Genomic DNA, 72,089 nt, shown 5'->3' with positions numbered 1-72,089 from the left:
ATCTCTTTCATGTTTGATTATTTTCAAAGTACAACCTTGGTTATAAACCCCGGCTATATATTTGGGCACCATGACCCGTCCAGCGGTAAACCTCCAGGACACTTTTAAACTTCTTGTATGCAGGAACACTTTGCATATCACCGCTATGGATTATGAACATAATATATTCTGAAGCGGGATGGATTAACAATATTAGGCAACATAAATATGCACGGTGGCATAGCAGACCAAGTATTTTGAACTAGCCTATTACAAGGCGCTTTAATGCCCAAAAAGAATAATTGTTTTCAGCAAGTGTGGCAGTACGCAGAAGGCTAAACCGGCCTCCGGATCATGACTCGTCACCAGGCTGACTTGAAGGATGTGGATCGTCCTGCGCTGGTGCATCTTCCTCCTCTCTACCCAGTGGCTGGAAGTCAATGGTTGCCCAATCGATTCCAATTAAGGCTTGGAACACAGCTTCATCACTTATAAGGTTTGAGGGGTCAACATCAGGGGCATAGGTGTGCTTACGGATTGGCCGAATAAGATCTTCTACATCATGCGTTGGCGCAGGATATCTTTTATGATCAGAATCATAAACCGGCTGATAGTGAGAGAGACCTGTTTCCTCAGCCAATTTGCTCGCTAAGGGGCGCATTTCCCTTGTCAACCTTCGAAGATCATCATTGTTAAACTTTGAACTGTCCTCCTTTACGCCAGGATAGCCGCGGCCTATGTCCGACGAGTCAAGATTTGGTATCCATGCCTTAGCGCGGATTAGCGCAGTCAGCGCACCTGACCTTGCAGGTGATCTTTTTAGTTTGGAGGCGGTTTGTTATGAGCAGCGGTGCAAATGGCCCGTTGGGCTCCGGAATATAACTGCTCTATTAGAGTATAGGCAACCTTCAGCTTCATCCGCATGTCAGAGCCCAGATGGGTAATGCGATTTCCTGTGTCATTGCAAGCATTAGTAAACCGGTAACTGACGAGATAATGTATATTGAAAAAAACTTCAGATGAGGATACTTACCAAACACAGCAGAGGTCATGGCATTTATCTTCCGCTTTAAGCCGGTCAGCTCTTCGGCCACCGGTTTAAGGCTACTTCTGCGTCTTTAGCTCTCTTTTGCAGTGTGGTTTTCTCTATGCTCCAATCCACCCGTTCCTTCTTCAAAGTTTCTTTCAGCTTCTCCAAGGCTGCTAAGGCACTGGTCAGTTACTCTTTGGCTTTGGAGGTTTCTTCTTGCTAGGATTTAATATTTTCTTGAAGGTCAGCGGTTTGGGCTTGCTTTTTGCTAAGCTCAGCCTATAAGAGAAAGACATATTATGAGATTGCAGTGGATATTGGAAGTACCAAGCACATAAGAAGTTATACACTTGGGACTTGGGGGCTAATGCCTATTTGCTTGGTTATCAAAAAAATTTACAAGTCCCAGGCACAATACAAGTATTATTCTTGACACTTGGGGGCTAATGTACGTTTGCTCAAAGTAACATTGGTTAAAGTCCCGGTTCAGCTTGGAAAGATAAATCGGCCCTTGGGGACTACACAAGCGAAAGTTAAAAGATTACAATTCTAAAGTACTGGTTCATTTTAAAGAGATCAACCGGCCCTTGGAGGCTAAGCATGCAAAGTTGATATATTGCAAAGTCCCGGTTTAGATTGGCATCATAAATTGGCCCTTGGGGGCTACTAGAGTTGGTACTTGAAATTGGACATAAGAGATAAAAGGTTATGTAGTTACCTCATAACGCTCCTTCATCAGATTCACTAAATCGGCTTCGCAGTCACGGTTTGTGTACAGACTGTTTAAAAAACAAGAATGAAGTTCTTGGGAGTTGAGGTGGGCATAGCTTGACAAGTCTGTGCTCCACTTGCCTTTGCCCATAGCAGAAAGCTCTTCCTTGGCACTATGCTTTGATAACGCAACAGGATTGCCAGGGGTGGTGTGGCCAACACCAGTAATCATAATGTCATATTCCTTGTCACCAACAGCCTTGATTGGAGTTGATGATTTATCAGTTGCCTTAGCCGGACCGGATGGTATATCATCAGTGCGGACCGGGCTTATCGGTTTATTAGCATGGCCTGTTCCATCAACTTCTACTTGTTCAACAACAAAGTCATGATCTTGAGGTGGCGGATCATCAAACATGGCATCAGCATTTGTTCCTTCCGGTTCAATAACCACATAGTCATCAGATGGTTTATCTACCCAAGCTTTCTTGCTGGGTCTGGCCTTGGCTCTAAAAGGAAAAGATATACAGATTAGTATAGCATGCAAATATAAAGCGTCAAAAGGAATAAGTTTAAAGTGTTTACCCAGGAACAACCTTAAGAGGAGGGAGCTGTGTGGCCGTTGACTCGCCAGATGATGAATGAGGTGTTCCCTGATAATTTGAATCGGATGGATTAAGAGGTTGTCGGAAATAACCCGGGTTGGGATAAGAAGTATCGGAAGTGTGTGAGACCTCAGATCGATGTTTCCGAACCGGAGTGTTCGGTAAACTGGCTGAAGTGACTACTTGGCCGCTGTGTCGGGTTGTGCGGCGAGCTTCGTGTTGCTTCTTCTTCAAAAGAAAGTGTGGGTCCAAGTGAGCTAGGGGTGAGAAAATCTTACATTCCAAATTGCTTGACGGATTTTTTTTGTTGGTAGAGGGTCTGAATCAGAGGAAATGATAATTACCTCTGTATCATCGGCTTGGCTGCCTTCAGTGTCATCCTGATGATAATCATTGTCAATGAGGTGTATGAAAAATGAACCAAGGGAGTCAAGTTCTACCTCTGAGGCCGGATTATCAAGATCATCATCGAGGTTCAACCCGGTGGACTCAGCTGCCTTCTTCTTGGCAGGTTTCTTGACAACCTTCGTCTTAGGTCGAGGGGTCTTGGCCAGTTTATCTTGAGGTTTCTTCTTCCAAAATGGGTCGACTCCCTGTTAAAAGATCGACAAAGGATATTAAAGATTACACAGTTAAGAGTATCAAGTATAAGCAGGAGTGAGGCAATTCTTGCAGCTGGCGGTTTATTCAAGGTATAGAAGGGACTTAACCCGGTCTTGCTAAAGACAGCCTCCGATTCATTCAACATTTTCTTAACAGACTCAGTAACTTCAGCCTCTATTAGCTGAATATCAATATGTCATTGAGGATCTTTTGAGTCCCTATGTACTCACACATTAAACCGGGGCGCCAGCTTAACGGTAAAATACTCCAAGATTTCCAGCAACGAACAAAATCAACTCCTGTCAAACCGTAAGCCATGAAAGCTTTGAGCTTGGCGAGTTGTGGTGCATATGTGGCCCGTTCCTTGGTGGTCAGCCATTGTGGAAATGGATGTTTGTTGGTAAGCCGGTGAGCACGATAACCAGGCAGACGGTTCTCATCTTCAGGGGAAGTATCCTTACAGTAGAACCAAGTCTGGTTCCAATCCTTAGGATGACTATGAAGTTTGGCATGAGGGAAGCTGACGTCCTTCCTTTTCTGAATGGAGACGCCACCAAGTTCTGTGTTGGGCCCAACTACAAATTCAGTACGACGGTTCAAATAGAAAAAATCCCGGAAAAATTCAACGGTTGGCTCTTCTTGTAGATAGGCCTCACATAACACTTGAAAGTCGCAAATATTGGACACAGAGTTGGGCCCAATATCTTGAGGGTGGATCTGGAAGCTGGCAAGCACATCACAAAAAACTTGGATCTGGGCAGTTTAAAACCACGGCTCATATGATCAACAAATACCACTACCTCGCCATCCTTAGGGGTAGGAGGATTTTCTGGACCGGGAATACGCCAGTGGATTTCGCTTCGTTTTGGTAAAGTGCTAGTTCTGACACATCCATCTAGCTGCTCTTCAGTAACCCGGGAAGGGACCCAGTTACAAGCATAAAATTGTTTTGCCATTTCGAATGGAGAGCTGGAAAAGGTTGATGCCCGTTTAATACTCATGGTTAGCAAGCATAAAGCGTAGCAGGTTAAGGAAAAGGTTTTCAAGCATGCAAAATCGTTCAAACTGGAGGTGGATGCTATTATAAATGATAAAGCGGTTGGCGGTTCACAAGGGGACTAATGGTACATGGCAGAATATTTTCTGAAGGATAAACCGCCTACGTAGACAATGGAAGTACAGATCTAAAGCAAAAAGATGACTAAGTGAGGAAAAACAAGTTTCATAGTTTCACATTGGAATTTTGGATCTACCACATGTGAGGAAAAGAAAAAGATTTAGACCTAAAAGTTGGTGCTTGAGCAGTTCGCAAAGTTCTAGATCGGTTTTTATACACAAAAGGCATGGTTTGATAGGCAAAATAAGGACTGTCATTGCTACCACATGGAAGTAGATCAAGTTTGAAGTCCATCATATAGGATCTAATGAAGAACAAGGGTAAGAAAACCATGAAGCTTCTATGGACTCGCGAGAACCCTAGCGGATCTACCGAGGAAAAGAAGAGGAACTCACCGAAGCTGTTGAAGCAGAGGAGGCGCGCCGCGTTTCTCTGGAACGTTCAGGTTGATGCAGCGGCTGGAGATGAAGACAAGGGCGGAGCTTGACGACGGCGGCTGCGCGTGAGGGTCGGGTCGGCGCAAGGAAGAAGAAACAAGGAGGCAAAGGAAAAAAATAAAAAGGACCCCTCGGTATTATTTATAAGGAGAACGGATAAGTGACAGGCATGAAAATCGAGGAGGCGAAAACTTGGATATCTCATAGAGTTGTCGCCTTGATTGTCGGAGGCTCATTAATGAAGGTGAGATATATCCAATTTTTAATAAACAGGTGATGTCATGACAGTTTATTACGAACCTGGAAGATGATATCATGGCGGTTTACAAGATCTATGCGAAGGTGCAAAAGGAGGAATTTTTCTAAGTGTTGAAGATTGACATGAACGAGTTCAAATCAATCCGGGGCCTAATGTTGGGGATATTAATATTAAGTATAAACCAGCCATGAGGGGCCGGGTTATGCCCACAAGGAGTTAGTCATGTTTGAAGCCCACGAAGAGAAGAGGTATGGTGCTTTACATAGGAGATCTAACATGAAGGCCCGGGGCCCCAAGGCGGATTAGGGCACGTAGATATAAACCGCCATATGATATGTTACTTATGTTGTAAGGCAAGGAAAGGTAGAAACTGAGCCGGGCACGTGTATGAGCCGGCCTCGTGATTCTGTAAACCACCAGGCGTTAACCTGTGTATATAAAGGGACGACCCGGCGGTGGTTTAGGAACAATAAACAATAACTCGAGAGCCAAGCAAAGCGGATTCGCTCCCTGGTCATCGAAACCCTAGCAATTCCATCACAACTGGAGTAGGCTTTTACCTTAACCGTAAGGGGCCGAACCAGTATAATTCCTTGTGTCCCTTGTCCGCTTTAACCCCTTCAAGCTAACCCATCGCGACGGCTCCACGACTAAGTCGTTTCACGAGGACATCTGACGTGACAATTCCACGACAGTTAGGTTTACCTTAATATTTATTTTGTAGTTGCGTATCCTTACGAGAGGGGTTAATCATAAGTAGGAGGCTTGTCCAAGGAAGGGCAACACCCAAGCACCGGTCCATCCACATATCAAATTATCAAGGTAACAATCATATGAGCATGATGAAAACTAACTTGACAACAATTCCCATGTGTCCTCGGGAGCACTTTGCTTTATATAAGAGTTTGTCCAAGCTTGTCCTTTGCTACAAAAAGGATTGGTCCACCTTGCTGCACGTTAGTTATTTTATTTACTTGTTACCCGTTACGATTTACCTTATCACAAAACTATCAGTTACCGATAATTCCAGTGCTTGCAGAGAATACCTTGCTGCAAACCACTTGTCATTTCCTTCTACTCCTCGTTGGGTTCGACACTCTTACTTATCGAAAGGACTACAATAGATCCCCTATACTTGTGGGTCATCAGGACTCTTTTCTGACGCCGTTTCCGAGGAGTGAAGCACCTTTGGTAAGTGGAATTTGGTAAGGAAACATTTATATAGTGTGCTGAAATTTACTATCACTTCTTACTATGGAAACTAATCCTTTGAGGGGTTTGTTTAGGGTATCTTCACCTTGTACGGAATCACAATTAGCTACTCCTCAACCTACAGCACCTACTGAAAATATTTATTATGAAATCCCTTCGGGTATGACAGAGAAACTGCTAGCTAATCCTTGTGGAGGAGATGGAATATTACATCTTGATATGCACCTAATCTATGTGGATGAAGTTTGTGGATTATTTAAGCTTGCAGGTAGCCCTGAGGATATTTTCAATAAGAAGGTCTTCCCTTTAACTTTGAAGGGAAATCCATTGACATGGTATAGGCTATTGGATGATATTGGATCATGGAACTACAACCGACTGAAATTGGAATTTCATCAGAAGTTTTATCCTATGCATCTGGTTCATCGTGATCGGAATTATATATATAATTTTTGGCCTTGTGAAGGAGAAAGTATCACTCAAGATTGGGGGAGACTTAAGTCAATGTTATATTCATGCCCCAATCATGAGCTCTCAAGAGAAATTATTATTCAAAAATTTTATGCTCGGCTTTCTCACAATGATCGATACATGCTCGATACTTCTTGTACCGGTTCCTATATGAAGAAGGATATTGAATTCAAATGGAATTTATTGGAAAGAATTAAACGCAACTCTGAAGATTGGGAACTCAACGAAGGTAAAGTATCAGGTATAAACCTTAAGTTCGATTGTGTTAAATCTTTTATGGATACCAATGTGTTTCGTGATTTTAGCACTAAATATGGACTTGACTCTGAGATAGTAGCTTATTTTTGTGAATATTTTGCTACTCATGTTGATCTCCCTAAGGACAAGTGGTTTAAATATCATCCTCCCCTTGAAGTTAAAGTAGTTGAACCTGTTAAAGTTGAAGAAGAAACTATTATTTATAATGTTGATCCTATTGTTCCTACTGCTTACATTGAGAAACCACCCTTTCTTGTTAGAATAAAGGATCATGCTAAAGCTTCAATTGTGGTAAAAAATGTAATATAAGAACACCTAAACCCCATGAGAAAATTAAAGTTGAACCTAGTATTGCTATGGTTAAAGATCTCTAGGACGATAATATTGATGGGCATTTTATCTATTTCTGTGATGAAGCTTCTAGAATTGCTAAACCTGATATGAAAGATAAATATAGACATGTTGTTGACATGCCTGTTGTTTCTATTAAAACAGGAGATCATTGTTATCATGTCTTATGTGATGTGGGTGCTAGTGTGAGTGCAATTCCTTATACCTTATATAAAGAAATCATGAATGATATTACACCTGCTGAGATAGAAGATATTGATGTTACTATTAAGCTTGCTAATAGATATGCTATATCACCAATTGAGATTGTTAGAGATGTTGAAGTCTTGTGTGGGAAAATTAAATATCCTACTGATTTTCTTGTTTTTGTTTCCCCACAAGATAATTTTTGTCCGATTATATTTGGTAGACCTTTCTTGAATACTGTTAATGCTAAGATAGACTGCGAGATAGATATTGTTACTGTTGGTTTAGGGGATATGTTCGATGATTTTAAGTTCTCTAAATTTCGTAGACAACCCCATGATAAAGAATTGCCTAGTAAAGATGAAATTATTAGTCTTGCTTCTGTTGTCGTGCCGTCTAATGATCCTTTAGAACAATATTTGCTAGACCATGAAAATGATATATTTATGAATGAAAGAAGGGAGATAGATGAAGTATTCTTTAATCAGGGACCTATTTTGAAACACAATTTGCCTGTTGAAATCCATGGAGATAATCGTCCACCTAAGGGTGATCCCGTGTTTGAGCTTAAACAATTACCTGATACTCCGAAATATGCTTATCTTGATGAAAAGAAGATATATCCTGTTATTATTAGTGTTAACCTTTCAGATCATGAAGAAAATAAATTATTGAAAACTTCGAAGAAGCACCGTGCTGTTATTGGATAAACTCTTGATGATCTTATATTAAGGGCATTAGTCCCACATGTCAGCACAAAATTAAATTGGAGAAATATGCTAAACCGGTTGTTGATCATCAACGGCGGTTAAATCCTAAAATGAAAGAAGTGGTAAGAAATGAAATACTAAAGCTCCTGGAGGCATGTATAATTTATCCTATTGCTGATATTCAATGGATAAGTCATGTTCATTGTGTCCCTAAGAAGGGATGTATTACTGTTGTTCCTAATGATAAGAATGAATTGATTCCTCAAAGAATTGTTACAGGTTATAGAATGGTAATTGATTTCCGAAAATTAAATAAAGCCACTAGAAAAGATCATTACCCTCTACCTTTTATTGATCAAATGCTAGAACGATTATCCAAATATACACATTTTGGCTTTCTAGATGGTTATTATGGTTTCTCTCAAATACCTGTGTCAAAAGATGATCAAGAGAAAACAACTTTGACTTGCCCTTTCAATACCTTTGCTTATAGACGTATGCCTTTTGGTTTGTGTAATGCACCTGCTACCTTTCAAAGATGTATGACTACTATATTATCTGATTTTTGTGAAAAGATTGTCAAGGTTTTCATGGACGATTTCTCTATTTACGGAACTTCTTTTGATGATTGCTTAAGCAACCTTGATCAAGTTTTGCAAAGATGTGAAGAAACTAATCTTGTGTTGAATTGGGAGAAGTGCCACTTTATGTTTAATGAAGGTATTGTCTTGTGGCATAAAATTTCTAAAATAGGAATTGAAGTTGCTAAAGCTAAAGTAGATGCTATTGAAAAGATGGCGTGTCCTAAAGATATCAAAGGTGTAAGAAGTTTCCTTGGTCATGTTGGTTTCTATAGGAGGTTTATTGAAGACTTCTCTAAAATTTCTAGGCCTCTCACTAATCTCTTACAAAAGGATGTTCCTTTTGTTTTTTATGATGATTGTGTAGAAGCATTTGAAATACTTAAGAAAGCCCTAATTACTGCACCTATTGTTCAGCCACCTGATTGGAATTTACCCTTTGAAATTATGTGTGATGCTAGCGATAATGTTGTTGGTGCAGTTATGGGACAAAGAGTTGATAAGAAATTAATGTTATTCAATGTGCTAATAAAGCTCTAGACAGTTCCCAGAGAAATTATGCTACCACCGAAAAAGAATTTTTAGCAGTTGTATTTGCATGTGATAAGTTCAGACCTTATATTATTGATTCCAAAGTATCTGTTGACACTGATCATGCTGCTATTAAATATCTTACGGAAAAGAAAATGCTAAACCTAGACTTATTAGATGCGTACTCTTGCTACAATAATTTGATTTGCATACTGTTGATAAAAAGGGAGCTGAGAACCCCGTTACAAACAACTTGTCTAGGTTAAAGAATGTTCTTTATGACCCACTACCTAATAATGATAGCTTTCGTAATGAGAAATTAAATGTCATAAATGCCTCTCATAATACTCCATGGTATGCTGATTATGCTAATTATATTGTTGTTAAATTTATACCACCTAGTTTCACATACCAGCAAAAGAAAAAGTTTTTCTATGATTTAAGCCATTACTTTTGGGATGACCCACACCTTTATAAAGAAGGAGTAGATGCACTACTGGAATCAACTTCTTTGCCGTCCGCCATGGCAGACGGCAAAGGCATGGATCATGGATGGCAAACATCTTTGCCGTCCGCCAGTAGACGACAAACTGTCCATCTGAACACGTGCCAGCAAAGGCCTTCTTTGTCGTCCGCTTCTTAGAAATGAACGGCAATGGATTGTGCCGGCCGCCATCCGAGGCCAGCAGACGGCAAAGATAATGGACGGCAGTGCGGTGGGGTGAGAGTTGTTAGGGGTTTAACGGCGCTCTTTGCCGTCCGCCAATGGACGACAAAGATTCAAAGATGTTTGTCGTCCGCTGATTAACGGCAAAGAGCTCAGCTAGGCAGCACTTGGAATCTGCCACGTGGCCAGCTATGCCGTCTGCCAGCGTACGACAAAGTGATCTGAATCTTTTCCTTCTGCTAGCAGACGGCAAAGAGGCTATATATCCCCTGTTTTTATTTGAATCCATTTAATTTCATAGGAATTCACACACATATATACATATATTTTTTTCACATGCACAGCAGACATATGATGTATCCAACACATAGCTCCATCCATGACAACATACATATATACATAAGAAACAGAGTTCCATCCATACATATTACAGTAACATCACAATGTTCATCCAACACGTTGTTCCATGCATCCATATAACAAGTTCCACATTTTTCATCGATGCAAATGAAAAAAAGAATAGGGAAACAAGCACTCCATCCATGCAAGCTTCCATATAGCGAATTAAATCTGCAAAATGGGAAACAAGAAAGTTAGAAGAAGAAGAGTAGAATCAGAAGAAAATGAAGAAGAAGAAGAAGAATAAGAAGAAGAAGTAAGCATACTTAGGTAAAACTAGTAATAATGTATGTGCAATGCACGTTTATATTAGGTAGGATATTAGTTGCATGTTATATTAGGTAAGATATATCTGTTGCACGTTGGTATTTGGTAAGATATCAATTACTTTTTCGTGGGAATGGTAGAATATTAATTACATGACAGATTTCATGGGATAGCGTTTAGTCAAAACGTGTTTATGAACAATGGCAGTGATGGGTAATTAGAGCGTTAAACGTGTTTAGTGCTCAAATTGGAGCGATTTCAACCGCTAGATAACATGATTTGACGGTCGTGATGGTTTGGATTTGTCCCTTTGGGTCTTTTTATATTGGTATAGATACATAAGAAACAGAGTTCCATCCATACATATTATAGTAACATCACAATGTTCATCCAACACGTTGTTCGATGCATCCATATAACAAGCTCCACATTTTTCATCGATACAAATGAAAAAAGAATAGGGAAACAAGCACTCCATCCATGCAAGCTTCCATATAGTGAATTAAATTTGCAAAATGGGAAACAAGAAAGTTAGAAGAAGAAGACTAGAATCAGAAGAAGAAGAAGAAAATGAAGAAGAAGAAGAAGAGGAAGAAGTAAGCATACTTAGGTAAAATGGAGCTAACCTAGCTAATTATGCCATTTTTTTAGTGAACTAAGCATATTATGCCATTTTTTATATAACTTAGAGCTAACCTCATTTTAGAGAATAAGAAGAAGAAGAAAACTAGAAGACTAGAAGAAGAAGAAGATCTTCTCCTTTCTTCCTATTCCTTCTTTTATTCCTCTTCCTCGATTTTCTTCATCTTATTATGTCATTTTTGGACTAAATAGGCTAAATTATGTCATAAATGGACTAAATAGGCTAAATAAGAAAAAATGCTATTTTTGAGCTTACCTAGCTAATTATGCCATTTTTGACCTAACTAAGCATATTATTCCATTTTTGATATAACTTAGATCTAACTTCATTTTGGAGAAGAAGAAAACTAGAAGAAGAAGAAGAAGAAGAAGAAGAAGACTAGAAGAAGAAGAAGAAGAAGAACTCTTCTTCTTCTTCTTCTTCTTTTTCTAGTCTTATTGTTCTTCTTCTTTTCTTCCTATTCCTTCTTTTCTTCCTATTCCTTCTTTCCTTCCTCTTCCTTGGTTTTCTTCATCTTATTATGTCATTTGTGGACTATATAGGCTCAATTATGTCAAAAATGGACTAAACAGGCTAAATAAGAAGAAAAATACCGTTATCACGGAGGTGCAGGAATGGTCGGGGCTGCGCCAGTGGCAAACGAACGTGAAAGACCGGTCGGGGTTCCGACACTGGTAGAAGGAGTGGTCGATGCTTGTCGGGAGCCATGCTGCACCAAAGATCATTTCCAATAATGTCTCGTTAGCAAGTTCGCAAAGTGAAATGTGAATAGTAGTAACTAATGACCATTCAAATCAAACCCACCGTGGTCGCCGGAGCAATCTGGGGCATCGGCGGAGGGGCCTGACCATTTTTCTCGCACATGGTCTGCACATTTGGTTCACACAAGTCAATCATATTAGATATTAATGCGAACATTACGTGCATGATTGGGCTTATATGCACGAGAAACGTACCACGATGAGCTCTTATAGGGCCCAGTTAGCGATGTCATTCCGGTTCCTCTCCTCCTCTAACAGCTTAGCCATCCTCTCCTCCATCTCCCTCTCCCGCTCCGCCGCCTCCCTTTTTGCCTCCTCCAAAAGCGCATGGGTCTTAAATCTCTCTTTCTCAACCACTGCCTGCAACACACCACTCCTCGTTAGCATTGTAATCATCGACGGACGCACACACAATGTAATGGAGGAAAGGTTAGAGAGTGCGTATAACTAACCTCCATGGCGAGCTCCGCGGGCCGTGCACGAGGCGTTATCTCAGGATCAGAGCTACTCAGGCGCTTCTTGATCTGCGGGGGAGTCATAGGACAACGTATCAGTCCATCACCAATGGCTTGAGATCCATGGAGCCTCCCGCCACTAGATATCGTCACCATTTCTATATCAAAAGGATCTTGGCCCGAGTTAAAGTCCTCCCCTTTCCTCGCCTTCCCCTTGTCTTTTGTACTTCACAAGCTTGTGGTGGGAGGAGATGTTGGTGAAGCTCTCTGGATGATCTAGGTCAGACTCTGTGAATGGATTGGCCTTCTTGTATGGGGCCATATGGGCCATGCCATAGAGGTCGAACAGACATGGCACATGCTTCTTGTGGTGGTGCGCCTGAGAGAGAGGAACAAAATATTAGTTATGCCATTTTAACTAACTAAAGAATATTAAGTCATTTTATAGAGCTATCTAAGGTTATGTCATTTTAGAGCTAAATATGCCATGAATGAACTAGCTAAGATTAGTTTAGGTCGCTATTGAGCTATCGAAGGTAGTTATGCCATTTTTAACTAACTAAAGCATATTAAGTCATTTTATAGAGCTATCTAAGGTTATTATGTCATTTTAGAGCTAAATATGTCATAAATGAACTATCCAAGGTAGTTATGCCATTTTTAACTAACTAAGCATATTAATTAAGTCATTTTGGAAGGGATAAATGCTAGCATGAAGAATGAAATTGCATGAATCATGTAGCAAACCACATACTCAGTTATCCCCGTACTCAAACAAGTTGGAGCTCCTTGATGGTGTGGCACACCTTCCATTTGGTCGCGCTTATCCTTGGCCCTTTGGTGTTCGACTTTCCATTGGAGAGAGCACCATGCATCCACCAACGCCTCCCAACAGTCCATCTTATCCACACACACCATCTCGAGGGCACCTAAGTGAGTCAAGAGAAATTTCAGTGCTACGCCTACGAATCAAATCAAGAAAACTAAGTTCAAGGCCTTAAGAATAGGTAATTACCAACATGTACTTCTCCTTACTCAGAAACATGCCGCGACACTTCTTCTTGCCCCTCCTAATACCCTTCGAGGCGTAGTAGTCTCGAACGGCCAGCACCCGAGCCTCGTACCTTAGGTTCTGTAGTAGGCGCTTGCACTCGGTTTCGACAACCATACACGTGGTGTCCTGCTCTCCCTCTGAAACCCTTTAGAAGGTATGCAATCAAACAAGACAACACTGATTAGTACAATCACTAGGTAGTGTTGATTTTTAATGTTGTACAGGAGAAATTACCCAAAACCGACGGAACACAATTTCGGCCACCGTCTCGCACAAGACACCGTCGACCCTCTCCTCCGGCGGGGCCGGGGCAACTGAGTACATCTCCCAGGTCAGTGCTAGCTATGGAACCTGACCCTCACCGGGCAACGTGACCCACCCAGGGAAGTGTTGTCGGCAAAGCACACCAAGGACCTGGTTGGGCCTGCGGACACCACGGGGGTGTACCCAGCCCCTGCAGTATGACAAGGCCAATGCATTACATATTAATTTGAAGGAACATGAAGGCAAAAGGTTAAAAAATAGTAAATGCACTTACTTCAAACCTTTAGGCGCAATCAACCACCTCTGTTCGGGGGTCGTCGGCACGGGCGGGAGCTTTGTACAGCCACGCTCGTAGACCTTCTTGCCCTTCTCAACCAGCTCGTCATCATTGTAGCTATCATTTGAAAAGGTGTCCTCGCTACCATCCTCCGGGCCACTAGCCTCCGAAGTGTCGTGGGAAGAAGACTGCGGGATCAGAGTCTTCTAGGACGAAGACCCCATGACCGGAGTCCTCTGGGATGAAGTCCCCATGACCGGAGTCTTCTGGGATGAAGACTCTGGGACCAGACTCACGTGGGGCGAAGGATTGGCGACCCGAGTCTGGTGGGCAAAGTATCAGCGACCGGAGCCTCATGGACCGGAGTCTGAGACGGGTGCACGTCAGACAGAGCAGTCCTGTGGTCGGGTGAATCAGCTGAGGGTGGTGGCGAGGAAGGTGTAACAGCCTTCCTACCTCTCCCGCTACCACGTCCACCTCTACCAGCCTTCTTCGTCCTCCCCCGACCTCTCCTAGCCGAAGAAGAAGCACACGCCGCAGTTGTCTACATATTGTCTAGCAGCGCTCTCCGAAGGGGCTGGACTGGAATAATGGAACCACCCCTCCCAGTAGCGCCCGCAGGAGGATCGGGGCACTCTGGACCCTTGCCCACCATCCTGTCAACACCTGCAATGACAAAAAGTAAACGAAATTAGTACAACATAGAAAATTTGGATACCAGACATGAACACAATAGTATGTATATAATTTAAGTGTATCATAATCATGAATATAATAAAAATACACCCGATCAACACAAATATATATGATGTTTTTGTATCATCATCATGTCCAGGGTCGATCGGGTTGTGAGGGTGTCGGGGTGTCGGGGTGTCAGGGTGTCGGTGTGTGGTGTCAGGGTGTCGGGGGTCAGGGTCGGGGTGTCAATTGTCGGGGTCTGCTACCTCTTGAGCACTCTGTTGGTTTTCCCTTGAAGAGGAAAGGGTGATGCAGCAAAGTAGCGTATGTATTTCCCTCAGTTTTTGAGAACCCGAGTATCAATCCAGTAGGAGATCATGCTCAAGTCCCACGCACCTACACGAACAAATAGAACCTCGCAACCAATGCGATAAACGAGTTTTCAACCCCTTCTCGGTCACTTACGAGAGTGAGATCTGATAGATATGATAAGATTATATTTTTGGTATTTTTATGATAAAGATAAATAAAGATGCAAAGTAAAATAAATGGCAAAGGAAATAACTAAGTATTGGAATATTAATATGATGGAAGATAGACCCGGGGGCCATAGGTTTCACTAGTGGTTTCTCTCAAGAGCATAAGTATTGCAGTGGGTAAATGAATTACTGTCGAGAAATTGATAGAAAAGCAAATACTTATGAGAATACCGAGGTATGATCATGTATATAGGCATCACGTCCGAGACAAGTTCATAAGAATAGACTAATGCTCCACACATCGACCGCTATCCAACATGCATCTAGAGTATTAAGTTCATAAGAATAGACTAATGCTTTAAGGAAGATGACATGATGTGGAGGGATAAACTCATGCAATATGATATAAACCCCATCTTTTTATCCTTGATGGCCATAATACAATACGGTCGGTTCCCTTTCTGTCACTGGGATTGAACACCGCAAGATTGAACCCAAAGCTAAAAACTTCTCCCATTGCAAGAAAGATCAATCTAGTAGGCTAAACCAAACTGATAATTCAAAGAGACTTGCAAAGATAAAACAATCATACATAAAAGAATTCAGAGAAGAATCAAATATTGTTCATAGATAATCTGGATCATAAACCCACAATTCATTGGATCTCGACAAACACACCACAAAAGAATATTACATCGAATAGATCTCCAAGAAGATCGAGGAGAGAGAAGAAGCCATCTAGCTAATAACTATGGACCCGTAGGTCTGAAGTAAACTACTCACAAATCACCGGAGAGGACATGGAGTTAATGTAGAGGCCCTCCATGATCAATGCCCCCTCCAGCGGAGCTCCGGAAAAGGCCCCAAGATGGGATCTCTCGAGTACAGAAGGTTGCGGCAGTGGAATTAGGTTTTCGTGGTGCTCCTGGATGTTTGGGGGGTAAGTTAATATATATAGGAGGAAGAAGTACGTCGGTGAAGCAACAAAGGGCCCATCAGGGTGGAGGGCGCGCCCAGGGGGCCCCCCTGCCTCGTACCTTCCTCCCTTGTTTCTTGACGGCCACTCCAAGTCTCCTGGATCACGTTTGTTGAGAAAATCACATTCCCGAAGGTTTCATTCCGTTTGGACTCCGTTTGATATTCCTTTTCTTTGAAACCCTAAAATAGGAAAAAACAACAATTTGGGCTGGGCCTCCGGTTAGTAGGTTAGTCCCAAAAATGATATAAAAGTGTAAAATAAAGCCCATTAACATCCAAAATATATAATATAATAGCATTGAGCAATCAAAAATTATAGATAAGTTGGAGACGTATCAAGCATCCCCAAGCTTAATTCCTGCTCGTCCTTGAGTAGGTAAATGATAAAAGAAGAATTTTTGATGTGGAATGCGTTCTAATATATTTCTCAATGTATTTTTTCTTTATTGTTACATGAATGTTCAGATCCAAAAGATTCAAGATAAATTTTAATATTGACATAGAAATAATAATACTTCAAGCATACTGACTAAGCAATTATGTCTTCTCAAGATAACATGGCCAAAGAAAGTTATCCCTACAAAATCATATAGTCTAGCTATTCTCTGTCTTCACCGCAGAAAATATTTAAATCATGCACAACCCCGATGACAAGCCAAGCAAATGTTTCATACTTTTGATGTTCTCAAACTTTTTCAATCTTCACGTAATATATGAGCGTGAGCCATGGGTATAACACTATGGTGGAATAGAATGGTGGTTGTGGAGAAGACAAAAAGGAGAAGATAGTCTCACATCAACTAGGCGTATCAACGGGCTATGGGGATGCCCATCAATAGATATCACTGTGAGTGATTAGGGATTGCCATGCAACGGATGCACTAGAGCTATAAGTATATGAATGCTCAACAAAACAAACTAAGTGGGAATGCATCCAACTTGCTTTCTCACGAAGACCTAGGGCATTTTGAGGAAGCCCATCATTGGAATATACAAGCCAAGTTCTATAATGAAAAATTCCCAGTAGTATATGAAAGTGATATCAGAGGAGACTCTCTATATGAAGAACATGGTGCTACTTTGAAGCACAAGTGTGGAAAAAGGATAGTAGCATTGTCCCTTCTCTCTTTTTCTCTCATTTTTTTTATTTGGGCCTTCTTTCTTTTTTTGGCCTCTTTTCTCTTCTTTTTTTATTTTTCGTCCGGAGTCTCATCCTGACTTGTGGGGGAATCGTAGTATCCATCATCTTTCCTCACTTGGGACAATGCTCTAATAATGATGATCATCACACTTTATTTACTTATAACTCAAGAATTACAACTCAATACTTAGAACAAAATATGACTCTATGTGAATGCCTCCGGCGGTGTACCGGGAGGTGCAATGATGCATGAGTGACATGCATGAAAGAATTATGAACGGTGGCTTTGCCACAAATACGATGTCAACTACATGATCATGCAAGCAATATGACAATGATGAAGCGTTTCATAATAACGGAACGGTGGAAAGTTGCATGGCAATATATCTCGGAATGGCTATGGAAATGCCATAATAGGTAGGTATGGTGGCTGTTTTGAGGAATCTATATGGTGGGTATATGGTATCAGCGAAAGTTTTGTGATACTAGAGAGGCTAGGAATGGTGGAAGGGTGGGACTGCGTATAATCCATGGACTCACATACTTATTGCAAAAATCTATTAGTTATCGAAACAAAGTATTACGTGCATGCTCCTAGGGGGATAGATTGGTAGGAAAAGATCATCGCTCGTCCCCGACCGCCACTCATAAGGAAGACAATCAATAAATAAATCATGCTCCAACTTCATCACATAAAGGTTCACCATATGTGCATGCTACAGGAATCACAAACTTCAACACAAATATTTCTCAAATTCACAACTACTCAACTAGCATGACTCTAATATCACCATCTCCATATCTCAAAACAATTATCAAGTATCAAACTTGTCATGGTATTCAATGCACTTGTATGAAAGTTTTTATTATTTCCATCTTGTTCTAAAGGACTCTCAAAATAATATAAGTGAAGCATGAGAGAACAATAGTTTCTATAAAACAAATCCACCACCGTGCTCTAAAAGATATAACTGAATCACTAGAGCAAAAACTATATAACTCAAAAGATATAAGTGAAGCACATAGAGTATTCTAATAAATTTAAAATCATGTGAGTCTCTCTCAAAAGGTGTGTACAGCAAGGATGATTTTGATAAACTAAAAATCAAAGACTCAAATCATACAAGACGCTCCAAGCAAAACACACGAATAAAAATATAGCTCCAAGTAAAGTTACCGATAGACGAAGACGAAAGAGGGGATGCCTTCCGGGGCATCCCCAAGCTTAGGATTTTTGGTGTCCTTGAATTTTACCTTGGGGTGCCATGGGAATCCCCAATCTTAGTCTCTTTCCACTCTTTGTTCCATAATCCATCAAATCTTTACCCTAAACTTGAAAACTTCACAACACAAAACTCAAAATAGAAATTCTCCTGAGCTCCGTTAGCGAAAGAAAATGAAACACCACTTCAAGGTACTATAATGAAATCATTCTTTATTTATATTGGTGTTAAACCTACTGTATTCCAACTTCTCTATGGTTTATAAACTCTTTTACTAGCCATAGATTCATCAGAATAAGCAAACAACACAAGAAAAAACAGAATCTATCAGAAACAGAAAAGTCTGTATTAATCTATAGCTAGCGCAAGTTCCGGAACCCCAAAAATTCTAAAATAAATTGCTGGACGTGAGGAATTTATCTATTAATCATCTGCAAAAGGAATTAACTAAATATCACCTTCCAAATAAAAATGGCGGAGCTTCTCGTGAGCAATAAAGTTTCTGTTTTTTACAGAAAGATCAAAAAGACTTTCCCCAAGTCTTCCCAACGGTTCTACTTGGCACAAACACTAATTAAACACACAAAACACAACCAAAACAGAGTCTAGATAAATTATTTATTACCAAAAAGGATCAAAAATCAAGGAATAAAAATAAAATTAGGTTGCCTCCCAACAAGCGCTATCGTTTAACGCCCCTAGCTAGCCATAAAAGCGAAGATAGATCTAGGTATTTCCATCTTTGGTAGGTAATTCTTCAATGAGACACCTATAACTCTTTAGAGTTTCTTTCTTTTTATTAATTATCAAACTCCTAGGCACAAAATCAAGAAAATCATTTGTAGCAAACGGTTCCTTAATGATAGAAAAAAGATTGGGATGAACACTTATTGATTTTAAATCCGCAGTTTCCTTACTAGAGGATTCACCCTTATTTTTAGGAACATAAACAAGCTTGGCAATTTTAGTAGGATGATTTGGATTATTTTTAACATAATAAAAAGCGGACCCCAAGTTGGTGATAATTCCCTCAAGTTTATCGATTCTAGTAGAATCTTGATCTATTCTTTCATTAGCTATGGGTTCTTTTTCCTTAAAAAATTTCAGAGTAACTCCCACCTTAAATCCATATTGGGTAATTTGGTTGTGGATCTTTTTATCCAAATTCTCAATCAACTCTATAGTAGCAACTTTATTCTCAATAATTTCAAGCCTTTGCATCACATGTTCCAAAGTTAACATTGTTCCATTAACCAAAAGAGGTGGTGGGCCAAACAAATCTATCATAGCATTAAAAGAATCAAATGTATGTGTAGCGACCGGACATCAAATGGTCCAATCTTTGTGCTCAGGTGTCATCCCTGGATCAGTAATGCTGACACCACAAAGTACTTGAAGGATTTATAACAGAGTAGCAATCACACACTTATTACATTGAGTGTCTCAAAAGAGAGCTTATTACAATAAATATGGCTTAAGGCCATCTAATAACGGTAACAGCGGAAGGCTTGGAAGATAAGTGAGTCCATCAACTCCAACGGCATCACTGAGTATAGAACCACGACCTAAAAGCACCTTAATCGTCGTCTGAACAGTCTGCAACATTAACGTTGCAGCCCGAAACGGGTCAGCACATGGAATATGCTGGCAATGTAACACATAGAGAGCAATGAAAGAAATAGGCTATACTACAAGCATATTTGGCTGATGGAAAGCTCTATGGTTACAGTTTTGCGTAAAGCCAATTTTTCCCTACTGCAAAGGAATAAATTTTATTTAACTATCATGGTAGTTGTTAAACATTGAGAATGGTTGACAACATTCTCAATCCCAATTAAGCATCATAAAAAACCCAACAAAATTAATTTTAGAGTAACATGATGAGATTCACATGATAATCGAGGTACTAGATACTCAAGATGTCCATAACCGGGGACACGGCTAACCATGATTAGTTTATACACTCTGCAAAGGTTTGCGCACTTTTCCACACAAGACTTGATCTCCTCCGTTGGGATTCTCGCACTACATGTTGTTTGAGAAACGGATGACCGGGTAGACCGTTACACCTACTTTCCCCTACATCTGCTAGTCTACCACTGTAAGAGTTCGCACGACTTACTCAAACATGCTAGAGCCCATAGTAGCATGTGGCTGCACACGGAAGTTTCTAGCATGAATAATCTCATGATCCCTTTGAGCCTGGGTGGCGGTCCAAAAGAAAACAGGCAATCGCTGGAATACCCATGTGCCTCAATCCACCCAGATGTGTATATTAGTTGCCACCTTAGGTAAAACTTTTAATTTAACAATATCACATCTGTCATGGATTTCACTCACCCAATCCACGTCTACTAGCATAGCATGGCATAATAAGCAAACGTAGAAGTAACTCCCAAAGGTTTGATAATAACAGGTAATAGGTACTACCACAACTACTTCCCAAACCCACAACTTAATTAGATCCTTATCATGCAATGTGTGAGGGTTGATCTAATGCAATAAAACTGGGTAATTGGACGTATGATCAAAGTGTTACTTGCCTTGCTGATGATCCGCGAAACCTAGCGATTCGAAGTAGCAAGTGGCGCACTCCGGGTACTCAATCGCAAACAAACAAGCATACAATAAGTACTCAACTAATGCACAGGTAAAACTCAAATAAGAGATCTAACCAGAAAGTTCAACTTAAGAACTCCGGTTGGCAAAAAGAATCAAATCGAACGAAGCAACGAAAGACAAACAACAAAAGAAACAAGCTTCGTTTACTATTCTGGATCTAGGGAAATTTTTAAAGTGGCAAAAACTTGTTTGAGTTGGTTAAACGGAAAGAGGGTTTCGAGATGAAACTCCAGGCGCTTGAATCGCCTGATTCCGATAACCGAGCGAAAAGTTATACTAGAACAAAAAATGGATCAGGAATCACGATCAGAAAAATCGTGGATTTAATCCAAGAAAAAGAAACGACGAATAGATTAACGAACGGACGTTCGTTAACTGGATCTAAACGAAGAACGCGTTCGTTAAAACGAACGAACGAGCGAACGCTCGCTAAATAGCTAAACCGAAAGAAAAAAAACTGTTCTATCTAAAAAAACGAATCTAAAAAACCGAAAAAACTGGTGAAAACCTAACGGTTTTCTAAAAAAAACCGGTGGCTTGACCTCGTCGGCGGCGGCGGGGCGGCGGCGGCTACAGGCAGCGGCAGCTAGGGTTTGGGCGCGGGGCGCGGCACGGCTGGGCTAGCTGAGGCGGCCCGGGGCGCGGCTATTTAAAGCCCTGGCCAGGCGGAGTCCTGGCCGGTTACGGCCCAAAGTCGATTCGGATTTTTTTAATAGTTACGCTCAGAAAAAAATACAAAAGGAATACTAAATGGACTCCAAAAATTCCGAAATAAATTTTCCCCGGCTTCTAAAATCAAGACGCATAGGATGAACATTTATTTGGGCATAAATGCAATTTTGAAAAACGCGCATTTTTCCTAAATTCAAATAAAATAGCAAATAACACCAAAATAAAATCTTATTTGATTTTTTATTAAATCCTCAATATTTCTTTATTTTGGGAAAGTCATTTTATTCCCTCTCTCATATTTTTGTAATAGAAATAATTGAAGATAAAATAAAGAAAATTGAATGATCCTATTTTCAAAATTTGAGAAAACTCAAATATGAAAATAACGAAATCCCCAACTCTCTCAGAGGGTCCTTGAGTTGCGTAGAATTTCTAGGATCAACCAAAATGCAATAAAATATGATATGCAAAGATGATCTGGTGTATAACATTCCAAATTGAAAATTTGGGATGTTACAAACCTACCCCCCTTAAGATGAATCTCGCCCTCGAGATTCGGGTTGGCTAGAAAATAGGTGAGGGTGGTCCTTCAGCAAATCTTCCTCTCGCTCCCAGGTGGCTTCATCCTTCGTGTGGTGGCTCCACTGAACTATGCAAAACTTTATAACCTTGCTGCGGGTGACTCGACTGGCATACTCTAAAATCTTGATTGGCTTCTCCTCATAGGTCAAATCACTGTCCAACTGAATTGCTTCCAGTGGCACTATATCTCTCAGCGGTATATCAGCCATCTCTGCGTGGCATTTCTTCAACTGGGAAACGTGGAACACATCGTGAACTCCTGACAACCCTTCGGGCAATTCCAACTTATAGGCTACTTCTCCCATACGCTCCAAAACTTTGTATGGGCCTACAAAACGTGGCGCTAACTTTCCCTTAACTCCAAAGCGCTTAACTCCTCGAAGTGGGGATACTCGAAGATAAACTCGGTCTCCGACTTTGTAAACTGTCTCCTTGCGTTTAGAATCTGTGTAGCTCTTCTGCCTGGATTGAGCTACCTTGATCCTATCGCGAATCAATTTCACTTTTTGTTCAGACTCCTTAATCAGATCTAGTCCGAACAACTGGCGGTCTCCAACTTCATCCCACGACTATGGGGTCCTGCACCTCCTTCCGTACAAGGCTTCGAAAGGGGCCATCTTCAAACTGGATTGATAGTTGTTGTTGTAAGAGAACTCTGCATATGGCAAATTCTCGTCCCAACTAGATCCGTAATCTAGCGCACAAGCTCTCAACATATCCCCCAAAATCTGTTTAACTATCTCGATCTATCCATCTGTCCGCGGATGGAAAGTTGTGCTGAATTCTAGCCTGGTACCCAAAGTTTCATGCAACTGATTCCAGAACTTTGAGGTAAATTGGGTTCCTCAATCTGATACAATGCTCCTTGGAACTCCATGCAGTCATACGATTCTGGTCATGTATATCTTTGCCAACTTTGCACTGGTATAGGTAGTCTTCACTGGAATGAAATGAGCTACCTTTTCCAAACGATCGACTACAACCCAGATTTAGTCATAGCCTGAACGAGTTCTAGGTAAACCCGTAATAAAATCCATGCCTAACTTATCCCACTTCCATTCGGGTATCGGCAATGGCTGTAGCAATCCTACTGGCTTCTGATGCTCAGCTTTTACCCTCTGGCATACATCACAAAATGCTACATACTCCGCAATATCCTTCTTCATTCCGGTCCACCAGAAGGTATCCTTCAAATCGAAATACATCTTGGTATTTCCTAGGTGAATCGAATATGGTGAATCATGGGCCTCTTGCAGAATTAACTTCCTGATCTCCGAATCATTAGGCACATAAACACGGTCTTCAAACCATAAGGTATCGTGCTCATCTTCACAAAATCCCTTAGCTTTTCCTTTGCTCATTTTCTCCTTTATAGAGGCAATCTCCTTGTCAGTCTTCTGGGCTTATCTAATCTTATCCATCAAAGTAGATTGAATCTCCAATGCTGCTACATAGCCTCTTGGAACTATTTCCAAACATAGCTCTCAAAGATTTTCGGCTAAATCCCTTGGTAAATCTCCCGTCATTAAGGTGTTGACATGGCTTTTACGGCTGAACGCGTCAGCTACTACGTTAGCCTTTCCGGGGTGATAATGCAGTTTCATATCATAATCCTTGATGAGCTCCAACCATCTCCTTTGCCTGAGATTCAACTCATTCTGTGTGAAAATATACTTCAGACTCTTGTGATCTGTGTACACTTCACAATTGTTTCCAATGAGAAAGTGTCTCCAAGTTTTCGACGCATGCACTACGGCTGCTAACTCCAAATCATGTGTGGCATAATTTAACTCATTAGGCTTAATCTGTCGTGAGGCATATGAAACAACTCTTCCTTCCTGCATAAGCACTGCTCCAAGTCCTCGACGTGAAGCGTCGCAATACACCTCATAATCCTTGGTCTGATCTGGCAAAATCAACACAGGTGAGGTAACCAAACGTTTCTACAACTCCTAGAAACTAGCCTCACACTCCTCAGTCCATATGAACTTGGTATCCTTTTTCAATAACTCCGTCCACTACTAGGAAAAGGCCTACTAATGGCACACCTAATTTGGCCATTAATGGCGCATTAGTGGTGCGCCATTAGTAGCACGCCATTAGTATATTTTACTAATGGCGCACCACGGGTGCGCCATTAGTATCTGGTATACTAATGGCGCACCTCAGATGCGCCATTAGTATATACAACAGTGCACCATTAGTATTCCTCCCAGGGGGCCATGTATACCCAGGTGCTTTGGCATACAAATGGCGCACGACAACAAGATGCGCCATTAGTAACTTCGGCATACTAATGGCGCACTGTTTAATGATGCGCCATTAGTATCCTTTGGCATACTAATGGCGCACTGTGATGTGATGCGCCATTAGTATGAATATTAGGTTTTTTTTATTTTTTTATTTTCTGTTTTTTGCACAGGTTACAAAATGTATAATTGGACAAAATATAAACAGCACACATCAACAACAGATTCATCGAATACAATAGAAGATTAGTCTCTGAATACAATTCATCATTTTAGTCTCCGAATACAATTCATCATATTAGTCTCCGAATTGAAAAGATCGAACAAAGATAGAACATTATATTACAAGTCTCGAGATCGCGAGTTTGTCTTCACATTACAAGTCGATATCGATCATCTAAACTACCATCACATAGAAGAGAGCTGCGGTCATCACGATGAGCATCATCACGATGAAACTCGTCTTCATCCGGTTCCTCCAACGCTCCCTCCCCTCTCCCGCTAGATAGCGGGTGTATCTAGATTCGGCCTCGGCCCTAGTGGCATACCCTTTGTAACTGTTACCGCTGAATCGGTGAACCTGTCTCCGACACTCCTCCCAGTCGTCGTAGACTCCGGGAACCTTACCCTTGTACACGACATACCACGGCATCGCTATGCAGTAGCCAAACGAAACGTTAGTACCAATTCACAGACAATACATAAGCAATATATAAGTATGCAACAGAATGATCGGAAGAGAAAAGCAAGACATTAATAGCATCGATTACATCTTAAGTTGAACGACTCTCAAAACCAAAGAGACATACTACAAGTTCATTAAAGTTTAATTACAACATGAGCCAATCGATGTTTCAGAACTAGACGCAGCATCACTGCTTTTGACTCGACTCAAGGGACCGGAGCGTGGATGAAGCCGCCGTCTATCGTGGGAGTCATGAAAGAACGGGCGTTGTCAGCCTGCATTTGTAGGATTGTGTCGATGTCACTGTTGGACGGTTGATTTCTAAGGTAGAACTGCCCCGAGGTATGAAGGACATCTTGATGGATGATTTCCGCAAACTCCGACTGGATGCGAAAGAATTCTTGTCTGATGTCCGCGTCCTAGATTGCCGACACGCTCGCAGCCCAATCTTTGAGTCTACTCGGTAGCAGAAGGTGATGATGGTCCCGTACGATCGCCCGCATGTGATGGATGGCGTAGTAGGCACCCTTCTGACTGCCAGGCGGCTGCTTGACGCAGCAGAACGTCGTATTGTGGGAGAACACGTGCTTGCCGTACTTACGAATAGGCCTGGTGAAGGTGCCTCCAGATTTGACGTAGCCGGGGAGAACATCATCAAGAACCTTCTTGACATTTGTGTAGTCTACGTTCGACTGACGGTCCGGGTCGAAATACGTGGCCATGGAATATTTGGGGCTTAGGAGGATGAGCGTGCAATGTGTGTCACTGCAGAAAACACGGAATGTTAAAAGAAAAACGATCGAAATCTAAGAATTCATATGTTACGGGGTGGTTGAGGGGAGGACTTACTCGGGAAAGTAAGGCACGAGGAAGTTATCCTTATCTTGGTTTGCCAGAATGACGCCTTCGAGGTAAGAACTCGCGACTTGCTGGTCCCCAGCGCTGCCCAAGATCTTGGCACGCATGTAGAAGGGGTTGACTATCACGATGTCCGGGGTCTTGTCACGAATGATCCGCATCTCCATACTCAGCGAAAATAGCCGAACGAAGGTGTAGTGCAGCGGATGAAGGTTCAACATAGCGTGGATGTCATCAAACCGCAGGACGATCGTACCCCCGATGGAGTTATCCACAAAGCCCTTGCCCTCTGGCACCTTGGCCACGAAAACTGGGTATGCCACATCCTTCTCTCCGAGACGCCGCTTCTCCAAAGAAAGAACACTGTCATGCAGACTCCGCATAGCACCGGTTGCAGCATCGAGCATATTTCTCGGTAGCATCGGCCTACCCGCCACATGCACCCTCCTCGAGATATCCTCAAGTGAAGGTGGCCCGTCCTGAGCACGGATCGTACTCGGTGCCGGATGGCCCGCACCCTTGTTAGTCTTTCTTTTGCGTGCCTTCTTCTTCTCCTGTAATGGGACCGAGTTCTGCTCACAGACCGCCTTCTTGAGTGTGTTGGGGCTGATCATATTTCGCACCTCGCCTATCTGAGGCTCGGTGAAGTCGGCAGCTGGAGGCGTCTCCTGAGAGCTGAACTGCAGACGACGCCTATTGCAACTTGGCTTCTCCGCGGTACCAGCTAGATCGCGCACGTCTTTTGTTGGGTTGGGTTCTTGAGAAGGAGGCCCCATGAAGTCGCCACTGTACCCATGATCGGCAAAGTACTGATCGAAGTTGGCAAATGTATCGTCGTCGTCGTCGTTCTGATCCTGTGCCATATGCATGTTTGGATCCAGTGGCATAGGGATGTCCGGCACCGTTGCGGCGGTCTTGCCATGGGGCCGACTTGGCGGCGGCACGACTGGCGGTGTTGTCTTTGGGGTGGTGTCCCCCGCCCCCAAACGAATCTGGCTCTTCGGCCAAAGCAGGGGCCAGCTCAGGCAAGCGCTGAGGGTCATCACGTCATCATCGTCGACCCCGACGGGTCGAATCAGAGGTAACAACTCGTCGCAGCCTGGCAGCACCCAAACCAGTTGAACCCTAAACAAGTTGGGTGGCATCTGGGTACCGTGGAACAAGGGGTTGCCTGGTTGAACGATTTTGCCCTTGGCGACATCGACCAACTCGTTGTTCACGAAGTGCAGGAGAGTGCACGGAACATCGGCGGCGCCCTGCGAAAACATGTAGGGCGTCAGGGATGCCCAGTCAAAGGCAAGGAGATGAAGTCCTCGGCCGAGAGAGGCTTAATTAGTTACTGTGATGATGGCGTCGAGCTCGGCTAATGTCGAGGCACCGCCAACGGCGGGCGTGCAGTTGACGGAGGGGCCGCTTGCTGCAGAGGTGCCAGCCGGCGTACACCCGGGTGCATTAAGCTCCCGTGCCGCCTCCGATAGAGACACCAATGCCACCTCCGCCGGAGACACCAATGGCCCCGCCATCGCGTTCTGCGAGTTGCTGGCCGTGAAGCTAGGAATCGGGGCGGCCCCTGTTGGCCGCCCGCAATCCACGCACTAATCCCCTGGATCAAGGTAGGCACAATGGCGGTGATCGTCGCTCCGAGTTGTTGTTGCACTTGCTCTTGGACAATCTCCGGAATCTGGGCCACCTGTGCCCTGAGTTCTTGAACCTCGCGCGCCTGGCTTTCCGAGCTGGTCTTTTTCTCCTTTCGCCCACCAGTGTTATAGTATGACGACCATTTTGTCGACAAGCCTTTGCCGGCCACACGGCCAGCTGACGTCGGCTTACTGAGCTTATCCTTGTTCTTCATTACATTCAACGCCCTATTTAGAGTGGTGTCCCAAGGGTTGCTCTTAGTCGACCCCGCGCTACTGCTTTCAGTCGCCTGCGGAAGGAATGTGAACCATTTAGAAATTTGGCTTCATTAATTAGAATGCAACCATATGGAGCTAATTACGCGGGGGTGTATTCCTTACCAGAACAAGCTCAAGCGCCCTGGTCTTCGGATCCGTGGTAAGCTCCTTTGTTTTCGGGTCCTTCTTGTACCGGGCCTTGACAAAGTTCCTGGTCTTCTTGTCACCGTATTTATCGAAGAGGGGCGGTAGGCCTTGCTCGGCATGGTCCGCCTCCTCCTTGTCCCATATAGGCTCCGCCACTCTGTAACCGCCGGGACCGAGTGTGTGTTCCCCTAAGTTCAGCTCCCGCATTTCTTTCCCCCACTTACTTGATTCGGAGCTTGCGGTGCTCGAGCAATTGATATTGAAGTCGTTGTAGTCATCTTCGGTGATCGAAGGATTTTTCTCCTTGATCTTCTCATAACTCTCACCTTTCTCGATCATTCTCTTCACATTGCTTTTCCAAGTAGACAGGTCCGTGCTCATCTTCATGAGGGCAGCACTGTTCACTTTATTCCCTTTGAGGCTTGTGTTTTCAAATTCAGCGTGGAACTTGTATCGTTCGTGGAGCTTCGTGAAGAGGAGGTTGCGCAAATTCCCTCGGTCAGGATGCCTGAGGTTCTCAGTTTTGATCGAGACGGTGCTCCGGAGAATGCACCCGAGCTAAAGCGAGTACCCCTTGACTATTCGTTCGGGCGTCGTTGGATTCCTTTTGGAGTCCACTTCAGTAACTTCCTCCTTGAGGGTGCGGAGCACGGTCGGGCGCCGGTCCTTCCGTTGCCTCTTCGGTTGGCTGCCATCTGTGCGTGCGCCGCCATCATCAGTGGTGGCATCCTCGGCAGCACCATCAGTGGTGGCATCAGTGGGGTCATCCTCGGCGGTACCATCAGTGGTCTCAGGATCGGTGGGGAAGGCGGCGTCCTCATACAAGTGAGGTTGTTCCTCCATCTCCTGGGACAGCTCCCAGAATTCCTTGCCGCCCGAACCACCGGCCTCATCGTTGTTGGCCATGTTTCTCTATAAATAGGAACAAAGTTTGGTCAAAAAGTTGGTTATTGTCAAGGAACAAGATCTCTAAGTTGACCAAATAACCTAATTCTCAAGGAATGTCGCCAAAAAGTTGGTTATTGTCAAGGAACAATTGAGAGATGTTTGTGATATTGCCTAGGTGTTTTGGGATAGAACCTGTTAGTGTATTGTTGCTAAGGTCCAAGTCCATGTTCTCAGGGTAACCTAATTCTTGAGGGGTGTGTCTAGAAAGTTGGTTGCTGCAAAGATACAATGTTGTGAGTTTGGTCAAATTGCCTATGATGTTTGTGATATTGCCTTGGATCTTGAAGGCACTGTTGCATGATGTAGTGGTACAGCCAGCATGGGACCTCATCTTTGCAGGCTAATTTTCTAGATTGTAACACTGGGTTTTGTGCACAAGCTAAGCTAGCTAAGACATTAGCTTCCTTGCAACCCACAAAAGACAAAGGAAAAGGGGTGAAAAGGGGGAGATGGTTAGCTTTGATGAGCAGGCAACATCTTCCTAACCCCCTTCTTCTTGTCTCCTCTCACTATCTCTCTCACACACATGGCAAGCAAGGGTGTCTGAGTGTGTGAAAAAAATACTAAACTAATCCAACCACTAAAGCAAATTAATTTTTATTTCGGTTGAGAATCGGGCACCTTCTAGGTCAAGAAAATTGGGCATGACCTTTGCTAATTTTCTTGACCTAGGAGTGCCCCATTTCTCAACCGAAACGGAAATTAATCAACGTTTCAGGAGAAAGGGGTTATTTTAGAAGATCACAAGTAGCAGCAGCATCACTTGACAAAATCACAACTAGCAGCAGCAACTCGCAGATAGCAGCAGCAGCATCACTTGACAAGTAGTACAGCAGCCGCGTGGGCTGGATTAGCAGGAAAATAGTTAAACTGTTAGGCATTATGTGTCACAGGTACTACTACAGTTTTAAATAAGAAGATAAAAAAGAAAGCTGATGTACAAAACCTCAAAACAATGCAAAGTGCTGTGGGCTAAAAAACAATTACAGTAGACTAAAAAACAGGAATCATTATCTTCTATATGAAGCTGAACTAGGCAGACTGAACTGATTTTGATTTTCAAGTTCCAAAGTACCATCAAAACCATTGGTTTACGTATCAAGGTTCAGTATGGACTTTTTACTTATGAAATGATTCCCCACCCCTAGCAAATAACTATCTTCAGACAACCTTCTAGCATCTGTTCATAAACCCAACAGGCACAATGTTGTGCCTGTTAACCACGTACTGATTTAATCCAACAGCAGTTAATACTATTTCCTAGTCTTAACTCCTAACTGAAAGTCTGAAACAGATTATCAAAAGTTCGGAACAATTACAGTAGGCTAGAAAATGGGAACCTATGTGAAGCTGAACTAGGCAGACTGAACTGATTTGGGTTTTCAAATTCCAAAGTCTTCCACTAGCAGCATATCGTATTAAAGCATAGTAGCATCAAAACGAATAGTTCCCATATCAAGGTTTAGTGTGGATTTTAAATCTGTCCATAATAGCATCAAAGAACTGATTTGACTCAACAACTTTTACTAAAAGTCTAAAACACATTAGGAAAAGTTTCAGACCACATAAACTGTTTTTCAGACTAGTAGTTTCGAATACCCAAACTTTTACTAAATTTGGAATTTGGAGGTCACCGACCTCTTCATCCCTTTCACTGTCAAAAAACTACTAATAGCATAAGTGACATGAAAATTCAGGAGTAGGAGATCACAAAGGCCATGTCATGCTTGGCAATATTTGTTTACTGAAACTAAATGAACATTTTACTGGTAGTGTACTGATAGTGTAATCTAGCTATTGTACTGATATTTCTATTTCTTTGAACATTTTACTGTCAATAAAAATGATGTACTGCTGCTTTCAGTTAATTCAAATTAGCTAAAACCTTTTACTGTCAAATAGTGCTAATGTTTACTCTATGAAATAAACTACTCCTCCTCTCTTCTCTTCTTCAGTTAATTAGGAATAGTTTTAGAGGTAACTAACTGAAACTATTTATCATGTTGACAACAGTAGCATGTGGACCTATCATGGTGATTTCATATCAAAACAGAGGAGTACTCCTGTTCATTTGGAGAACTCATACAACAATTGTTATGCATCAAACTTGGGATCAACAGTAGCATGTGGCCTTATCATTCTGGTTTTTGGATGATTTAGTTAATCAAATTCCTCAATTGAGGAACACCTGGACTTGTCATTCCAGTCTTGGGATCAACAGTAGCATATGGACTTATCATTCTTGTTTCTGGATGATTTAGTTAATCAATTTGACATCAATTGACCTGGTTTTTGGATCAATTACAGTTGCTGCTGCTGTGAATCAACTATACAAAGCCCCAAAATTACACTAATAATTACAGTGTAAAAACCATGGAAATACACAGTAATTCCACTAAAAATGCCACTTGCAAATACAGAGCAAAAATCCACTAGAAGTACACTGTAAACCCACTAACATTTACAGTGTAAATTCCACTAACAATTACAGTGTAAATTTCACTGAAAATGCACAGTAATTACACTAAAAGTCCACTGTAAATACCACTTAAAACACACAAAAGAATTACACTGCTGGAGAGGGCGATTCCTCCATGATCTAGAGTTCTAGACACAAACATGGCTGGAGAAGCAAAAAAAATCACAGGGGAGAGGGGGAGAGGGGGAGAGGGGGAGAGGAGGAGGGGGAGCTCACGGGGGCCGGGGAGTGGGGCGCGGGGAAGATGCCGGGGAGTGGGGCGCTGGGAGGATGTCGGGGACGAGGTCCGGGTGGTGGTGGTGCTCCGACGACGGTGGTGTGGACGGGGCGGCGTCCGGGCAGCGGGGTCGCGTCGAGGCGGCGGGGCAGCGTTGAGGTGGCGGGGCAGCGGCGTCGGGGCGGGGTCGAGGCGGCGGCGGGGCGGCAGGGCAGCGTCGAGGCGGCGTCGGGGCGGCGGGGCAGCGTCGAGGCGGCGGGGCAGCGGCGTCGGGAGAGGAGAGGGGAAGGGGATCGAGGGCGAGGGCGAGGGAGAGAGAGGGGATAGGGAGGGGCTGGGAGGAAATATGGATGGGGCCAATGGCACAATACAAATGGCGCACCACCCCTCGGTGCGCCATAAGTACATCCATACTAATGGCGCACCTCACCGTGGTGCGCCATTAGTATTTTTTTTTTGATTTCTGCTCGAGCCAACAGGTTATCTTCCACTTGACCTGATCCACACCAAGTCCCCTCTACTAGCTCGACTGGTCAGCAGCTAGTTCTCACACCAAGAGGTCCTGGGTTCGATTCCCAGGCTCCACAAATTTTTTTTATGCATTTAAAATGCTGTTTGATACTTATTTGTGTTTAAATATGTTCAAACTTGTTTAAATCATAACAGTAATATTGTTTTATAAGACAGTAATAATTTTTTAAATAATATCATCAAACAGTAATGCCGGCGGAGCGGGGGAGGGTGCGCGGGGTGCGGGGGGTCGGCGGCGGCAGTTGAGTAGGGGAGGGGTGCGGGGGGTCGGCGGTGGCGGTGGCGGTTGAGTAGGGGAATCAAGGGTGCGGGGGGTCGGCGGCGGCGGCCGGTGGACCGGGGGGTGCTCGGCGGCGAGGGGGACCGGATCTGGCGAGGTAGGATAGCGATCGAGATGGAGGGGGATCGAGATCGAGTGTCCATGAAATTTAAAAATATTCATGATAGTTCAAAAAGTGCCCATGAAATACAATCGAGAAATGAAGGCTACGATTTAAATACAATCGATCTTAGCTAGCTATCTGTTCACAATCTTCTTGCCCTTCTTTTTCGCAAATGGAGTTCTTCTATGGAATGGACATCCTTTAGGTAGGGTGGTCCTGCTTCTTCTTGTGGTGTATGCTGCTACTTCATCATCGTCGTCATGTTCGATCCTCGGGTCGCTGTACTTGACGAAGTCTTGCTCATTGGCTACTACATCCATTCCGATGATCTTCCTTTTGCCTCTCCTCACGACAACACGACTGCGCTTTGACGGGTTGGTAATGAAGAAGCATTGGTCCACTTGGGAAGCCAGTACCCATGGCTCATTTTTCGCGGTGACGTTTGCTCCCGCAGTCTTGGATTTGGCTTCGGGTATAACCATGGTGGTGAAATACCGGTCTTCTTTTAGGACGCTCTTGGCCCATCTGACACGGAACATTGGGACCTTCTCTCCAGCGTAGCTCAGCTCCCAGATCTCCTCGATCCTTCCGTAGTATCTGTCCTTGTCGTTACCGGTGTAGGATTCCATCGTTACCCCGGAGTTCTGATAACCATCGCTCTTCATGTCCTTGGCCTCGGTGTAGAATGTGTAGCCGTTGATATCGTACGCCTCATAGGTCATCAGGTTGTGCTCGACGCCCTGTGACAAGGCGAATATGAGTTGTTCTTCCGCGGAAGAATCCTCATGTAAAGGGTACGAGAGAAGCTTCTGCTTGAACAAACGCGTGAAACATGAGTTGTGCTCTTTGAGTATATCTCCGTCCGTCCTCTGTTGTCCTCGGTCATTGTATGTCTTCTTAATAAAGGTTTTGTGCTCTACCACCCAAGGATCGACCACGTCTATGTGTTGTAGCGCGACTAGGTTTGCTCTTTCAAAGTCGGCGAGTCGACCCTCGAAGTCGACATGCATTTCGCGACGACCCTCACGGTGACCCCATCCAGCGAGCCTGCCGAGGTGCCTGTTGACGGGCAGACCAACGGGGTTCTCGATGCCTAGATAATTCGTGCAGTAGGAGATGCACTCTTCGGTCAGAAAGCCCCTGGCTATGCTTCCCTCTATACGTGACATGTTGCGAACGTATCCTTTGATGACACCATTCATCCTTTCGAACGGCATCATGCTGTGCAGGAACGTCGGCCCGAGTTGGATGATATCGTCCACGATATGGACCAGCAGATGCACCATAACATCGAAGAATCCGGGCGGGAAGTACATCTCAAGCTCGCATAGTATCACCACGATCTCTTCCTGTAGCCTTCTGAGTTGCCTCACGCCAACAGACTTCCGAGAGATGACGTCGAAAAAGTTGCATACGCCAAATAGGGTTTCACGGACGTGCGCGTCCATGATCCCACGGATTGCAACTGGAAGTATCTGCGTCATCAGCACGTGACAGTCGTGAGACTTCATCCCGCTGAACTTCAGCTTCGCTGGGTCTAGGTATCTGCTTATCTTCCCCGCGTAACCGTAAGGAAGTTTTACGCCTACAAGGCAGGTGAAAAACTGCTCGATCTCCTCCTGACTTAGAGTGAAGCACGCGGGAGGGTAGTCATTTCCGGTCTTCTTGGCCTTCTTGCCTTTGCGACGACTTTCCATGTCTTGCTTCGCCTCATCATCATGATCATCATATATAGCGTGAAGCTCCTGCCTGATGCCCATTGATTTCAAGTCTGCCCTTGCTTTCAGCCCATCTTTGGACCTCTCTGGCATGTTGAGCAGGGTACCAAGCAGACTCTCGCACAGGTTCTTCGTGATATGCATGACATCAAGGCTGTGAGGCACACGGTGGATCTTCCAGTACGGCAAGTCCCAGAAAACAGACCTCATTTTCCATACCTTCAACAGCGGCTCTGGCGCCTTTTGCTTCTTTCCCGGCTCTGGCTCCTTTTGCTTCTTTCCCGGCAGTGGGCAGTCTTTCCAATTTTTCAACAGCTCGTCTATTTCCTCGCCGCTCCTCGTACGCGGGCGTCCTCGGGGTTCGGTTTCACCATCGAACAGATCCTTGCGTTTTCTCCACGGGTCATCGTCACGAAGCCACCTTCGATGTCCCATGAACACGGTTTTCGAAGACCCAAGATCTCTATCTAGCTGGCGATACGTTGTTTCATCCATGCACCTGACGCATCCAGAAAATCCATGGACCACCTGCCCCGCGACATATCCGTAACCGAGATAGTCGTGCACCGTCGTGAGCAGCGCGGCTCTCATAGGAAAATATTCTTTCTCTGCGGCGTCCCACGTATTGGCTGGCGTTTTCCACAGCGTGTCAAGCTCCTCTTTCAGCGGCCCCAGATACAGATTGATGTCGTTCCCTGGTTGTTTCGGTCCTTCAATTAGCATACTCATGTGAATGTACTTCCTCTTCATGCACAACCAGGGGGGAAGGTTGTACATCCACACAAACACAGGCCAGGTGCAATGTGTGCTTCTCTGGCTGCCAAACGGATTGACTCCATCAGTGCTCACGCCCAGCACGATGTTCCTTGGATCGTTCCCAAATTCTGGGTCTTCGAAGTTCAATGCTTGCCACTGGCTCGCATCCTTAGGGTGACTCAGCATCTTGTCTTTTTTATCTATCTCCGGATCATTTGCGTCATCTTCTCGCTTCTTCTCCTCTCTATCCGCGTGCCAACGCAGGAGCTTTGCTACCTTAGGGTCCGCGAAATACCGCTGCAGATGAGGAGTGATCGGAAAGTACCACACCACTTTTCGAGGAGCTTTCTTCCTCTTCTTGTATCGAGTGACGCCGCACACTGGACATATGGTAGACTCCGCGTGCTCGTCCCGATAAATGATGCAATTGTTCATGCACACATGGTATTTCACGTGCGGTAAATCCAGAGGACACACGATTTTCTTCGCCTCCTCCAAACTGGTCGGGAACTTGTTCCCCTTGGGAAGACGTTCGTGCCAGAATGACATGTTCTCGTCGAAGCATGCGTCGGTCATTTTGTGTTTTACCTTCATCTCCAGAGCCATGAGCGTTACTTTCAGGCGGGTATCCTTGGGCCTGCATCCTTCATACAATGGAGTAACCGCGTCTAACTCAAGTTGATCCATCTTGGCTTTCTCTCGGGCGGCAGCTCTTGCGTTATCCGTCTGCTTGAGAAGAAGCTCTTGAATATGAGGGTCCTGCATCCAGCCCATCGATGGTCCAGCGTTGTCTGCTCTGCCGGCATCATCATCTTCATGATCATGCCCGTCGTCTGCTCCGGCATCTTCCTCATCATCATGTCCTGCATCTTCTACATGATGACTGTGTACAGCATCACCGTCGTGATCATCTCCTGGGGATTCTTCGTCTTCTCGCCCGCCCGAGCCACGGTGGTTGTCTTGCTGCCCTTCCTCATTGCTTGCCCGGCCCCCATGGACGACTTCATAGTCATCTTCATCACCTTGCCACCGATAGCCATCCATGAAACCACGCAAGAGCAGGTGGTCCCGCACCTGCCCGGATTCCGGGTCCGCAATAAGGCTCTTCAGCTTGCATCTTCGACACGGACATCTTATCTCCATCTCGTTCTTTTGAAGCATCTCAGCCTTCGCGGACCTCAAAAACCTATTCACGATGCCTTCGGTCATCATGCGGACCATGGTCGCCTGCGGGGTAGAGCAAAGCGATATTTTAGAACCAAGAAAAAATTTGGCATGACTTTCCCTAAAAATAGGACCAAAAAGAATTCTTAATGCCAAAATTCTCGCCGAAACGGAAATGAATCAACATTCCGGCAAAATATTGGCAACTATCGCATTTCAAATACCGGTACACCTCCAAACACAAACACATATGCAACACCACAAACATATGCAACACCACGAACATATATAGATCTAGCTTGCCTTACTTACCTATCAAAACAAGGTAATTTAACCACTTAAATTGAATGAATCTATGGTGGAAATGAGGTGAAAAAGAGGAGGCACCCGAGACAAGGAGGAGGTGGAGAGAATGAAGTGGGGGGAAAGTGAGTGTGGGTAGGAGAGGCTGTCCAAAATATCTTGTTGCTGCCCACTTACTAATGGCGCACCAACTCTGGATGCGCCATTAGTAATCTAGGTTACTAATGGCGCACCTTCTGGTGGTGCGCCATTAGTAGTTTTGCAAAAAAGGGAATAAAAAATATAATAAAAAAACAACATTAGTGGCGCACTTTCCGGCAGGTGCGCCATTACTAGTTACAACTAGTAATGGCGCACTGTGTCTGGATGCGCCATTAGTATGTTTGGACAGGCGCACTAGTTAAAAAAAATATTTTTTTGATACTAATGGCGCACCCTGGGCCAGGTGCGCCATTAGTAGTTTCAACTCTAATGGCGTATCAGAAGGTGGTGTGCCATTAGTATATACTAATGGCGCACCGCTTGTCTGGTGCGCCATTAGTGTCAATCCCATCTATAGCCCTTTTTCTAGTAGTGGTCATAGGCTTCGCAATCTTCGAGAAATTTCAATGAATCTCCGGTAGTATCCTGCGAGTCCAAGAAAACTTCGGATCTCTCCAACTGTTGTTGGGGCTTCCCAATTTGTCACAGTATCAACCTCGGTGGGATCTAATGCTATACCTTCTGCAGATATAACGTGTCCGAGAAATCCAACTTCCTTCAACCAAAAGTCACATTTGCTAAATTTGGCATATAACTTATGTTCTCTGAGCTTACCAAGTACCAAACGCAAATGCTCCTTATGCTCCTCTTCATTCTTCGAGTATACCAGGATATCGTTAATGAACACCACGACAAACTTATCCAAAAACTGCATGAATACTTTGTTCATCATGTTCGTAAAATATGCAGGTGCGTTAATCAGACCAAATGACATAACGGTATACTCGTACAACCCATACCTGGTGGTAAAAGCCGTCTTAGGTATATCCTGTTTTCGTATCTTCAACTGATGGTATCCTGATCGCATATCGATCTTGGAAAATACCTTAGCTCCTTGCGATCGATCAAACAGATCATTTATCATTGGCAGTGGGTACTTGTTCTTGATGGTTACTTCATTCAATCCTCGATAATCAACAACCATCCTTAACGATCCATCCTTCTTCTCCACTAGAAGTACTGGCGATCCCCAAGGCGAAGAACTTGGGCGAATGTATCCTTTATCCAGTAACTCCTTAATCTGCTTCTTTATCTCCACCAAATCCATTGCGGGCATCCTATATGGTCTCTTTGATATTGGCCCTGTGCCTGGCAAAAGCTCAATCGAAAACTCAATATCTCTATCCGGTGGCATGCCTGGCAACTCCTCTGGAAATACATCAGGGAAATCCTTCACCACTGGTACTTCCTCCTGCACAACTCCTGTTAAACAATTTACTTGAGTCCCTTTTGGCACATGTTGGGATACATACTTGATCCTTCTCCCTTCTGGGGTGGTAAGCAAAATCGACTTACTGGTGCAATCGATGTTTCCTCCATACATCGACAGCCAATCCATACCCAGAATTATATCCAAACCTTGTGATTCCAAAATGATTAAATCCGAGGGAAACACATGCCTACCTATACTCAATGGCACTTGAAAACATCCTTGGCTAGCCATATACTCCGCTCCTGGTGAGCTTACTAACATAGGTGTTCTAAGAACTTTGGTGGGCAGATTATACTTATCCACAAATCCCCTTGATGTGTATGAATGCAATGCACCAGTATCAAAAAGAACGAGTGCAGTAAATGACTTAACCAAAAACTTACCGATTACTACATCAGGCTGCTCTTCAACCTCCTCCATGTTAACGTGCTTCACCTGTCCCTTGTTGAAAGGGTTCGGCTTCTTCCCAGAGCTTCCATTTCCATTTACATTCTAGGATTCAGGACATTCATTGGCATAATGTCCGGTCTTCTGGCACTTAAAGCAAGTGACTTGGCTCAGGTCTCTCTTGGCTGGGGTTGATGGGTTGGTGCGATTCTGGCCGTTGCTTCCTCCATTCCCATTACCATTCTTGGTTCCATTGTGATTGTGCGAGCTACCTCCTCCATGGGTATGCTAAAAATGTTCTCCCGGTCTAGGTGTAAAACATGGCTTCTGCTGAGCTCCAGAATTGTACTTCCCTTGTCCATACTTCCTCTTGCGGTTCTCAATTTGCTGCTGCTTCCCTTCAATCATAAGAGCACGATCTACCAACTCTTGGTAGTTGTTGAAGGTTGCTACCATCAACTGCATGCTCAACTCATCATTCAGTCCTTCCAGAAACTTCTCCTGCTTAGCTGCATCCATAGCAACGTCATCTGGGGCATAACGTGCTAGCTTACTAAAGTCCTCCACATATTGACCAACTGTCCTTCCTCCTTGGCGCAAGTTGCGAAACTCTCGCTTCTTCATGGCCATAGCTCCTTCTGAAACATGGGCAGTACAGAAAGCCTGCTGAAACTGGTCCCACGTGACAGTGTCGATAGGGAAAGTGGCTGTGAAATTCTCCCACCATGATGATGCAGGTCCTTCAAGCTGATGTGCGGCAAACTTCACCTTTTCCGCATCTGTGCATCCTGCCGTGTTCAACTCCGTAGTTGTCTTGCGGAGCCAATCATCTTCTACTATCGGCTTGGTGCTACTGGAAAACACCGGCGGATTCAGCCTAAGAAAAAGGGCTAAGTGATCAACAGGTGGTGGGGGTGGGTTGTTGTTGTTGTTCCCCTGATTCTGATTCTGAACTAGCAACTGCATCAATGTGTTCTGCTGCTGGATCAACTGAGTGAGCTCCGGTGGGAAGGTAAATCCGGGGTCACGTCTCGGAGGCGTCTGAGGGTTTAGAAAAGATGAGATTTAAGAATATAGAGGGGTCTAGAGAGAAAACACTACCCATATGCACATGAGGCAAAAGCAAACAATTCACTTCATTCAATCAAACAAGGGCATACAATCGATCTAACTATCGCAAAAGTGCTCGGACTACTATATTTACATGGTGGACTACTACTACTATTGGGGTGGTCTACTAGAAATATTCTTCGGTTGCAGACTCCATGATATCTGCTCCTGCTTCGTCAACATAGTCATCATCGCTATTATCTGGATCTGAGTCGGTGTCATTGATGATGATGTAGTCTTCCGGGCGAATCTCATTGGGTTCTTCGTCTTCTTCTACTGGTGTAGGGCCTCCCATAAATATTCCGATCTTCTTGATCAGATCGTCATTCTTCCCCACTAATACTTCGATTTCCTCTTCATAATCTTCACGTGTAGCCTTGAGTTCTTCCTCCAGTTCCTTGATTCTTGTCCTCGCCTTCTTCAGATCTATCATGTCGGCGCACATCTGGTTCTCCTGACGTCGAATGTGCTGGTTTAACTCCTGGATAAAATCTGCAATTGATCTATCCTTCCTGGTGCTGATCATCTCCCAGTGCTCATCTCGTCGCCCACAAATCTGGTAGATAGTATCCTTGAGATCATTGTGGTAAACTTCTCCAATACGTCCCATGGCGATGTGAGCTGCCATGCTCTTTCCTAGACTCCAGGTTGGTGCATCAAAGGAAAACTCTATGGGCTCAGTGACTGGCATGAACGTCCTTCCTGGAACTTGAACTTGAATCATCTAGCGCTCTTCTTCCGGTAAAGTGGCATTGTAGGTCCCGGTGAAGCTTGGTACTCCTATGTTCAGGTATCTAATGACTTCCTTAAGTGACGTGCAAAGGGTGTATCTTCATCCGGTTGCGTGAACTTGTTCTTTGCATCCGCCATCCTAAAAGAGCAGAAAAGATGAGAAGTCAGAATGAGAAGAGAGTGAGTAGTGATCTAGGTATTTTAGCTTAGTGGTCGTGTCCTACAGTCAGCGTGTGCTCTGATACCATCTTGTAGCGACCAGACCTCAAACGGTCCAATCTCTGTGCTCAGGTGTCATCCCTGGATCAGTAATGCTGACACCACACAGTACTTGAAGTATTTATAACAGAGTAGCAATCACACAGTTATTACATCAAGTGTCTCAAAAGAGAGCTTATTACAATAAATATGGCTTAAGGCCATCTAATAATGATAACAGCGGAAGGCTTGGAAGATAAGTGAGTCCATCAACTCCAACGGCATCACTGAGTATAGAACCACGACCTAAAAGCACCTTAATTAATCATCGTCTCAATAGTCTGCAACATTAACGTTGTAGCCCGAAACGGGTCAGCACATGGAATATCCTGGCAATGTAACACATAGAGAGCAATGAAAGAAATAGGCTATACTACATGCATATTTGGCTGATGGAAAGCTCTATGGTTACAGTTTTGCATAAAGCCAATTTTTCCCTACTGCAAAGGAATAAATTTTATTTCACTATCATGGTAGTTGTTAAACATTGAGAATGGTTCAGAGCATTCTCAATCCCAATTAAGCATCATCAAAAACCCAACAAATTAATTTTAGAGTGACATGATGAGATTCACATGATAATCCAGGTACTAGATAGTCAAGATGTCCATAACCGGGGACACGGCTAACCATGATTATTTTTTACACTCTGCAGAGGATTGCGCACTTTTCCGCACAAGACTCGATCTCCTCCATTGGGATTCTCGCACTACATGTTGTTTGAGAAACGGATGACCGAGACATAGTCTTTCAGAAGCGCTAGCACCTTACGATCGGGTAGACCGTTACACCTACTTTCCCCTACATCTGCTAGTCTACCATTGTAAGAGTTCGCATTACTTACTCAACTATGCTAGAGCCCATAGTAGCCTGTGGCTGCACACGGAAGTTTCTAGCATGAATAACCTCATGATCCCTTTGAGTCTGGCTGGCGGTCCAAAAGAAAACAGGCAATCGCTGGAATACCCACGTGCCTCAATCCACCCAGATGTGTATTTAAGTTCCCACCTTAGATAATCCTTTTAATTTAACAATCTCACATCTGTCATGGATTTCACTCACCCAATCCACGTCTAGTAGCATAGCATGGCATAATAAGCAAACGTAGAAGTAACTACCAAAGGTTTGATAATAACAGGTAATAGGTACAACCTCAACTACTTCCCAAACCCACAATTTAATTAGATGCTAATCATGCAATGTGTGAGGGTTGATCTAATGCAATAAAACTGGGTAATTGGAAGTATGATCAAAGTGTTACTTGCCTTGCTGATGATCCGTGAAACCTAGCGATTCAAAGTAGTAAGCGGGGCACTCCGGGTACACTATCGCAAACAAATAAGCATACAATAAGTACTCAACTAATGCACATGTAAAACTCAAATAAGAGATCTAACCAGAAAGTTCAACTTAAGAACTCCGGTTGGCAAAAAGAATCAAATCGAACGAAGCAACGAAAGACAAACGGCAAAAGAAACAAGCTTCGTTTACTATTCTGGATCTAGGGAAATTTTTACAGTGGCAAAAACTCGTTTGAGTTTGTTAAACGGAAATAGGGTTTGGAGACGAAACTCCAGGCGCTTGAATCGCCTAATTCCGATAAACGAGTGAAAAGTTATACTAAAACAAAAAAGGATCAGGAATCACGATCAGAAAAATCATGGATTTAATCTGAGAAAAAGAAAACGATGAACAGATTAACGAACGAACATTCGTTAACTGGATCTAAACGAAGAACGCGTTCGTTAAAACGAACGAATGAGCGAACGCTCGCTAAATAACTAAACCGAAAGAAAAAACCGTTCTATCTAAAAAACGAATCTAAAAAAACCAAAAAAAACCGGTGAAAACCTAACGGTTTTCTAAAAAAACAGTGGCTCGACCTCGTCAGCGGCGAACTCCGGCGGCGGCGTGGCGGCGGGGCGGCGGCGGCTAGGGTTTGGGCGCGGGGGCCCGGCGCGGCTGGGCTGGCTGAGGCGGCCCGGGGCACGGCTATTTAAAGCCCCGGCCAGGTGGAGTCTTGGCCGGTTACGGCCCAAAGTCGGTTCAGATTTTTTTAAATAGTTACACTCAGAAAAAAAATAAAAGGAATACTAAACAGACTTCAAAAATCCCGAAATAAATTTCCCCGGCTTCTAAAATCAAGCCGCACAGGATGAACATTTATTTGGGCCTAAATGCAATTTTGAAAAACGCGCATTTTTCCTAAATTCAAATAAAATAGCTAATAAACCAAAATAAAATATTATTTGATTTTTTTATTAAATCCTCAATATTTCTTTATTTTGGGAAAGTCATTTTATTCCCTCTCTCATATTTTTGTAATAGAAATAACTGAAGATAAAATAAAGAAAATCAAATTATCCTATTTTCAAAATTTGAGAAAACTCACATATGAAAATAACGAAATCCCCAACTCTCTCAGAGGGTTGTTGAGTTGCGTAGAATTTCTAGGATCAACCAAAATGCAATAAAATATGATATGCAAAGATGATCTAGTGTATAACATTCCAAATTGAAAATTTGGGATGTTACAGTATTGCTACCCAAGAAATTTCCTCCGGTAATGGTATCAAGAATATATCTGTACCAAGGAGTGGTGCCTACATAAAAATTGCGGAGAAGAACGGAACTAGATTGATTCCTGATAAATCTATTTTGAGCATTGCAAATTCTACACCAAGCATCTTTTAGATTTTCTCCCTCCCATTGTTTAAAATTAACAACTTCATTCTCGGGGGACAATAGAGAAGATAGAGGACTATCCATAACGACAAGGCAAGCAATCCAACACACAATAAAACAAGAAACGGGCAAAAGAGGAAAATAGGGAAAGAGAAGGGGAACGGAGAGAGAGAGAGGGCGAATAAAACGGCAGGGGTGAAGTGGTGGAGAGGAAAACGAGATGCAAATGGCAAATAATGTAATGCGAGGGATAAGAGTTTTTGATGGGTACTTGGTATGTTTTGACTTGGTAATGGCGCCTGAAATTATTCCTTGTTGGGATTCGAATCTTCACTTGACTTGGCGTGAATCTCCCTGGAAACGACGCCAGAAATCCTTCTTGCTACCTCTTGAGCACTGCGTTGGTTTCCCTTGAAGAGGAAAGGGTGATGCAGCAAAGTAGCGTACGTATTTCCCTCAGTTTTTGAGAACCAAGGTATCAATCCAGTAGGAGATCACGCTCAAGTCCCAGGCACCTACACAAACAAATAAGAACCTCACAACCAATGCGATAAAGGGGTAGTCAAGCCCTTCTCGGTCACTTAAGAGAGTAAGATCTGATAGATATGAGAAGATAATATTTTTGGTATTTTTATGATGATGGGAAATAAAGATGCAAAGTAAAATAAACGGCAAAGGAAATAACTAAGTATTGGAATATAATATGATGGAGGATAGACCCGGGGGCCATAGGTTTCACTAGTGGCTTCTCTCAAGAGCATAAGTATTGCGGTGGGTAAACAAATTACTGTCGAGCAATTGATAGAAAAGCGAATACTTATGAGAATATCTAGGTATAATCATTTATATAGGCATCACGTCCGAGACAAGTAGACCGAAACAATTCTGCATCTACTACTATTACTCCACACATCGACCGCTATCCAGCATGCATCTAGAGTATTAAGTTCATAAGAACAGAGTAATGCTTTAAGGAAGATGACATGATGTAGAGGGATAAACTCATGCAATATGATATCAACACCATCTTTTTATCCTTGATGCCAACAATACAATACGTGTTGGTTCCCTTTCTATCACTGGGACCAAACACCGCAAGATTGAACCCAAAGCTAAGCACTTCTCCCATTGCAAGAAAGATCAATCTAGTAGGCCAAACCAAACTGATAATTCGAAGAGATATGCAAGGATAAACCATTCATACATAAAAGAATTCAGAGAAGAATCAAATATTGTTCATAGATAATCTGGATCATAAACCCACAATTCATCGGATATCGACAAACACACCGCGAAAGAAGATTACATCGAAAGATCTCCAAGAAGATCGAGGAGAACTTTGTATTGAGATCCAAAGAGAGAGAAGAAGCCATCTAGCTAATAACTATGGACCCGTAGGTCTAAAGTAAGCTACTCACACATCACCAGAGAGGCCATGGAGTTGTTGTAGAGGCCCTCCGTGATGAATGCCCCCTCCGCGTGGAGCTCCGGAAAAGGCCCCGAGATGGGATCTCTCGAGTACAGAAGGTTGCGGCGGTGGAATTAGGTTTTCGAGGTGCTCTTGGATGTTTGGCGGGTACATGGATATATATAGGAGGAAGAAGTACGTCGGTGGAGCAACGGAGGGCCCACGAGGGTGGAGGGCGCGCCCCCTGCCTCGTGCCTTCCTCCCTTGTTTCTTGTCGGCCACTCCAAGTCTCCCGAATCATGTTTGTTGAGAAAATCACGTTCCCGAAGGTTTCATTCCGCTTGGACTCCGTTTGATATTCCTTTTCTTCGAAACCATAAAATAGGCAAAAAAACCAGCAATTTGGGTTGGGCCTCCGGTTAGTAGGTTAGTCCCAAAAATGATATAAAAGTGTAAAATAAAGCCCATTAACATCCAAAATAGATAATATAATAGCATGGAGCAATCAAAAATTAGAAATACATTGGAGACGTATCAGGGTCTCAGGGTGTCGGGCTGTCGGGGTCGGGGTGTTGGTGGTCGGGGTCGGGGTGTCGGTGGTCGGGGTGTCAGGTGTGGGGGTGTCGATGGTCGGTGGTCTGGGCCGGGGTGTGGTGTCAGGGTGTCGGGGTGTCGCGGTCGGGGTGTCCTGCCGGGGTGTTGTGTCGAGGTCGGGGTGTCAGGGTGTCAGGGTCGGGGTGTGGGTCGGGGTGTGGTGTTAGGGTGTCGGGGGTCGGGGTCTCTTTTTTCCTTTTCTTCTTCTCTTCTTCTTATTCTTCTCCTCTCCTCTTTCTTCTTCTTCTTCTTCTTCTTCTCCTCCTCTCCTCTTTCTTCTTCTTCTTCTTCTTCTTCTTTTTCTTCTCCTCCTCCTCCTCCTCCTCCTCCTCCTCTTCTTCTTCTTCTTCTTCTTCTTCTTCTCCTTTTTCCTCTTCGTCTTCTTTTCTTCTTTCTTCTTCTCCCTCCTTCTGTTCCTCCCTCCTCCTCCTCCTCCTCCTTCTACTTCTTCTTCTAAACTAAAACTAAAACTGATCTAAAATAAACTAAACTAAGATAAACTAAAACTACAACTAATCTAAAATAAACTAAACTAAAACTAAAATTAAACTAAAACTAAAACTAAAACTAAAACAGAAACTAAACTAAAAGAAACAAAAAGAAACTAATTAGAAAAAGGGGGAGGAGCTCACCTGATGGAGGGGGAGGCCGGACGGCTGCGGTGGCCGCTGCAGGAGGCGGCGACCCGGTGGAGGGGGAGGACGGACGACCGCGGCGGGACGGGGCGGGGATGGCCGCGGCGCGGCTGGCAGACATGGAAGAGGCGGTGGGGCCGTGGTGGAGGTCGAGTTGGGGTGCGGGGTGGCGGGGCGGCCGGCTACACCAGACAGGGTCGGCGGTGGCGGGTGGGCCGGTGTGGGTGGGGGATGGCGACAGAGGGGAGGGGCGGGGGCGGGGCGACGTGGAAGGGGCGGCGAGGGTGCAGTAGATGTTGGGGCGTCGCAGGGGAGGGGTGCGGGGCAGCGGGGCGGCCAGCTACGGCAGACTTGGTCGCGGTGGCGGCGTGGGTGAGGGGGGGGAGGGAATGAGAGAGTGGAGAGAAGAGACAGAGGACGGGGGCGGGACGGCCGTTAACGTACCTGCCTCTTTGCCGTCAGTCAACGGTTGGCAAAGATTCTTTGCCGTCCTCTTGCGGGCGGCAAAGAGGTGGGGCCGGTGAGCTTGAGTTGGTTAAACAATAACTGGACCCACCCAGCTCTTTGCCATCTGCTAGCGGACGACAAAGATTCTTTGCCGTCAGCCAGCGGACGGCAAAGAATTGGCTAATGGCAAAGACCTTGTTTGCCATGAGCCACATCTTTGTCATCCGTTTTCGTGTGGCTGACGGCAAAGACCTTCTTTGTCGTCGGCCAGTGGACAACAAAGAGTTGGCAGACGGCAAATAAGCTAACTCTAGTAGTGATGGTGTTATTAGAAGTTGTGTACCTGAGCATGAACAGGAATGGATCCTACGCAAGTGCCACTCTGAGTCCTACGAGGGACACAACGCTGGAGATAGAACTGCGCATAAGGTATTGCAGTTCGGTTTCTATTGGCCCACTCTCTTTAAAGATGTTCGTAAGTTTGTTTTGTCTTGTGATCAATGTCAAAGAATTGGTAATATTAGTAGACGTACGGAAATGCCTATGGACCATTCACTTGTTATTGAACCATTTGATGTTTGGGGCTTTGATTATATGGGACCTTTTCCTTCCTCTAATGGGTATACACATATTTTAGTTGCTATTGATTACGTTACTAAGTGGGTAGAAGCTATTCCAACTAGTAGTGCTGATCATGACACTTCTATTAAGATGCTTAAAGAATTTATTTTTTTGAGGTTTTGAGTCCCTAGATATTTAATGACTGATGGTGGTTCACATTTTATTCATGGTGCTTTTCGTAAAATGCTTGCTAAGTATGATGTTAATCACAGAATTGCATCTCCATATCATCCTCAGTCTAGCGGTCAAGTAGAATTGAGCAATAGAGAGATTAAATTAATTTTCCAAAAGACTGTTAATAGATGTAGAAAGAATTTGTCTAAGAAACTTGATGATGCTTTGTGGGCTTATAGAACTGCTTATTAGAATCCCATGCGTATGTCTCCGTATAAAATGGTTTATGGTAAAGCATGTCATTTACCTCTTGAACTAGAACATAAGGCATATTGGGCTATTAAAGAGCTCAATTATGATTTCAAACTTGCCGGTGGGAAGAGGTTATTTGACATTTGCTCACTTGATGAATGGAGAACCCAAGCCTATGAGAATGCCAAATTGTTTAAAGAAAAAGTTAAAAGATGGCATGACAAGAGGATACAAAAGCGTGAGTTTAATGTAGGCGATCATGTTTTGCTATACAACTCTCGTTTAAGATTTTTTGCAGGAAAGCTTCTCTCTAAATGGGAAGGCCCTTACATCATCGAGGAGGTCTACCGTTCTGGTGCCATAAAAATTAACAATGTTGAAGGCAAAATTCCGAAGGTGGTAAATGGTCAAAGACTCAAACATTATATCTCAAGTACTCCCATAAATGTTGAGAGCAATATAACTGATACTGTAACACCGGAGGAGTAAATAAGGGACACTTTCCAGAACATTTTAGACTCTGAAAAGGAATAGGTATGTGGTACGGTAAGTAAACTGACTCCAAAATGTTTCTAATGATAAATTTTCTTCGTTTTGGAATATTTAAAAAAATTAGGAAAATTAAAAGTAGTCCGAAAGAGACACAAGGCCACCACAGGGGTGGAGGGCGCTCCCTACCCCCCTAGGCGCCCCCCACGACCTTGTGGCCACCTCGTGTGCCCTCCGGACTTTGTTTTCTTGCACGATACTTCTTTTGGTCGGTAAAAATTCATGATATATTCACCCGAAGATTTTGACCACCGTACCACGCAAAACTCCCCTGTTTTCATTTTGAGTAGTTCCTGCAGCAGATTTGGAGCAAGATGTCGTCCCAAGACTCTAATGGAGAGAGCTACATGGCTGATTATATCACAAACCCAAAAGTATATGGGGATGTGGAACATTATGGTTGGACCACGGAGGAAGAGGAAGACTATGAGCCAAAGGGGAAGGAGGAGACCAGCTCCGATGAAGAGGACGATCCACTGCCCCAACCTGGCGATATGCATGTGGAGTTCATGAAGTCAAGCCTCCCTAAGGTTCAATCTATCCCACCACGTTTTTTGCAGGACAGCAAGGCGGCATTATGCAAAAAGATAATGAAACTCGAGCTCGAAAATGAGGATCTGAGGAGGAATATTTTAACCTCAGACGCAAGCTAGAGAAGAAAAATGCAACAACTCCTTCATCACCACCTCCGAAGAAAGAGATATAAATACATGGGTATGGGCACTCCCCTTGGCAACTGCCAAGCTTGGGGTAGTGCCCCAGTATCATATCACCATCACATCTTTATCTTTATCTCTCATATTAGTTCGATCCTTTTGGTATATCTTGATCTAGGAGAATGAAGTTTTTAGTATGATCTAGCTTTGAGTTTTTCTTTATGTTCCCTCTATGTAATCAAGTCCTTGAGATATGTAATAAAGAGTAGTTTTGAGATAAGGGCTTTGCTTTCTTGCTATGATCTTGATGGAATTAAATAAAAGAAAGAATAAAAAGAATGAAATAAAAAGATCATATATTGATCTTATGGAGAGTAATGACTTCACATATAGAGAGTATGATGAGTAAAAGTTGTTGAGAGTTGACAAAAATAGTTTTGGTCATTGTTCCAATTAATAGGAAGTAATAAAGAAAGAGAGGCTTCACATATAAATATACTATCTTGGACATCTTTTGTAATTGTGAGCACTCATTAAAATATGACATGCTAATAAGTTGATGTTGGACAAGGAAGACTACAAATGAGTTATGTTTTCTTATATCCGAATAGAAGTTATATTGTCATGGATCATCCAACATGTTGAGCTTGCCTTTCCCTCTCATGCTAGCCAAGTTCTTTGGACCAAGTAGAGATACTACTTGTGCTTCCAAACATCCTTAAACCCAGTTTTGCCATGAGAGTCCACCATACCTACCATGGATTGAGTCAGATCCTTCAAGTAAGTTGTCATCGGTGCAAGCAATAAAAATTGCTCTCTAAATATGTATGATCTATTAGTGTGAAGAAAATAAGTTGTAACACCCCGAATGTAACTTGCCATATTTGTAACTCCAACTCTGCCATTTTCGGCATTAAGTTATGAGATTTCCCTTCGTGGTTGGGTTTTGTCTTTGTTTTGCATTTTGTTCATGTCATGCATTACATATCATGTCATCATGTGCATCTCATTTGCATACGTGTTCGTCTCATGCATCCGAGCATTTTCCCTATTGTCCGTTTTGCAATCCGACACTCCTACGTGCACCGGCGCCCCTTTTTGTCTCTTTTCGTGAGCGGGTTTTAAACATTCTCGGAATGGACCGAGATTTTTCAAGCGGCCTAGGTACACCACTGGTAGACCGCCTGTCAAATTTCGTCCCATTGGGAGTCTGTTTGATGCTCCAAGGGTTAACCGGGTAACCGCGAAAGCCTCTTGTGTGTTGCAGCCCAACACCCCTCCAGAACGGCTCAATAACCCATCCGAACCTCTTCCATGTCCTCCGCCGTCGGATCACGATCGTGTGGGCGAAAACTACACTCCATTTGGACACTCCTACCTCCTCCTAGCTATAAATATGTGCCTCTTCCCCGAAATTCTCGCAGTCCAAACCCTACGCTCATTCCCTAGCGCCGCCGGACGAAATCACCGCCGCCGGACGCGTCGCCCCATCCAATCAGGTGGCGACACGTCATCACGCCACTGCCTGGAACCATTACCGCGCCTCCACGTCAACCCGGGCCGCCCCACTTCGTCGCGCCTCCACTACGGGCCCGCCGAAGCCCGAAGCCGCCCCCCCAGCCCGTTCGCCTCCCGTCGGCGCCCGCGCTCGTCCAGCGCCCGTGCTCGCGCTCCCCTGCACCGGACCCATGTGCCACCGGTCGCCGTTTCCCGTGCCGCCCCGTCGTCTGGTCGTTGCCGCAGTCGCCTCGTTCGCGCCCGACCTCGCCGCCCCTCGTCGATGGCCAAATCCAATCAGGCCGGAGCGGATCCGCGCCTCCCCGACCTCGCCGGCCCTCTCCTCCAACTCTGACCATCGTCCCGCTCGTCTCCGGCGAGCTGCCCCGGCCATCCTCGATCTCCATGCCCGAAACCCTAGATCCGGATTCAGAGGGTAATTTTCGTCAAAGTCCCCGTAATTTTGCATTCTGGTGCCTTGTTCATCGTGCCGTAACTTCATGCACATTGCTCCGTCTGACGTGTATGACAAATCGAAATATTCAACGTGAGATGCTCTTCATTTCATTCCATTGTGGCATGCTTGTTTGAGTCCATCTTGATGCCCAAATCATTGGTGCAAGAGTGCTATAAAAAGTTAGGTGTTGTTACTTATCAAAGTATGAGGATTTGTAATTTTGGCACATTTGTTGTGTGCTTCATATGGGCATGAGCTCTACATGTGCTTTTGTCTATACCATGCCATCTTTACAGGGGTGCTTGCCACGTATTTTTGTGATCAATGTGGTGACTAGCACAAGCATGCAAAGTAGCCTTTGTGATACTGCTGATTTCAGGGACTTAGGGTTTCGCTAAGTCCTTTTCCTATTGTTATTTTATGACATGTAAACATGTTGCTACAGTGAGATCCATGCTTTTTTGAGTTCCTTCACTAAGGATGTTTTGGACATATGGTTATGCCCTATCCAACCGTTGCCCTATTTGCAATTATGGAGTGCCCTAGCATGTCTTAATCTTGCTCCACTTTTGCTATAAAATGTTCCTGGCAGATTGTTTACATGTTAATCAATTTTTCCATGGTTGTTGTAGTTGATTTGTGCATGATGTGAACATCATATTGCCATGGTTAGCTTCATGAACATGTCTTCTTGATGATTCTATGCTTATCTTGTCATGCAATGCCTTTTGGTGAGTGATTTGAGCTCGCAAAGACGCCTTCATAACTCTGTTTATGACATGCTCAGTTTTCTGCCAAGTCTGAAACTGTTAATAAAACATGCTTTGTTTACATGGGTGCCATCTTATCTTCCGTGCCCTTTTGGCTCATGACTAGTAAGGCACTTTTGTTCTATGCATTTAGTAGATTCATGCCATGCCTTTTTTGCTATCATATGTAATCAAGTCTGTGAAACTGATATCTTTTGCACTTTTGCCATGCTTGTTTGAACCTGCTCTTGTGTGATTTAGCCATAGCTCAGTGTTCATGATTTGTCAAGCATCTTGAGTACATCACTGCCATATGCTTTGTTGCTATGTTGTAGTGCAATAGTTTAGTTTCTTGTTGCCTTCTAAATGGCATCGTGCTGTTAATCGCAGAATTGTGCCATTCTTGTTTTGCTTGCCATTTGCAAACCGTGCATCCAATTCCGGTGATCTTTATATCGATTTTGACCGAAATCATCTCTTCTTTCCAGCAGCACACTTGGTTTGCCAAGTTGATGCCTTGTTCATATTTTTCCTTCCGGAGCATGCATATGCATTGCATATCACATGTCGTATATCATGTCATGTTTTGCATCATATTGATTGTGCACTGCACCGTGATTGATTGTTGGTCCTTTTGGTTGTGTTCTTGCTCTAGGTAGAGCCAGGAGACGAGTACGTGATCGAGGAACCTGTTGAGTATGCTAACGAGGATCAAGCTTTCGACAACTCTGAGAACTTTGCAAGCAAGATGACCATACCCTCGAAATCACTTCTATATTTGCTTGCTAGTTGATCACTCTATGGCTATGCCGCGATGCCTACCACTTGCTATATCATGCCTCCCATATTGCCATGTCAAGCCTCTAACCCGCCTTTTCCTAGCAAACTGTTGTTTGGCTATGTTACCGCTTTTGCACAGCCCCTCTTATAGCGTTGTCATTTTCTGGTGCCGATGATGCTAGTGCAAGGGACGCTACCGAACTCAAGTGGGAGTTCGACGAGGATTCAGGCCGTTACTATGTTTCTTTTCCGGATGATCAGTAGAGGAGTCCAGTTGGGGCGATCGGGGATCTATCATTTGGGGTTGTCTTTCTTTGTTTTGGTTCCGTAGTCGGACCTTGATTGTATTCTGGATGATGTATGGATTATTTATGTATTGTGTGAAGTGGCGATTGTTAGCCGACTCTTTATCCCTTTCTTGTTCTGTACATGGGATGTGTAAAGATTACCCCTCTTGCGACATGCCAACCATGCGGCTATGCCTCTAAGTCGTGCCCTGACACGTGGGAGATATAGCCGCATTGTGAGTCGTTCCATTCCATCCTTCTTCTTAACAAAAAGAACACCACAACCCCATGGAGATCAACTCGGTTTGATCAGACCCATACGCTCTTGTTCATTGAGTTGTTTATTCAGCTCCTTCAACTGTTCTGGTCCAAGCTTGTAAGGACGCTTGCAAACAGGTTCTGTGCCAGGCTCAAGATCGATAACGAATTCAACTGGCCGGTGAGGAGGCATTCCCGGAAGCTCTTTTGGAAAGACATCTTGATATTCACAAATGACTGGAATCTGAGAGATGGCATTCAACTCGCCCTTCTCATTGAGAGAAAACAGCCGAATGGTTTCATCACGAGCGGCATAGATGATCACTTCCTCAGAAGAATGTGTCAATTGAATTTCTCTGGGAAAACAATCAAGCAAAGCCTTGTTCTTAGAAAGCCAGTCCATGCCGAGAATTAGATCAATATCCGAGTCACCAAGAATAATTGGAGAAGCCAGAAATCTATAGTCGCCCATTTCGATACCGACATTCGAAACCATCATGGTAGATCTCAAACGCTTAGCCGGAGAAACAACTTACAATGGTTTAGGTAATGCCTTAGTGTCAAAGTTGTGCTCCGATGCAAAAGGGAATGACATGAAAGAATCCGATGCACCAGTATCAAATAAGACTTTAGCAGGAATGGAGTTAACTGGAAGGTTACCCATGATCACTTCTGAAGAATCCTCTGCCTGATCTGCGTTCATCATGTTGACCTCAGCATGCTTGGGATTATACTTGACCACTGCATTGCTGGCAGATCTCACAGGAGGAGGAGGCGGAAGGCGCCTTTGGTTGAAGCATTTGTTTGCATAGTGCCCTTTCTGCTGAGACTTGTTGCAAGTTACCTCTAAGAGTGGACGATGATAAGGAGCACTTGACCTTGGAGTATGAGACTGAGATTTGTTCTGATAGACTGGGGGGTGGGGGGGGGGGAAAGATCCACTGCCACCTTTGCTCTTCTGCTAGTAAGGCTGACGAAACAGAGGTGGAGGAGGCAACCAGAACTTCTGTTGCTTAGCTGCCACTTGAGTTGAAGAAGAAGATTGAGATGCATCCCTGACTCTCTTCTTAGAAGCATCAAACTTAATCTGAGCGGCCTCTTGCTTTAGTGCCATGTTGTAGAATTCATCATACTTAGTCGGCTCAAGAAGCACGAGAGCTAATTGTAGATCTTCTCTGAGGCCACCTCTGAATTGATAAATCATGCTCTTTTTATCAGGGACGTCTTGTTTAGCGAAGCGAGCGAGTTTCTGAAACTGGATATTGTATTGATACACAGACATGCTGCCTTGCTTGAGATTACGGAACTCCTCGTGCTTACTCTTAGCAACACTTTGTGGATTGTGGTGAGCTTTGAAATCTCAGCGGAAATCATCCCAGGTAATCACACGACCTCCTCTGGAATCTCTGTATTGTTGATACCACTCAGCAGCTTGGTCTTTGAGTTGGAACAAAGCAAACTTGACAAAGTCCTCAGGCCTGACATTGGTACACTCAAAATGTTTGCAGATATCCACGAGCCAGTCGTTGGCGTCTGTGGCCTCAACACAGTTACTGAAGGACTTTAGCTGGTTTGCGGGGAACTGATTGAGGGTAGCAAACTGAGGCTGATTGTTGCCTTGGCCTTGATTTCCTTGGCTGCCTTGCCCTTGGCTGCGTTCTTGCAAGAGTTGCAAAAGCATCTGAGTGTTGGCGTTGGTGGCTGACATGACAGCTTGCCATGCCTCCGGAGGTGGAGGTGGTGGCGGAGGGTTCGACTGATCCCCATCATTGTGGTCCAGATTCTGACGCGTTGGAGGAGCCAGCCTGAAGAGGTTGACATCCATTAGCATCTTGAAAGACATATATTCAAGCTGAATCAATGGATCGAAATTGCAACATATAGCCTTAACATTCGAACAAGAATGAAGGAATGAATTCCAAAGTAAATCATCACACTTCCATTAAGTTGAGAAGCCACTTAGATAAAGGTAGATGAATAAAACAACAAGGTACGGATATGAACAAAAAAGTGGTAAGTATTACCCAATCACAAACCAAATATCTACGGGAACAAATACTAGAGCTACATGAATTCCCACCGATAAAACTCCAGAAACTTTCTGGTTATGTAATCAGGTGTTGGGGATACAGGGGAAGCATAATATCTCACCCAAAACTAGCAAATCCTACATCCAGTTGTATCCATCCTTAAAAACACAACCAAGAAACCTTCAAAAATCATTTACCTCAACCTTCAAGAAGCATCCGTTATACGAGTTATGGCAATACTCCCGAACTCCCACCCCAGTACTGGGTGGCGTCGAAGTTATCTCACCAACAACTTCATAAAAGAGATTTTCGATGTCGGTGAACTCAGATATTCCCGAACTTCAACTATAAAATTGTGACGACAACACCTCAGAGCTCAACTCCCCGGGACACTACCACAACCCCTAAATGTCAGGAGGCACCAAGAACAATGTTCTCATCACAAAACCATCGGAATGATTCCAAGATACCCGCGTGATCCTAAAAAATTTGTAGTGAAATTTGAGGAGAGAAGTGTAACACCCCGGATGTAATTTACCTTATCTGTACTCCAACTCTTGCCGTTTCTGGCCTAAGTTATTTTATTTTCCTCGGTGTCGGGTTTTTGTCTTCGTGTGTTGTTGCCTTTGTCATGCATCTCATATCATGTCATCATGTGCATTGCATTTTCATACGTGTTCGTCTCATGCATCCGAGCATTTTCCCCGTTGTCCGTTTTGCATTCCGGCGCTCCTATATCCTCCGGTGGACCTTTCTACCTCTTTTTGTGTGTGGGGATTAAACATTTCCGGATTGGACCGAGACTTTCCAAGCGGCCTTGGTTTACTACCGGTAGACCGCCTATCAAGTTTCGTGCCATTTGGACTTCGTTTGATACTCCAACGGTTAACCGAGGGACCGAGAAGGCCTTGTTTGTGTTGCATCCCAACACCCTTCCAATTTGGCCCAAAACCCACCAAAAACCCCTCCATCGTCTAGAGCGTTCAATCACGATCGTGTGGCCGAAAACCGTGCTCAATTTAGAGCTCCCTAGCTCCCTCTACCTCTATATAAGTGCCTCCCCGTCCAAATCCGGACGAAACCCTAGTCTCCTCGATTCCCTTGCGCCGCCGGACAAAACCTCGTCCGGCCGGACACGTCCGCTTCACCCCGCCGCCGCCATGTGGTGCTTCTGGATTCTTCCGCCGGCTGCACCCCACATCGCCGCGCCTCCCACAGCGCCGGCCCGCGAGGCCTGGGGCAGGCCCCCGCGGCCCATCTCCTCACCCGCCACCGACCGGGTCTTCTTCCTCCTCCCGCGCGGCTCACTGACCGGTCGCCGCCCGCCACCGACGTCCGCCGAGACGGCTTCCGGCACGCGCCGCCTCGGCCACAGGCGCCCGGCGCCCCGGCCGCCGCGTCCACGGCCACCTCGCCATGCCGGCGCCGCCTCCTCTTCGCCCTCGCTGCCTGGCAAGCTCCGGCCGCGCCCCTGCAACTCCGGCGAGCCCCTTCGATGACTCCGGTGAACAGGAACTCCGGCGCCGGCCAACCTCATTTTCCATGCCTTCGATACAGATCTGAGATCTATTCCAGACGGTTGACTTTCTATCCCCGAAACCCTAATTTTCGGCAATTTTCATCATGTCGTAACTCTGCATTCGTAGCTCCAATTTGTGCGTGTTGCATATCAAAATGTTCGCCTCGACGAGTACATAATTTCATATCATTGCATCATCTTAATTTGAGCTCATCTTGATGCCCGAAATGCTGTTGGAAGAGGGCTATGTGATGAATTTGGCAGATCTGTTTCATCAAATGGCATTTTCTCATTTTTTCCATGATTAATGTGTGCATGCTATGATCTGAGCTCTACATCTGTTTTGTTATATGCCATGCCATCTTTACAGAGGTGCTTGCCATGTATTTTTGTGATATTTGTGGTGACTAGCACAAGCTTGCACAATAGCATAATCGGTAATGCTGATTTCAGGGACTTAGAATTTCACCAAGTCCTTGTTCTGTTTTTGTCGTTATGCCATATGTTCATGTTGTTTCCTAGTGATACATGCCTCTTTGGAGAATGATCAGTAAGGATGTTTTGTTAATATTGTGGTGCTCTATCCATCCATGTCTTTGTTTGCATTTATGTAGCAACCTAGCTTGAGTCAATCGATCTCTACTTTTGCTATAAAGTGAATCCTGGTAGATTGTTGACATGATTAGCGATTTTGCCAAGGATGTTGCTGTTGATCCGTGCATGCTATGTTGTTGTTCTTGCCATGTCTAGCTTCTATGCCATGTATTCTTGATGGGTGTATGCTTAGCTTGTCATGCAATGCTATAGTGAGTGCATAGAGCTCGTAAACATGCCTACTCGTTAACTGTTTTGCGTGCTCCAGTTTTTCACAAAGTCTGAGATCTGTTTATGTTTTTGCTATGTTCACATGCTTGCAGTTGTATTTTCTGATCCCTTTTGGCTCAAGTTCACTAAGGGACTTTTGTTAAGTGCTTTGAGTAGCTTCATGCCATGCCTTTCTTTGCCATGTTAAGTTCTTGTAGCATGTAGTTTTCATGCTCTAACGTGTGCTTCCTGATGATAAATTCCAGACTTGTGTTAATTTCACTAAGTCTGAAACCTGTTATCATCTGCACTTTTGCCATGCTTGTTTGAACCTGTTATTGGATGAATTAGCCGTGGCTCAATGTTTATCTTTTGTCAAGCATCATGAATGTATGCCTGCCATGTATTTTGTTGTCATGTTTGAGTGTTGTAGCATATTTATCTTGATGCATTTAGTTGGTCACTTGCTGATTATCGCAGACCGGTGCCATATTTGTTTTGCTTGTCATTTCCAAACCGTGCATCCGATTCCGGTGATCTTTATATCGATTTCAACTGAAATCACCTCACCTTTCTAGTGGCACTCTTGGATTTCCATGTTTAGGCCAGGTTCAATCATTCCTTGTCAAATCTTGCATATGCATCGCAATACCGCATTCCGCATATCATACCATGTTTGCATCATGTTGCTTGAGCATTGCACGCGGTTGATTGTATTCCTTTTGCTTGTTTGTCTTGTTTGGGTAGATCCAGGAGACGAGTTTGTGAACGAGGAGCCCGTTGAGTTCACTTACGAGGATCAAGTCAACTCTTAGAACTTTGCAGGCAAGATGATCATACCCTCGAAATCACTTCTATCTTTGCTTGCTAGATGCTCGCTCTTTTGCTATGCCTATGCTACGATACCTACCACTTGCTTATCATGCCTCCCAAATTGCCATGTCAAACCTCTAACCCACCATGTCCTAGCAAACCATTGATTGGCTATGTTACCGCTTTGCTCAACCCCTCTTATAGCGTTGCTAGTTGCAGGTGAAGATTGGAGATCGTTCCTTGTTGGAACATTGTTTATTGTTGGGATATCACTATATTATCTTGTTATCTTAATGCACCTATATACTTGGTAAAGGGTGGAAGGCTCGGCCTTTTGCCTAGTGTTTTCTTCCACTCTTGCCGCCCTAGTTTCCGTCATATCGGTGTTATGTTCCTGGATTTTGTGTTCCTTACGCGGTTGGGTTATAATGGGAACCCCTTGACAGTTCGCCTTGAATAAAACTCCTCCAGCAATGCCCAACCTTGGTTTTACCATTTGACACCTAGCCTCTTTTCCCTTGGGTTTCCGGAGCCCAGGAGTCATCTTTATTTAAACCCCCCTGGGCCAGTGCTCCTTTGAGTGTTTGTCCGACCAAGTAGACAGCGGGGCCACCTCGGGGAAACTTGAGGGTTGGTTTTACTCGTAGGATGTCTCATCTGAGTGTGCCCTGAGAACAAGATATGTGCAGCTCCTATCGGGATTTGTCGGCACATTCGGGCAGTGTTGTTGGACTTGTTTTACCATTGTCGAGGATGTCTTGTAACCAGGATGCCGAGTCTGATTGGAATGTCTCGGGAGAAGGAATAACCTTCGTTGACCGTGAGAGCTTGTGATGGGCTAAGTTGGGACTCCCCTGCAGGGATTTGAACTTTCGAAAGACATGCCCGCGGTTATGGGTAGATGGGAATTTGTTAATGTCCAGTTGTAGATAACATGAAACTTAACTTAATTAAAATGAATCAACCGCGTGTGTAACCGTGATGGTCTCTTCTCGGCGGAGTCCGGGAAGTGAACACAGTGTTGGACTAATTCTTGACGTAGGTTGTTCTAGGATCACCTCTTGATCATAGTTGTTCGACCGTGCTTTTGCCTTCTCTTCTCGCTCTCTTTTGCGAACAGGTTAGCCACCATGAATGCTAGTTGCTTGCTGTAGCTCCACATCATACCTTGCCTTACCTATAAGATTAAATAGTCTTGATCGCGAGGGTGAGAGATTGCTGAGTCCCTGTGACTCACAGTTTACTTCCGAACCAGATGCAGGGACCGATGATACCGTTCCAGATGATGCGTTTGAGCTCAAGTGGGAGTTCGATGAAGACTCTCCCCGTTTCTATGTGTCTTTCCCCGATGATCAGTAGTGGTGCCCAGTTGGGGTGATCGGGGACCATGTCGCATGTGGGGGTTGATCTTTATTTTGGTACCGTAGTGGAACCATGAGTGTATTGGATGATTGTAATGTTATTCATGTATTTGTGTGACGTGGCGAGTGTAGGCCAACTATGATCCTTTCCCCTTTTATATATTTACATGGGTTGTTGTGAAGATTACCTTACTTGCGACATTGCTTTCAATGCGGTTATCCCTCTAAGTCGTGCTTCGACACGTAGGAGATATAGCCGCATCGAGGGCGTTACACATCAGGAGGCCTCACCAGAGCGACGAAGGGACTGAGGAGTAAAAAGAATCCTACTCTCCAATATATATAATCCTAAGACTCAAAACATTTTGTTCTATACTCAACAACATCAGCGATTCGATCAAGCAGGGGGCTCCTAAGTCGGGGAAGTCTCTGATTACCAACTTGTAACACCCACAATGCGGCTATGCCTCTAAGTCGTGCCCCGACACGTGGGAGATATAGCCGGATTGTGTGTGTTACATAAGCTTTATACGAACTTGTGACATCGAAGAAATAAAAGCGACGGACTGCATAATAAAGGTCTTTATCACAAGCGGCAATATAAAGTGACGTTCTTTTGTATTAAGATTTTGTGCATCCAACCACAAAAGAGCATGACAACCTCTGTTTCCCTCTGCGAAGGGCCTATCTTTTACTTTTATCTTCTACCCTTATAAAAGAGTCATGATGATCATCACCTTTCCTTTTTATAATTTTCCTTTGGCAAGCTCTATGTGTTGCAGAGATCACGGGATCAGAATAATATTCTGATCACAACCTGACCTGCCCCGCTAGTAGTACGTTGAATTTCTCTGTGAACTAGGTTGAACTTCCGCCAACATTGCCCAAATGGGGCTTGCGATAGATCGTTGAAAGCTATGGACCTCAATATCATGACCCAATTTAAATTTTTGGCAAAATATAAGCGGTTTAAGAGCAGTTTTGAAAACCATTTTTTCTTCGAACAAAAAACGTGAATCGTATTTTCGATCGCATTTCTAAACCGTTTATCGGAATGAGGCATATAATATGGTGTTGGAAAGCTGCTGCAAAACCGCTCCTTCCACGTGTTGAAAGTTTTCTCTAATTCCCTATGGTTAAAGAGTAATTTGAAAAAACGTAAAATTTCGTAAACCGAACAGCTGAGTTCGTTTTTTTGATGTCATTTCTAAACGGCTAGTCCAATGGAGGCATATGATACGGCGTTGGAAAGCTTATGAAAATGCACTAATCAAATGGGGCTTATGATATATCGTTGAAAGCTTCAACAAATGCAAAACTTTTTGGTATGTATTGTTTCACCCAATTCTTTACGGTTTTAACTCAGTTTCGAAAATGGCGAAAAACGTATTTTCGCCGTAATTTCTACAAACTTTATTGGAATGGGGCAAATAATATACCGCTGAAAAGCTACAGAAAATGCGAAACTTTTTCATGTTGATGATTTTCTCTGATTCCTAGCTGTTTTCAAGTAATTTCGAAAACGACGGGATCATGTGTTCTGCCTTTATCGCGAAACAGATTCTTCGAAAATGCACCGCGTGAAGAACCTGAACTTCTCGCCGCGTGTACCTGAACTTCACTCTACTTTTTCACATGCTTTTTTTGCTCGTAGGTCTCCATCCACTGCTCATAACTCTTTATCCACTCATCGGAATTGAGCAAGTGATATACCTGTGTAAAGCTGGTGTAAGCACATAACTTTCCCGTGTTGATCGTTTTTTCATACTCGTGATGATTTTAAAAGTTTTTCATCTGAAATTCATTCAGCGTAGTAGTTGAACTTCATGCTATTTTCACGTTGAACTTCTGTGACGTATTTTCGTTTGTCATTTTCTTATCCATTCGTCAGTGTTACAAAAATGATATTCTTGTTGTACAAACCTCTCTCACAATAATTTTTTTTAACTTTCTCCGACGGAGTACTTGAACATATAACGACAACAAATTTAACCTTTGCATTTTTATTCTTTCTTAGTACAAAATGCACACCGTGTAGAACGTGAACTTCTGGTAGTTTATCAACCTGAACTTCTCTCGGTTACGTGAAAATATCTAAGTTTTTTACAAATATTAATCTGAATTCCTTAATCCTTTTTTTGTGAATTTTGAAGCGCTCCATTTTTAAAAGTTGAACTTCTTATTATTTTATTTTTGAACTTCTTATTTTCATTCTTTAATAACGAGGAAAATATGAGTTTTCTATAATTATCGAACTACTCCATCTTTTTAATATGGACTTCTTGGTATTATTTCTTAATCTTTTTCTTCAATTTGAACATGGTTGATTCTTCAATATTAAGGGATATTTGAGTATTTTAATAATGGTAAAATGTTAGTTTCTAAATAAACATTGAACCACTTCGTTATTTTCGTTTGAACTTCTAGTTTTTTTAGAAATGGGGAAAATCTATTTTTAAACATTTTTATTTGTTCCTTTTTTAATTTGAACTTCTTCGTTTTATACTATAGTAACGTGAAAAATCTGAGTTTTTCATAATCTTTGGAATTCTCTTTTATTTTAATTTGAACTTCCTAGTCTTATTCTTAGAAAAAATATTTTTTTAAATAAGCACCAATTTTTTTAAAAAATAAACTTTATACTTTTGTTTTTCCAAGAAACAGAAAGAATTCGAGTTTTTGTATATCCATCGAACTTCTTTTTTTTTAATTTGAACTTCTTCATTTTATTTTTCAGTAATAAGGAAAATATGACTTTTGTAACTTGGACTTCTTGATTTATTTCTTTCAGTAAAGACAACATCCTAGTTTTGTAATAAATATTGAATTGTCCATTATTTCAATTTCAACTTCTAGAGTTTTCTTTTAATTTTAGAAACAATGAAAGTCCTTTTTATGATTTTTGAACTTTTCTATTTTTAAAATTTGAACTTCTTGTTTATTATTTTAGAAATGGTGAAACATCCGCTTCTAAGTGTCTTTTACTTTTGAACTGCTCTATTATTTCTGTTTGAACTTCCTATGATCTTCTAGATTGTCTTTAGTGATTGAAGAAATTTGAGGTTTTAGTAAACATTGAACCGCTCCGCTTCTAGGTTTTTTAAGGTGTGTTGTGAGTATAACTCCCAACTTCGGTTGTCGGTGTATTTGAACTTGTGCGATATTAGTAAAAAAGCAGATCCAATTTGCGCATTTTTTGAATCTTTTCTAAATGGTTAACCTTGAACTTCTCAAGATTTTTCACTATACACACCTTTTTTGTATGTAATAACTTTTCTATGTCAAATGTCCCCCTGAATGTATATGAGCTTACATAAAAAATGTACGTGAGCTTCTTTTTTCAATGGTGTTTTCTTGCTAACATGGCACCACATAGATCCCTTAATTTCCCTTTTGGCTTCATACGTTCTAATGCAATGGTTTTGCACGACATGCATGTTTATGAAATTACAGAAGTTAATTGGTTCGAGGTAAAAGGAAACACTAAAATAATTTATTTCCATTTTTGGCATAACCACCGGCACCTTAGGAACGTATCCATTTTTTATCTGCACTTGCTCATCTTTTTTGGAGGCTCCGCTGCTCTCTGCTGTAATTTCACAGCACGAGACTATACAAATTTTTTTGAATTACTACAATCTTCAACCACGAGTCAACCTTGGACTGCACAATCACATGCAATCAGATAAGAAGTTTTATGCATTCGTAGTTGGATATAATGTACAACAATCACGTATAATATGCATCAAACTTGAACCTGGAGTCACATTGGACTGCAAGACCAAATTTTAGAAACAATGAAGTAAGTAGAGAGGGGGTGGAAGGGAGATTCGTGCGGTCATTTATTCGCTCCAGCGGGACAACTAATGTTGTTGCACGAGACCAGAGAGAACATCTCAGGCGAGGTTGATATTAGATAAACAAACTAACTGATATTAAGATAAACTCCACTACTTAAATTATTGCCAATGACGATTTGGATCATTGATTGCTCTGTTGCTTCCCAGCTCCTCCAGACTGTACTCCATCGTTCCGTGCGTGGGATGGATGACCGAACCAAATAAAACTTAAATGATAGTTGAAGGCAATGTCAGGTCGCCTCTTAGACCCCCAAGCTTGCCGGTGAGCAAACTGTGCACTGCAGCACTAGTACCTGCGGCCTAACTTCCGAAAAGCGCGCGCATGCAAACAAAGACCTACTAAAAAGCAAAGCAAAAAGAGCGTGCATGCGATGTCAACGTCTCGAATGATGCCGATCACGGTTTTCCTACGGCCATTACTTCCACGAGAGCTTGATCTCTAGCGCTCGTAGGAAATCTTCATCTGATCCATCGATCTTTCGGAAGACCTGGAGACAAGCCCAACACGGATGTCACACAACATGTTGCGCTTTGCCTCTGGCGGCGCACGGCCAGGCGGAATGTTGCATGCTCGATCGATCGGTGGTCTGGTCCCACGATAAACTCCACTGGCGATTAACAGTTTGACACCCTCGACCAGTCAACCGACGCGACCGTTAGAGAACACAAGAGGCACCGGGTCAGGGGAACCCAAGTGGAGACGAAAATTTCTTGAACGACATCGACGAGCCATGCTGCACCATGTTCACAGTAGCATAGAATGGCAAGCATCACTTAGCATCTCTCTGAATAAACTGGGTGCAAAATTATGGACAAATGCAGCAGTGGGAATCGGGCGGCTGAGGCGGTGGATGTCTTGGGGCTACATAGTTGAACGGCCGGAGGTAGCAGCGGCAAACGGCTTGAGTGTTGTTGCGGCCGGAGGAAAGGTAGGCTCACATAACGGAGGCTGGAGAAGAAGATCGAGCCCGGCGAGGAAGCCGTCCATGGTGAGTTGGAGATGCGTAGGCGCGGGAGGCATGCAGGTGGGATACGGCGTGACCTCCCAAGGCATCTGACCCCTGGACGACAGCTTGGCCGGAGACCGGGGCCTGTAACCCGATCCTTGAGGCGGCAGAGCGGGGGCACGCGGCGAGCCTCTGCGCCCGTGTATCCGGCGGGGGGCACGACACCGGCGACGAGGAGGGAGACGCTCTCCGACGGGGGGCTCGCGGGATGCGGAGGCTCTCGTTGGGAGTTGGTGGGGGCGCCTTGGGTAGGTCAGCCAGCGGGAGGAGGCGCGCGGGACGGCGAGATCCAGGAGGGTGGCGGCGCTCGGGGAAGGGGATCGAGGGATGTCAGGGTGGGGATCGGGGCAAGCGGGTGGGGTGGGGTGTTTTTTTTCTGTAATCGGTCCGGTGGGTTTTTCGGGAGTTCGGAAACAGCTAGTCGCTCCTATATATATGGCCTGGCTGTGATCCAAATAGTTATTCTAATCCTGAGATTAGAATAGTGTTGTCCTATATATATATATCCCCAGATGTAGGTTTTCATAAAGTATTATTGTTGACATTACCCTTGACGTAAAATGGTGGGAGGAGAAACTATAAGCCCCTATCTTTCTCTGTGTCCAGTTGAAACTTTGTACCCATAAGTATCGCATGAGTGTTAACAATTGTGAAAGATTATATGATAGTTGAGTATGTGGACTTGCTGAAAAGCTCTTATATTGACTCTTTATGATGTTATGACAAATTGCAATTGCTCCAAATACTGAGATCATAGTTTGTTAGTTTTCAATGAAGTTTCTGATTCATACTTTATCTTGTCAATGAATTGTTACTTAAGCATAAGAAATTATATGACAATATATGTTGATGTTCTAAAGATAATCATGATGCCCTCATGTTTGTATTTTATTTTATTGACACCTTATCTCTAAACATGTGGACATATTTATCGAAATTGGCTTTCGCTTGAGGACAAGCGAGGTCTAAGCTTGGGGAGTTGATACGTCCATCTTGCATTATGCTTTTATATTGATATTTATTGCATTATGGGCTGTTATGACACATTATATCACAGTACTTATGCATTTTCTCTCTTATTTTATAAGGTTTACATGAAGAGGGAGAATGCCGGCGGGTGGAATTCTGGAGTTGAAAAGGAGCAAATATTAGAGACCTATTCTGCACAACTCCAAAAGTCCTAAAACTTCACGGAGAATTGTTTTAGAATATATAAAAAATATTGGGAGAAGAAAGCACCAGAGGGGGGCCGCCAGCCATCCACAAGGGTGGGGCGCGCCCTACCCCCTGGGCATGCCCCTGCCTTGTGGGCCACCTGGCAGGCCCCAATGCCCATCTTCTACTGTATGGTGTGTTTTGAGATGGAAAAATCAATAGGAAGCTTTCGGGATGAAGCTCCGCCATCTCGAGGCGGAACTTGGGAAGAACCAATCTAGGTCTCCGGCAGAGTAGTTCTGCTAGGGAAACTTCCCTCAGGGAGGGGGAAATAGAAGCCATCGTCATCACCAATGATCCTCTCATCAAGAGGGGGGCATTCTCCATCAATATCTTCACCAACACCATCTCCTCTCAAACCCTAGTTCATCTCTTGTATTCGATCTTGGTTCCAAAACCTCATATTGGTACCCGTGGGTTGCTAGTAGTGTTGATTACTCTTGTAGTTGATGCTAGTTGGTTTATCCGGTGGAAGATTATACTTTCATTTCCTTAATGATAATTAATGATCCTCTGATCATGATTATGAATATGCTTTGTGAGTAGTTGCGTTTGTTCCTGAGGACATGGGAGAAGTCTTGTTATAAGTAATCATGTGAATTTGGTATTCGTTCGATATTTTGATGAGATGTATGTTGTCCTTCCTCTAGTGGTGTTATGTGAACGTCGACTACATGACACTTCACCATTGATTGGGACTATGGGAAGGCATTGGGAAGTAATAAGTAGAAGATGGCTTGCCAGAGTGACAGAAGCTTAAACCCTAGTTTATGCGTTGCTTCGTAAGGGGCTGATTTGGATCCATATCTTTCATGCTATGGTTAGGTTTACCTTAATACTTCTTTTGTAGTTGTGGATGCTTGCGAGAGGGGTTATATTGAGAGGCTTGTCCAAGGAAGGGCAACACCCAAGTACCGGTCCACCCATATATCAAATTATCAAGGTAACGAACGTGAATCATATGAGCATGATGAAAACTAACTTGACAACAATTCCAATGTGTCCTCGGGAGCACTTTGCTTTATATAAGAGTTTGTCCAGGCTTGTCCTTTGCTACAAAAAGGATTGGGCCACCTTGCTGCACCTTAGTTATTTTATTTACTTGTTACCCATTATGACTTATCACAAAACTATTTGTTACCGATAATTTTATTGCTTGTAGAGAATACCTTACTAAAAACCACTTGCCATTTCCTTCTGCTCCTCGTTGGGTTTAACACTCTTACTTATCGAAAGGACTACTATAGATCCCCTATACTTGTGGGTCATCACTTACTCATCTATGGCTATGTACTTCCTATGTTTCAACGGCCGGTAGGTGTCACCGCTGTGGCTCGGGAGCCCTTTCCTCATGCGGAGTGCTTCCAGATTCAGAAGAAGCGGGTTAAAGGCCTGAGCTCGACCCTTGGCGGCAGAGCAGCGTACTACCACCTCGGGAGCACTCGCGAGGGCTTCGGGGCGGCAGCCCAAGGAGCGCCGGACAGCATCTGCTGTCCGGCGCCACCTCGGGAGCACTAGCGAGAGCTTCGGGGGCCCCCGCCTCAGGGGCATCGGGCCGCGCCTGCCACCAGCGGCCTCCTGGGGAGCGCTCGCCGGAGCTTCAGGAGCGGCTACCTCAGGACCGTCTGGCGACGCCCGCTCCCTAGCGGTAGCCTCAGGAGTAGTGACACATCTCCAACGTATCTATAATTTTTGATAGTTCCATGTTATTATATTATCTGTTTTGGATGTTTAATGGGCTTTAATATGTTATTTTATATTATTTTTGGGACTAACCTATTAACCGGAGGCCTAGTGCCAGTTTCTATTATTTTTTGCCTATTTCAGTGTTTCGCAGAAAAGGAATATCAAACGGAATCCAAACGGAACGAAACCTTCGTGTGGCTCTTTCTTGGAACCAACACAAACTAGGATACTTGGAGTGGAAGTTTGGAACTCCGCGAAGCTTCCATGAGATAGGAGGGCGCGCCCCCACCCTCATAGGCCCCATGGAGCTCCACCGGCGTACTTCTTTCGCCTATATATAATCTTATTCCCTAAAAACATTAGGGGGATCCACGAAACTACTTTTCCACCGCCTCAACCTTCTGTACCCGTGAGATCCCATCTGGGGCCTTTTCTGATGATCTGCCGGAGGGAGATTCGATCATGAAGGGCTTCTACATCAACACCATAGCCTCTCTGATGATGTGTGAGTAGTTTACCACAGACCTTTGGGTCCATAGTTATTAGCTAGATGGCTTCTTCTCTCTCTTTGGTTCTCAATACAAAGTTCTCCAATGAGAGAGAGTCTCTTATGTTGACACTTTCATATACTAGTGGGAATTTTTCATTATAGAACTTGGCTTGTATATTCCAATGATGGGCTTCCTCAGATTGCCCTAGGTCTTTGTGAGCAAGCAAGTTGGATGCACACCCACTTAGTTTCTTTTGTTGAGCTTTCATACACTTATAGATCTAGTGCATCTGTTGCATGCCAATCCCTACTCACTCACATCGATATCTATTGATGGGCATCTCCATAGCCCATTGATATGCCTAGTTGATGTGAGACTATCTTCCTCCTTTTTGTGTTCTCCACAACCACCATTCTATTCCACCTATAGTGCTATATCCATGGCTCACGCTCATATATTGCATGAAAGTTGAAAAAGTTTGAAAAGGCTACGTATGAAACAATTGCTTGGCTTGTTATCGGGGTTGTGCATGATGGGAGCATTTTGTGTGATGGAGATGAAGCATAGCCAAACTATATGATTTTGTAGGGTTGAGCTTTCTTTGGCTATGTTATTTTGAGAAGACGTAATTGCTTGGTTAGTATGCGTGAATTTTTTTTTTATGTCGATATTAAACTTTTGTCTTGAAACTTTTGGATCAGAACATTCATGCAACAATAAAGAAAATTACATTAAAAATTATGCTAGGTAACATTCCACATCAAAAATTCTGTTTTTTATCATTTACCTACTCGAGGACGAGCTGGAACTAAGCTTGGGGATGCTTGATACGTCTCCAACGTATCTATAACTTTTGATTGTTCCATGCTATTATATTATCTGTTTTGACTGTTTAATGGGATTTAATATGCTCTTTTATATTATTTTCGGGACTAACCTATTAACCGGAGGCCCAGTGCCAGTTTCTTGCCTATTTCGGTGTTTCGCAGAAAATAAATATCAAACGGAATCCAAACGGAACGAAACCTTCACGAGGATCTTTCTTGGATCAAACGCAAATCAGGAGACTTGGAGTGGAAGTCTGGAACTCTGCGAAGCTTCCACGAGATAGGAGGGCGCGCCCAGGGGGTCGGCACGCCCCCACCCTCATGGGCCCCACAGAGCTAAACCGACGCACTTCTTTCGCCTATATATACTCTTATACCCTAAAAACATCAGCGGGAGCCACGAAACCAGTTTTCCACCACTGCAACCTTTTGTACCCGTGAGATCCCATCTGGGGCCTTTTTCGGTGATCTACCAGAGGGGGATTCGATCATGGAGGGCTTCTACATCAACACCATAGCCTCTCCGATGATGCGTGAGTAGTTTACCACAGACATTCGGGTCCATAATTATTAGCTAAATGGCTTCTTCTCTCTATTTGGTTCTCAATACAAAGTTCTCCTCGATGTTCTTGGAGATCTATTCGATGTAATACTTTTTGCGGTGTGTTTGCCGAGATCCGATGAATTGTGGATTTATGATCAAGTTTATCGATGAATAATATTTGGTTCTTTTCTGAATTCTTATATGCCTGATTTTATATGTTTGCAAGTCTCTTCAAATTATTGGTTTAGTTTGGCCTACTAGATTGATCTTTCTTGCAATGGGAGAAGTGCTTAGCTTTGGGTTCAATCTTGAAGTGTACTTTCCCAGTGACAGTAGGGGCAGCAAGGCATATATTGTATTGTTGCCATCGAGGATAAAAATATGGGGTTTATATCATATTGCTTGAGTTTATCCCTCTACATCATGTCATCTTGCCTAAAGCATTACTTTGTTCTTATGAACTTAATAGTCTAGATGCATGCAGGATAGCGGTCGATGTGTGGAGTAATAGTAGTAGATGCAGAATCTTTTCGGTCTACTTAACACAGACGTGATGCCTATGTTCATAATAATCGCCTAGATATTCTCATAATTATGTGCTCTTTTATCAATTGCTCGGCAGTAAATTGTTCACCTACTGTAATACATGCTATCATGAGAAAAGCCACTAGTGAAACCTATGCCACCCGGGTCTCTTTCTTATTATATTGCATCTCTTTTATTATCGCATCTCATTTACTATTTTGCAATCTTTACTTTCCAATCTATAAAACAAAAATACCAAAAATATTTATCTTACTATCTTTATCAGATCTCACTTTTGCAAGTGACCGTGACGGGATTGACAACCCCTTTATCGCGTTGGTTGCAAGGTTCTTGATTGTTTGTGTAGGTAGTAGGTGACTTGCGTGTTATCTCCTACTGGATTGATACCTGGTTCTCAAAAACGGAGGGAAATACTTACGCTACTTTGCTCCATCACCCTTTCCTCTTCAAGGGAAAACCAACGCATGCTCAAGAGGTAGCAAGAAGGATTTCTGGCGTCGTTGCTAGGGAGATCTACGCCAAGTGAAGACATTCCAAGTACCCATCATAAACTCTTCTCCCTCGCATTACATTATTTGCCATTGTCCTCTCGTTTTCCTCTCCCCCACATCACCTTTGCCGTTTTATTAGCCCTTCTTCCGTTTGAACTTGTGTTACCATGTACCTTCTTTTTGCTTGCATCTTCGCTTGCTAAAAGTTTATCGATCCTCATCCACTTGCTAATCTCTTTAAGAGATCCAATTATGCCGAACCTATTGCTAGTGAGTTGAATGCACTAGATTATCTTTATGAGGTTTTGCTTGAAATTCGTGAATCTGAAAAGTGTGATGAATTACTTTATGAAGCGATTCGTGATTGATCTTTGAATAAAAAGCATGATTGCAATGATTTTATTATAATTTCTATTGATGTAAATGTTGCTAATAATATGCAAAACCATAAGCTTGGGGATGCTAGTTTTGTTATGTCCTCTACTTGTTGTAATGATCATGATTGGGGTGAATCTTCTTATGATCTTGAAAATTTATTTAAGCCCCATGATGAATATGAGATTGCTAATAATGTTTGCAATAATATTCAAAGTGGGTTTGGAGAGGTCATGACTTTAGTTAATGTTAACCCCACTATTTTGGAACAGTGTCAACTTTGCATGCATGTGGATCATATTGAGAATATTTTATGTGATAGCTATATTGTTGAATTTGATTATGATCCTACATGTAATTATTATTAGAGAGGAAAATATGGTTGTAGAAATTTTCATGTTGCTAAATTTCCTCTCATTAGGTTGAGATTGCTATTGTTTCTTTCTTCTTCCTTGCATATGGTGGTTTTTGCTTGCCTTGATTTGTTTGCTTATGAAATCCCTATGCATAGGAAGCATTTTAGACTTAAACTTGTTTGTAATATGTTTTATGATGCTCTCTTTGTGCTTTAGTTCTTGTCTTTCATGTGAGCATCATTGAAATCTTAATGCCTAGCTAGGAGCGTTAAACTATAGCGCTTGTTGGGAGGCAACCCAATTTTATTTTTGTTCTTTACTTTTTGTTCCTGTTTAGTAATAAATAATTTATCTAGCCTCTATTATGATTTTGTTTTTTATGTTTTAATTATTGTTTGTGCCAAGTAAAGCCTTTAGGACCTTCTTGGGTGATTGCTGTTTAATCTTGCTGGAAAAAAACAGAAAGTACGTGCTCACGAAAATAATTTTCATTTTTTACCAGGGAGCAATAAAATACCAATTCCAACTGCAGTAGATCAATATACAAGTTATTTAGGTCATCCTAATTTTTCAGAATTTTTGGAGTTACATAAGTATTCTAAACCTCCAGATTGCTACACACTGTTCTATTTTGACAGATTCTGTTTTCGTGTGTTGTTTGCTTATTTTGATGGATCCATGGCTAGTATCGGGGGGTATGAACCATACAGAAGTTGGAATATATTAGGTTTAACACCAATATAAATAAATAATGAGTTAATTACAGTACATTAAAAGTGGTGGTTTGTTTTCTTATAGTAACAGAACTCATGAGATTTTTTGTTGAGTTTTGTGTTGTGAAGTTTTCAAGTTTTTGGGTAAAGATTTGATTGATTTTGGAACAAGGAGTGGCAAGATCCTAAGCTTCGGGATGCCCAAGGCACCCCAAGGCAAAATTCAAGGACAACCAAAAGCCTAAGCTTGGGGATGCCCCGGAAGGCATCCCCTCTTTTGTCTTCGTCTATCGATAACTTTACTTGAGGCTATATTTTTATTCACCACATGATATGTGTTTTGCTTGGAGCGTCTGTATGATTTGAGTCTTTGCTTTTTAGTTTACCACAATCATCCTTGCCGTACACACCTTTTGGGAGAGACACACATGATTCGGAATTTATTAGAATACTCTATGTGCTTCACTTATATCTTTTGAGCTAGATAACTTTGCTCTAATGCTTCGCTTATATGTTTTTAGAGCACGGTGGTGGTTTTATTTTATAGAAATTATTGATCTCTCATGCTTCACTTATATTATTTTGAGAGTCTTTTAGAACAATATGGTAATTTGCTTCGGTTATAAAGTTAGTCCTAATATGATGGGCATTCAAGATGGTTATAATAAAAAAATTCATATAGAGTGCATTGAATAGTTTGATACATGATAATTGTTTTGATATATAAAGATGGTAATATTAGAGTCATGCTAGTTGAGTAATTCTGAAATTGAGAAATACTTGTATTGAGGTTTGCAAGTACCGTAGCATGCACGTATGGTAACCGTTGCGTGACAAATTTGAAGCATGAGGTGTTCTTTGAGTGCCTTCCTTATGAGTGGCGGTCGGGGACGAGCGATGGTCTTTTCCTACCAATCTATCTCCCTAGGAGCATGTGCGTAGTGCTTGGTTTTGATGACTTGTAG

The sequence above is a fragment of the Triticum urartu genome, chromosome 2, assembly GCF_003073215.2.
Source record: "Triticum urartu cultivar G1812 chromosome 2, Tu2.1, whole genome shotgun sequence".
NCBI classification, from domain to species: Eukaryota; Viridiplantae; Streptophyta; class Magnoliopsida; order Poales; family Poaceae; genus Triticum; species Triticum urartu.
This window is presented reverse-complemented; position numbering follows the sequence as displayed.